The 62,513-nt window shown below is 43.8% G+C and overlaps 1 long non-coding RNA gene across 1 annotated transcript; it reads right to left on the reverse strand.

Moving 5' to 3' along the window:
- Positions 1–46,861: 46,861 nt before the first annotated feature.
- Positions 46,862–60,738, reverse strand: LOC134475905 (uncharacterized). The gene is made up of 4 exons (XR_010047231.1): positions 60,628–60,738; positions 58,373–58,504; positions 57,647–57,760; positions 46,862–46,962 (listed from the first exon to the last, which is right to left on the reverse strand). It is a non-coding gene; the product is annotated as an uncharacterized LOC134475905 (long non-coding RNA).
- Between the last annotated feature and the right edge of the window lie 1,775 nt (positions 60,739–62,513).

Here is a 62,513-nt window from a genome sequence, read left to right on the forward strand (position 1 = left end):
TTCAACATGTCTGTTCGATTTTCTCCAGCTGTCAAGTCAACAGTAGCTGTATGAATTCTTCCTTCTAAGGGTATTTCAAAGTAAGTATTTGTTCGAGATACTCTCTATGGAGGCAGAGTTAGGTCCAGTGTTTTCCATGTAAATAAATAGGTGGAGAAGAAGGAGGAAGAAGAGGGAGAAGAGGAGGAGAAAGGGGAAAAGAAGGGTGTGTGTGTGTGTGTGCGTGAGTGTGTGACACTACCTTCATGTGTGTGATAAACATTTACTAATTATCCTTAGGAGGAAAGTGTGCACCATGGACTTTGGTTACAAAATGAATAGGAATGGGTCCCATTGTCTGGTGGCTGACAATCACAGTAGTGCGGCCTGTGCTTCGACAGATGTAGCCGTGACATGGAGATTCCTAGACGAGTGCTCAACACACTCTCCCAATGCACCAAAGCTTTTAACAAATGTTGTCCACAGACCCTGTGGAACATACTGACTAAGCAGACCTTTGCCTCCAACCAGAACTGCTGAATGTCCATTTGGGTCCAGGAATATACATTTTAAGCAAATTCCCGGATAATTTACAAATGATTCCAGTACAGTAAACCCTTTCAAGTACCTAAAAATCCACCATTTATGACCAATTTCAAGTCTTGCAGTCTTCTTAGGCTTACTGATTTCCAATTTAAAGTCTGGATGTGTGCATCTGAGGAGAGAGCTTGCAACCTACTCGCATTCGTATGTGTGTCCCCATTCTTGAGACGAGGCCCAGCACCCTCCAGGCATCCTGCAATCACTAAGGGCACAGGGAGATGACAAACGCTGTCAGTGCCCAGTGTTGGAGACAAGAACAGGGAGGGCAGGACAGATATCATGTTTAAGCAACTGAGAACAAATTGAAGACCGCGGTGACAAATTAGGGACATGGGGGGGGGGCAAGGAAAGGAGGGAGGGAGGGAGGTAAGAAAAGGCTTAACTCTCTCCAGTGTCCGACAGCCTTTGTCAGGTGAGACCAGGGGCCACAAGGAAAAAGCATGACCCTGACTTCTGTCTATTATGACTCCCACTGTTTGCTATTAGGATGTACTCTAATTTTATGCACATATTTTAAACTTGAGGACAAGACTTAGAGTCCTGTCAAGGTTGATATTCTGACTGCACACTCAGCGTCTACACAACTTCGGTAAATCTCTGATGTGTCTTTCTTGGTCCGCTGTGTGGCCTGTGCAAAGGGGACAGGAATTCTTGGTTGTGTTGCTGATTGCTACAATAATTGGCTGCAGTAGGTAAACATATTTTAAAATTGCATTGAGCCTGCTTCTAAAGCCTCAACTCGAGGAAAGCAGAGGTTTTGCCTCGTGTTCCTTGCTGTGGCCCCAGCAGCTGGACCACTGCCAGCACACTGTAGCTCCTCAGACGGTGGCAAGTGAGTGACTTCCACTGACATGTGGCATGAAGTAGCAAAATGCAGTAAGCCAGTGTGGACTTCGGACCCGGGCAGCAGTGGGTGCGGATTACAAGCTCTCCTTCGGATTCCCGTGTGACTGAGTATTCCCGAGCCCCATTGCTCCCTGCTTCGGGGTGAGAGGGCCACAAGAGTGCGTGCACTTCCAGCTCCAGTGTCTGGCACTTAGTTGACCATCGTGGGTGAGCTCACCTTTTCATTAGCTGGAAGCTTACGAACTCAAGACCTAAAAACTGCAGGGAAGGCACTGATTCACATTCTGGAGTGATGAGCACTTTCGATCTAATGAAAACAGGATACTTTTCAGAAAAAATTCACACACATATTCCCCATAAAATATTCCATGAAATTTCACCATTTATCTTGAAATTATCAGCGTTGCTTTTTAATAGGTAAGTATAGTACATAATGAAGGTAAAAAATGCAAATAAGATGGCAAAGCACAAATATTGAAACAACAAATGAAATTCCCATCAGAAACTTAAACAACTATTATTAATACTTGGTAAACATATTTCCAAACACCTCTGCATGCATATAGACAGGGCATGAGAAGGGAATACTCCTGTGAGGATGGCAGCACAGAGGTCTATTTTTTCTAAAATGAAAATATTTACATTTAATTTTCCATAAATCCAACAGAAGGGAAAGAACTGATATAAAATTGAAGGCATTTCAAAACTTCTATTAAATGCCCTTTAAATTACTAAACATCACCCTAGCAATTTTCAAAGAGACACCTCTACAGTCAAGAAAGTAAATTAGAAAAACTTTTAAGATTAACTTATCAGTGCTGTTAATTCTGTTTGAATTCTAGAAGTAGTTCTTGTACCTTTATTTAAATGAGTCTATTATTCTGCACAGGTCTTGTCTCTTTTCTCATCTCACCTCCCAATTTTTTGGTTACAATACTTTCAGCTTATTGTGGTATTTATTTGTATTTTGTAATGGAGCCACAATCCTCTCGATATTTTTTCTAGGTTAGCAAATTCTAATTAGAATTTTTGATAGTACTTATTCTGTTTTTTTTTTTTTGAAAGATAGTTTTTTTTTAAGCAGAGACAGCAGATGTAATAGGTAGGGTTGTCTTTTTTGGTAATTTTTATTTTAAAGAGAATAAAACCAAGCAAAATAAAACAGAATAAAGCCAATCAAAACAAAACAGTGTGACATAGGACTTCAAAATAATACAAAATCAACAGTGGTTACCACAATGCCTCTTGTTGTCTTCAAAATAGCTGTAAATACCTTCAGACATAGTAAAAATCAAACAAAATAGAATAGAATGGAACTAATAAAAACAAAACAATGAACACAATAAAGGACTTCAAAACAAGATAATAGTAAATCCAAAATGGCTACCAGGGGTGTCTTGCTATAGATACCGATTCTATTATCTTCACATAGTCCAGAGAATACAAAAGTTTAAATATAGAAGTCTTGGAGGAAGGAGTAGAGGGTTAGCATGGTGCTGTGATTTGGACCTGGGAAGCCCCCAGAGGCCATGCTCTGGGTCTTGGTTGCCAATTGATGGGTTTTTGGGAGCACTGGATGGAGATACTCACTTCATCAATCAGCGGATTGCTCTGTGATGGATTCTTCATTTGATGGCGTTATGAACAGAAACTTAGGAGGCAGCAAAATGATGGAAACTTAGAAAGTAGGCCCTACTTGAAGAAGCCTGTGGCTTTGAAAGGCTACATCCTGTCCCCAGGGCTCGGGCTCTGGCTCTGGCTCTCTTTTCTCAATCTCTGTCTCTCTGTCTCTCTGTCTTTCTCTCTCTCTCTCTCTCTCCCTTCCTCATTCCCTCCTTTGACTTCGGCCACCATGAGGTGAGCCACTTCGCTCCACCATACCCACCCTGACGTATTGCCTCACTATAGTCCAAGACACAGTGGAGCCAGTGACCATGGATGGAAACCATGAGGTGAAAATAAATTCTTCCTCTTTTAAATTGATTTTCAAAGGCATTTTGTCATAGCAACAGAAAGCAGACCAACACAGATGGAATCTGAGCAAATTATTTGAGAAGTAAGAATGAAACATTGGCAGCCAGGCCTACTGGTCAACCACAGCTCTGACAAGTTGGATTCCAGGTCCTGGCAGATGCTACTGGCTGCTGCATCTCCTGGAGAGACAGGACCATTCTCTGGACATGGCTTTCATCCTCAGCCTGGTTCACCTGTCCCCTGGGAGACATTTTCCTCCAGGCCATCTGAGGAGTGCCCTAGGGTATGGGGTTTTGGCTCTTCTTAAGTCTGCTCCTTGGCTGAGGCTTTCTGTTCTTTTTCATCTAATGGTGCTGGTCCGAGGGCATCGGGATATTGTTTCATTTCTATACATGCCAATAACCATATTTAAAATGGGCAGTAACATAACTTGGCCTCCACTACAGAGGTGCTGAATTTGTGTTGGTGAAGTAACTACTTAGTGTTTTTATCTATGTTTGATTTAGTCTTTGAGGTTCAGTTTAGTTTGCTCTCAGCACCTTTGTGGTGTTACTGGGAGTAGAGTCTGAGGGCTCACACAGGGAGAAAAGGCAGCCAGAGAGGTAGACTGGGGTCACAGATCATGGGGCTCATCCTCTGCCTTAGAGAAGTGCTGTTTATCACCAGCAGGAAGGGAAAGTAGACGTTGTGCATCGAGGTATTTTTGTCGTGCAGCTGCATAAGCAGACAGCTCATTTTGCATGATTTATAATGACCTTCCTGGTTTGTTCTTTTTAACCTGACTCTGTAAATAGGAACTGGTCTGTGCCTGGGGAAGTCATTAGTCAAGGGTTCCCTCAGGTTAGGAAATTCTGCACAGAGGAATGGATTCGGAGGGTCTTTTAGAGATCACCTCAAGCAGTAACCTCCATCTTGGCTGCACTTGCAAACCTCCTGAGGTTTTTCCAGCAGCACCTGGGCCTGAGCTCTACCCCCATAAAATGCATGGTCCCGGCTTTATCTGTGGAGAAGCCATGTGTGTGCAAGTTTAAAAGCTTCCCCAGATGACTCAGTTGTGAACATTTGAATTGTTTCAGCCCTCTCCTGTACACAGACAGAAACTGCAGCTATGAGAGAAGGAACGTGGTCAGTGCCACGCAGTTATGTTAACTGTCCAGCTGAAACAAGTAGCCAGGGCTTCTGGCTCCCATCTCCATGTTTTTTTGGAATGTTCTTTCCCATCTCATACCACATTATAACCAGATCTTTGGAAACTTCAAACATTGAAGAAACCGTTCCCTCCTCCAAACACTTCTGTTAAGACTGAGAAGCTAACTTCAGCAATTGCTACCACAAGGTGGTTTCTCTGCTCCTGCAGAGAGGTCATTTGATAAGATTAATTTCTATCCATAGTGCTTCTGAGAGTCATTATCGAGAAATGAATAAGAACACTAAGGAAATGACCAGAAGATGTCACAATTTGAGAAAGGATATTATTTGGCTTCATTAAGTGTTATTCAAGGCAGATGTGGTTTCCCTCAATTTATTTGCACCTCAAGGCCAGGAGAGGGCAAAACTCAGCTGTTAAGCTGTGTGGTTAGAGAAGGAGCAGAGCTGGGTGAGCAATATCAAGGAGAGCTCTCCGTCACAGCTCCAGGCATCTGATGCAGCCCTGCAAGTCTCAGCTCTCATACACAGAGAAACCACTCTCGGACGAGTAGAGTTCCTAACAACTTTCCTCATTTGGAAAGTTTTTTGCTGATTGCACCAAGGCAAGTTCTGACATTTCTTTTTCTCCACACTCCTTCCCTGTGTATTTGGAAAGCAACAGGTACTATGTACAGTGAGCTGTTGTGAGCAAGCAGTGCAGAAGAGCATTCTGGCCAGAGCTGTGCTCTCTCTCTCTCTCTCTCTCTCTCTCTCTCTCTCTCTCTCTCCCTCTCTCTCTCTCTCCCTCTCTCTCTCTCTCTCTCTCTCTCTGTCTCATAATGTCATGGTCAGTGATTTTGCTCAGAAAGACCTGGGGCAAAAGCAAACTCCATGCTTACAATTACCACTCAAAGCAGTGGCTGCCTGGTCTTTGGCCTCGGGGTCTCATTAATCTGAAATTACCATAATAATCAGGCTGCAGGAGCCCCTGCCCCCTGGGAGATGACACTGTGGGCCCAGGCACGTGTGAGAGAGGAAATAAAACCCTGAGCAGTTGTTCTTTGGTCTGTTGACTTGGTTCTCCAGTGAGGGCAGTCGCTCTCTACTTGTCCCGTGACCACTAAAGTGACCAGTGTGGTCTCTAATGAGGTAGGATCTCTGCCAAAACTGTGAATGTGACCTCCCTGTCTTCTGTTATAATCCTGAAGGCAGGAAGCAGGTTACTGTCATGTCAGTTTCTCTCCAATATGGGTGACAGCAGCTTCTTTAGTGAGGAAATTATGCCCCATTTTCCAGAGAATAGCAGTACCCTCCTTCCTCGGGCCGCACTGTCTAACTTTTAAAAGCCCTAATAGTCACTGGAGAGTCTATCTCTACAGATGCACCTGTTAGTGGATGTCTGACAAGGATAGTGTACTATTATCTCCAGCTGTGTCATGCTCTACTAAAAGTAGACTTACTAAACTTACCAAAAATTTAAAAAATTTTAAATCCAGGCATGATGGTGCATGCCTGTAATTCCAGCATTCAGGAAGCAGAGGTGGAAGAATCATCGTGAGTTCAAGGCCAGCCTGAACTACATAGTGAGACCCTGACTCAAAAACAAAAACAAAACCAAGCAAAATGTTATTATTAATACATGTTGGGAATACATAGTGAATACACCCATCTTGAGGAATTGATATATATACATGGTGTGTCACGGTCATCGTTAAAATAAGTCTTTTCTGCTAGTATTTCTTGGGGTAATGAGAGTGAGTATGTGAGAGGCAGAGAGTTGAGAACCACATCTCTGTGGCATGACATTTTCAATAGCTGGATTGAATGAGATTTCCAATCCTAGCTTTTTGAGGAATCTCTATACTGATTTCCACAGAGGCTGCACCAGTCTACACTCCCAGCAGCAGTGGAGAAGATTCCTTTTTCCCACAGCCCTGCCAACATTGTTATCAGTCGATTTCTTGATGGCAGCCATTCTTTCCAGAGTGAGATGAAATCTCAATGCTGTTTTAATTTGCATTTCTCCAATGACCAGTGATGGTGAATATTTCTTCATGTATTTATTTGCCATTGTATTTCTTCCTCTGAGAACTGTGTGTTCGTCTCAGATGCCCATTTTTGGTGTGGATCTATAAGATCCAAAAGGTACAATAGATATTATAATAATGAAAGGGTAAGAAAGTGCTCAAAAAGAAAGAAAAACTGGGATAGGGGAGAGGAGAAAAGGAAGAAAGGAAAAGATTATATGTATGTAGGTATAAATATATAAATGTATATGTATGCAAGATAAATAACTGTACTACTAACCTCTATTAGTTCATCTAAAAGAACAATTTGTGCTGTCATTGTTTGAGTTTTTGATCATTTTTATGCCTAGATCTTGTGACCTGAATAACTACTTCTAAGATAACAATATGCAATATATTAATTGGTATTAATTTCCTATCTTTTTAAAATTCTGTATCATTTCTATCCTTTTTTTCTGTTTTGCTTCTCCAGCACGTAAACCATTTGCTAACTGTGTGGCCTTTAGGAGTGACCTCTCCCTAACCCAACTCACCATGTGGATAATGGGGACAATCATGCATCTGTCCCGCTGGGATGGCACGTGGAGATGGACCAAACGAAACATGTGTGTAACACACATGGGGCTCTCAGTGGAGGGCTGCGGTTATTCCCAGCATGCAGGGTGATGGCACCAAGGCCCCTCTCTGGGGAGGCTCCCGACAGGAGGAGTGAAATCCGGGGAACCGTTTTCCAGGGAACTTCACAAGCTCAGTCTTCAGTCTCGCGTGCTATGCGGAAAGGCAGCTCTGAAAATTCTCCTCTGACAGCTATATCCATGCAGCTCAGCTGATGATACAACATGCAGCCTTAAATAGTCCTAAAGAAAACTGCAGAGTGTATTAAAATTGGCCACAGAAACAAAGAGAAATCAAGCTCTATAATTAATGCTTAGCCTTTTATAGACTGTGAAGTTTAACAGGACTGTAAAGGTCAGAAGCAGGGCTGACTCGGCTAAACTGGGGGAGTGAGGTGGGAGAGAACACTCCGCTGCATGTCCACATCCACACTGAGTGACGCAGGCCGCATGCTGGGGACTTAGAGGAATTCCAATTAAGCCCTTTCATTTTGATTTCTCATTAGAGCCTTAGAAAATTTGCAGAAAATTAAATAGACTACAGACCTCCAGCCAGGAGATTTATCCAGTTTAATGTTTTGAAAGAGACTTATTATCTTGTCAAGAATAATTCAAGAATCCAAATAAGAGCAATTGAATCACGAGAACTTAGGCCTTAAGATAACAATCATTTTGTACAAGCAGCCACAGTGAGGTGGTGCTTGCGAAGTGGCCAGCAGTGCAGCCCCACAGCAGTCGGTCTGCTCTCCCTGGCTGCCCTGAGTCCTCCCCACCACTCTCCAATTTAGAGACTGTGACTCTGCAGGGTTAAAACTGAGCCCCGCCCCTCTTCCTGGCCTTCTCCTCACTCAGCAGCATCTTCTCCAGCGTGCTCAGTCAGGCTGAAGTGCAGGGACCCTGGGTAGCTTTCTGAAGAGCTCGCCCCACACTTCTGGGTGCCTGTGGCCACTGTCTCCTCGGTGAACTGGGGGCTGACTGCATCCCCTGCCATCTGCCAGGACGGGGCTTACTGCCAGAGGCAGTCATATGCTTGGGAATTTTTTGCTATTTTTTACAGCCTTTCAGTGATGGCAGTGATGATCCTGGAGGTTCTGAAGGGGTGCGGTGCTTCCCTAATAATCAGGTCATCCCAGTAAAGCCAGGAGTTTCGTGCTTTCTTGGCCTCCCTCACCCAATGAGATTATGTGGACACTGGAATGGTCACAGTGACATAAGCATTGACACCGAGGGCTGGGTCTGTCTGCTCTCCTGCTGCTCGGGGACTCAGGCGCCGCGGCTGGGTGCTGTGCATAGCCTGGATGGTGGGGAGGGGCGGTGACACATTTAAACTTGCCAAACAGTGATCTCTCCGAGCTTAGTCTCTGAAGGAGTCTTTTTTAATTTCAGGCAGTCTAGAGGCTGGGTCAAGCCAAAGCCACTGCTTCTCTCCTTGTCCTCCTGACTTGTCTCTAGGTATGGGAGGAGCGAGAGTCCTCCAGTCACCAGTGCCATGCTGGGCTGATTCGATGGCTGAACTAGTGTGTGTGTGTGTGTGTGTGTGTGTGTGTGTGCATGTGTGGCTGCCACTGTCACTGTCTCTGGCTGTTAAGATTATTTTCTTGATGATCCTTGATGATCCGGGCCCAGGGGGGCCCAGGGGACCAATGGTCCCCTCTGCCCTTATCTTCTTCAGAGCAGACATATAGGATCTTCTGGGCCTCCACAATACATGTGCGAGCTCCAGGGAGCCAGGAGTGCTCCCACAGGATCCCCGAGATAGCTCCGCACTCGGGATGCTGTGTTACTGCCCTGTGCCACAGCGGCTGTGCCCACTCTGCCTTTCTGCCCCAGCCCTGTGATGACAGCGGCTCCTGCTCACCTGTCAGGACATCTCCGCTGCGTCCTGCGCAGGTTCCAGCCCACAATGGGGAGTGTGAGACTCACGTCTGCTGTCTCCACCCCAACCCCAACCCTTACTGCCTGCTTCATCAAGGTTGTTGGGATATCTCTCCTTACTCTCTCCTTGGAAGGCACTAACCCTATTTCCCAGGGCTCTGAGCCTCATCCTTCAGCCTAAGAGCAGAAAGGGAGGCGTCCTCACTGTAGCATAGAAGAACCTGTGATCTGAGTGTCTCAGGCTTGGTTTTTGATGTGGTAATTTATGATACTAGACATAAAGGATTATCAATACCGAAAGCTATACTTGTTTAAAATCTCCGAAATAGAGCCAGTCGGAGTGCGGATGGGGAGAACAGGCCGGAATCTAAGCCCTGGCTTGTGAGCCAGCCAGGGCGCAGGCTGGGGAGAGGAGAACAGCCCATGAGCAACCAGCTGATTTGGAGGAACTATATTGTCTGACTGAGTTTGCGAGCTTAAAGTGGAACAGCTATTTAGAGGACAACAATATGCAATACAGTAACTCCTGCAAATTTCCTCCTGACTTACTACTGTTAAGATTCAGGCTATTGCTCTGTTTTACTACCTTTAAAATTTAAACCAAAATTTAAATTTCCAAAACATTCCAAATACAGTGGTACTTCGGTTCACAAACTTGATTCTTTTCATGATTCTGGTTGCAGAATTTGATCTAGTTGCAACCACGATTCTGGTTGCATATGCTATGTATGTAGTTGTAACCAGAATCACCATACGAATTCTCCATTCAGAATCATGGGAAGAACTGAGCTCTTAGACTGAAGTACCACTGTGTACCACTATGAGGATACTCACACCCTTAAAGGAAGTAAAGCAGGGACATGCAGAACATGGATAGTGCCCACTCTGGTGGGCAGGAGGCCAGGTCTGGCTTGTCTGGGGAGGTTGTGGCAGGGCCACTAAGCAAGGGCAAAGGGGATGATTGGCTGATATCAGGGATGGGTTTGGGGCGCAGAGTAGATTCTTAAAGGGAATGTTTAGGGTTTGTGGTGTGTAAAATACAGCATTGTTGATTCTGATCTAATTCTTGAGTGGAGTAGCAGGTGGGCAGGGGGTGACACCAAGGGCAATGTGTGGGCACTGCAATCCCATTTCTGTCTCCCTCTGTGCTCTGCATCGAAATGAGCTCAGGAGGAAGGTGAGCTCCCACACACTTTCCTCACTTCCCTTAATCAATCTTTTTTAAAATCTTTTTTTTATTTTAGAGAATAGAACCCAATAAAACAAAACAGAATAAAACCAATCAAAGCAAAGCAGTGGGAGTGGTACAGAACTTCAAAACAGGATAGCAGGAAATCAACAATGGCTACCACAATATATTTTGCCATCTTCACAATAGTTGTCCATACTATCAGACATATCAAAATCAAACAAAACAAAACAGAATAAAACCAATCAAAATATAACACTGAATAAAACAAAACAATAAGCTGGAATAAAACAAAACAGTGAGAACAATACTGCTCATTGCTTTCTTCAACACAGTTGGTCACCTTACCAGACATAGGAATAAAGCAAAACAGTAAAATTAAAAAGAACATTGAGTCTCAAAAAACAAAACAGAGGACATCTCCCACAGGTGCCACAGTGCACAGCACCATCCTCCAAGTAGACGCCCAGACCGCCAGCCCCAGGCCCACAGAGTCAACCAAACAACACAAGAATTGAGCTGTCCTCTTCCCTTCAGTTGCCATCTCACCTGAATTCTCCGAGTCAGTGGTGGTTGGCGGGTTATTATTCTAGTTTTTCAGCCCATGCACTTGATGGCTCACAAGAATCTATGTTTTCTCTTCTGATTGAGGCTCTTACCCATCAGCAAGGTGGGACTCACTTAATGGGAAGGTGTGGCTTCTCTTCTCCTCTTTCTTTTTTTTAATGGTGGAATCTGTCCACATGTTTGGTTGAGGTGATTTTATTTTTGTCAACCTTATTTCAGACAATGAGTTTTTAAAATTCTTTTCCCCTTAATAGTGAGTTGCTTCATAAATATTAACGAGTGGCTGTTTGGAGCCAGGTGAATTTCCAGACACCTGGGAAAGCGTGAACATAATGGGCAAGGTGCTTCCATCATGTCCTTCACTGAGGAAAACAGACATGACATAACTAATCAGATTAGGCCATGGATACTGCGGGGTGGGGATGGGGGTGCTAGAGGAGATGTGAAGGGAAGCCCCTAAGTTGAGTTATCAGGGGACTCTGCACACTCTATAGAGTCAGGTAGGCTTCCCAAGACTTTCCTAGGGTATTAGGTTGAGTTATTCCAAAGAATAAGCAGACATGAGCTAGGAGAAAGATGCAAAGGAACCAACCAGCATGAAGATTTGATGTCCACAGAGGGCTTGCGGGCAGAGGATAGGCAGTGGGAGGACCTGGCTGGGGACAGGACCGGTGTGTGTCTTAATAGAGGCAGCAATGAAGCACAGAGGAAGTTCTGGAGACGGGAAGATTGACTGCCTCCCCTCCTTGAATAAGTGATACAACCCTCTAACTCAGAGCTGACTCATCTGTACAGCTAGGATGGTGTGCCTGACTCCTCAGCTTTTGAACATTGCACAAGATAACCCTACCAAATCACTGAGTGTGGTGCCTGGAATAGAGCAGGTGCATGATAAACACTACTTGGAGCCCACAGTGGGGTATTCAGGTGGTATTTTTAAAGCAATGAGAAATCAAGGAGCAAGTTTTAAGGAGAATTTCATGCTTACTCTTGTGTTTTTTAAAAGCAATGTCCTAGCAGGTTATCAGTTCTGTCCCTGGGGTATCCAGGGGTGTTGTTGTGAGTGTTATTCAGAACACAACACATACACAGCCTTCTAGTCCTTTCAGAGTTAGAAAAGCTCCTTAGAATCTGCATTAAATACTTTTACACTTGAAGGGTAGAGTGATTTCTGTTTCCTACAGTGGCCCCAATTGTTATACAGATTACTGAAATACTTTAGACAAGAAATCTTGATGGCCTAAACTAGTTTATTGCCGGGGGAATGAGGAGAATGGAATATATTTGAGAAATATCTTTTTAAAATGAATAAGTAGAACTCAGTGATTGATTGAATGTGAGGTTGGAGAGGAATAACACCTGAGTCATAAATTATTAACTTGAGAAATTATGTGGGTAGCAGTACCATTTCTTAAGACTATCAAGATTGAAATGGGAGCAGTTTGGTAATAAATTATGCATGTAACCCTGGCAATATTCTTTTTAAGACATATTTGATATATCTATTTGGAGATGTAGATGGGCTGTTAACAATGAGTGTGGAGTTCAGAGGAAGGGTCTGGGCTGTATAGAGACAGCAATTAAAGCCTCAGAAATGAGTAAGTTTGCTTAGGGTACATGCAGAATAACAAAAATTAGGTTTAGACAGATCTCTCAAAGATACCAACATTTACTGTGTGTAAGAAAGAAGAACTGAAAAGGAAGCCAGCAAAGACCACCTAGACAGGCAAGAGGAAGAGAAGATAGAGAAATCAGAAAATAGAAAAGCACCCAAAGATGAAGGAGAAAAGCCAAGCAAGATGCGAGCTGAAAGGTGGCCATTAGGGTTAGCAGGTGGTGGTCAGAGGCAGAGCGGAAGGGAAGGGAGCCCGATGGGTGTGGGCTGGGAAGCAAGCAAGGAAGTAAGGAAGTGGAGGAGGTACCGCAGGGCCACATCTCCAGCTCATACGCCACAAACCCCAAAATAACAGGAAGGTGGCAGGCACGGCCTTAACAGGCTCCTTCTGGTCATGTCTTGGGTCCTTCCAAAATCTCCAGTCTCTCAGTGTGGGACCTTTACATTTTTCATATGAGAGAAGAATGTAAGAGTGAAAAAATTTTTACAAACTCCAACAATTTAATGCTGACATTTTGTTGCGGAAGACAAGAGAAAGAAGGGGCAAAACATCTAGGAAGACAAAGAGGTTAAAGGAAGGTTTGTTTTCTAAGATGGGTGAGGTTTGAGCATAACTCAATCCCGAAAGGAAGGAGCCAAGACAAAAAGTGTTGCTGACTGCACAAGTCCCTCGGGAAGACAGAGCAGCGCAGGACCCAGAGTACAGGAGGAGGTGTTCGCTTCCATAGGGGCAGAACTCATTCAGTTCCAGCAGGGGAAGGAGAAAAAGAAGTAGGTGGTCATCTCAGGGTGAGTTTCTTGGAAGCAGGGTGTGATGTGGAGGTTCTTGTGTAAGTGATTCATTAAGAAGTGTTCTGGAGAAAGTCACGGTAAGAGAGTGTGGGAAGGAGGGTGTGAAAGCTGGGAAAGTATGGTTCAGAAAGTCAGCTTCAGCCTGATTCTTGGGGGTTCTGGGGTGTGACTCTTTCCCACAGACTTCTTTCTTGAAACAGAGGGGCTGAATTCTAGTTCCGGGCATTAGCCAATCATTAGCTACCACCTTCCAGTGGGTGTGGGTCTGTAACTTCCCAGGAATACCTGCATGAAGTAGCTTCTATAACCCAGGGCAGCCTTTCTCAGCAGCTATCCACCTCCCCAGCAGCTGGGGAACTTCTGGCCCTACCTATACCAGAGATCTTGGGGAGAGGACAGCACAGGTGCTCTGTCACCAGTGCAGGGATACTTGCATATTTGGTTTCAAGGATACACAAAAAGTGAGAAGGCAAAAGAACTTGAGATTAACACAAAAACTGTTTAACATAATAGGAATGTGAACTGACACAGCAGGTCTCCTGAAGAGTTGGGGTTGGTGACATAGTTTCCAGTGATAGTACAGGGACTTCTCTCTGCCTTCTGAAGATTCCATAATCAGGTCTGCTGAAACAGACTGGCCATGGGCAGATGAGCAAGAGGAGGAATAAATATGTATTAGCATGTGGGCACAAGGGAGTCACACAAAGTCTGAAATACAAAGAAAGGCCAGATGGTTGGCGTTTGAATACCCTTTTCATAGGGTAGAAGGCAGTACGGGATGTAAGCAATTCAGAAAAACAGTAAACTGTTTTAAAGAGAGATACAGGGGCCCCAAAACAGACTACAGTTGGGCAAAGTTCCTTTGGGCCCTAGTGTTTGACTTCTGTTCTCTTTCTTTGGGAGTTGGTCTTCTGCGGTTAGCATAAGTAGGAGCATACAACACGGATCAGAAGCAAAGTGGTTTTGTTGTCTGCGGCTCTACAAGGGTCTCACATGGACCTGAGAGCCCTGCACAGAGCTCTGCTTTCACTTTTATACTGTGCCTTCTCTAGGGGCATCTTTCATTGGTGGGCAGCACCAGCTGAGGTTACAGAAGCTGAACAGTGGGCAGGGGTTGTGGGACATTCTGCCAGGACTTTCCAGGACCAATTATACTCTCCTCAAAAGCAGCCAGCACTGTTGGTTTCCTGTTGCCTTGTTTGGAAGTCCTGTGTTGCTTGCATTGTTCTGTTCTGATTTCTTCTGGAAGAGCTTCCCTCATCAGATGGAGAAAACTTTAGAGAAATCCCTCCCTATGCTTCAGGAGAGAAACAGCGTTGAGAGACAGGGTAGTGGGAGGTCAGGGAGCCCTTACAGCTGCTTGTTTAGCTCACACTCAGCAAAGTCCTATCCTTTGTGTCATCCTTTAAAAGGTGACACTTTCTAAGGCCCACTAGCACCCACCTGTATAAATTTTTAAGCACTAAGGAGTCCACACAGCCACAGACGGAGCAGGTTGTCAACCTCATTTGAGGTTTGAGTAGGGACAGACAGAAGGGAAGGGAGATGTAGGCTTGGTTATGACCCTAGCAGTCTAGATGGCAGGAAGTAAGATGCAGAGAAAGGAGGGGACTGATGAAGAGGTAAAAAGTGGGAAGGCCGTGCGGTTGGAGAACAGGTGTGGTGAACCATCTTAAAGGATGGACTTCCGTGGGAGACAGAGAGCTTGTCGGCCACTGGTCATGGGAAAGACAGAGCCAAATGCCAGAGTCACTGGTGGAGAGGGCTGGAAAGGACTGAGAGACGGAGGTGCAGCAGAGAGGTTCAGAGGGCCCTGCTGCTGGAGGTCACGCCTCAGAACTGACAAAGCTGGAGAAAGAGGCTTCTTCTCAGGCTGTGGGCCTTCGTGGAGTCCCCTAGTCTTCTAACAGAACTTAGTTACCATGGTGACCTCTGTCACCCAAACCCATGCAGTTCTTCCCTCAGCCTTCTTTGTTCCAACTAAACAGGCCTCTACATACCAGGCTTCTTTAGCGACCTTTAGCTGCTTGGGTTCCCATTTTTACTCCACTGTGCTTTTTACCCCTTGAGGCATGGCAAACTCAACTGTGTGTTGTAGTCCAAGGGAAGCTTTTCAGCCTTGTTTCTCAGGAGCCCGGTATCTGCAGGCTCAGATGCCAGATCCTTCCGCTCCCAAGGCTGACACTGAGCCTTGAGTTTCAGGCTGCAGCCTGTGTTCTCTGGATCAGTAGCCCCCTTTAGGAATATGTCAGTGAAAGTAAGGCTGGTTTTCTTTGGGAGGTAACTTGATACAAACACTATACTTTGGATGTTTAGGAGACCAAGTAAGGGTAGGTACTACCTCCTCATCCTGGGAGCAAGGCTCCCTGGCTCAGAGGTTCTCTGTCTGGCTTACCTGATTTCGCCCTGTCTTAGTCACCTTCCACCTCACTGGGACACAATACTTGATACTCACAACTTCAAGGAAGACATTATGTGGACTCATAGGTTTTAGAGATTTCAATCCATGGCTGACTAACTCCAAGGGAGAAATGGCATGGTGGAAGGGTCTGAACAGAAGAAAGTTGCTCAAATTGTAGTGGCCAGGAAACACAGAGAAGGGAAGAACCGGCAGAGAGATGCACCCAGGAAACCATCCAACTCCAGCCAGACCCTACTTAAAAGCAAGTCAGCGGCAGTATCCTTGCAGTCCAGCCTCTCTGAAAGCCCCCATCTCAGAGCACATGTGGCATTTGGGGAACTTTCCAGGTCTAAACTGCAGCCTCCCTGCTCTGACTTACGGCTCTCCCAAGTATGTTTCCTCCTCTGTGAAAAGCAAGAGTCAAAGGAACCCACACATTTGCAGTAAGACACTGATGCACTGAGCTCTTACTAAAGCTCTTAGTAAAGTTTCTGGTACCTAAAAACTCTTCCGTAAAAGTCATATGTACATAATCCACCTACCTTTATAAGTGGAGGAGTATCATGAAAATTCTGGGGTGTGAAATCAAGTATGGGTTCAAATGCTGACTTCTCCATTTGTTGGATGTCTGCTTTTGGAAAAGTTACTTATAGCTTAGAACTTCATTTTCTTCACCTATGGAATGGGGATCAAAGGAATTTTATTAGCATTAAATGATGTTTATGAGAAAGTGGGTATTGATTACTGTTCTCATTGTTTTTATTATCTCCATTTGGAAATACAATAATACTGACATTGCTGAAAAGAGCCAAGTAATGACATTTGGGACAAAATCTAAGGCTTTTTGAAAAAATAGCTCAAGATTTTTCAACATTGAGGGAAAAACGCTTGTTACCTATATGTTGAGTTGAGAAGCAAATAGGTGTTTATCTAATGTGCAGCCTAGAATTGTTGACTATGAAATTTCCAGAAGCCGTTAGATTCTATCCAGCTCAATCATTCTTCCCACCCAGGAAGTGGGAGGTTGGGAGGTGATGGAGCTGCCTGAGTGTGGAATGGTCCAGGCAAAGCGATGTTCACAATTTGAAATTGTTTGTTTGAGAACAAATGACTGCCAACTCAAATATGCCAGAAAAAAGGCAATTTCTATCCATTAAAGAGAAAATGACATGGATTTCACTTCGCCTGAGAAACCTCCTCGTACTAAAGGCACTGGACCTTGAACAACTGGTTGTGAGTGTCTCTCCATTCTTTTTTGGGACGGTCCCCTCACCTGGTAGGTGTGGCGTAGGTACACAGCCCTTAGCACGCAGACAAGGGCAATCTCTGATGCCACAGGGAGACTAAGTGGATCCATCCCAGTGTGAGAGTGGAAGATAGTTTCTCTGGGTCACTTCTATTCTCATCTTGAATTTTTTGTTGACCTGAGTTATATCTCAAAGGCAGAATCACCATAAAAGAAATGTCGTATTTCCAAAATAGAAATCTCACTTGTAGACCTTCAAAAGGTCTTTTGAACTCCCTTTTGAAGGCTAAGGCTGTTTCGTTTTTCTTCACCCCGAATGGGCTGTGTCACTCAAATCAGTCTGCGCACACTGCGTGTCCAAAGCATCTCCACACCTCATTGTGCTCCGCATTTGCAATGTTTTATTCATCAGCACCTGCTTCTCCGAGTGTCATTGACACTTGTTTTGCTCAAAGTAGTTCCCTGTCAGTCTTTTATCAAATAATATCCAGCCCCCCTTAATAGTTCAATGGTAAAAGCTGGACCTGGTGTTCTCTGCAGTGTGACAAGTGTCCCAGTGATTTCCTCTGAATTATAGCAATGGATTCTCTGCCTTTATAGTCAGTGAGTTTTCCTCCTTCCTTGGACAGTAATTTTTTTATTATAAGTAGCATTCAACAAACTCAGTAACAGTCCCTGGTGATTTTCTCTAACAGCAGCCATATGGAACTATAATTTTAAAGTCTCTTTGATCTCATGCAGCTTTATGCTGTCGGATTAAATGTCAAAGTTGTCTTTGCACTATCTGCATGACTTCTTCCATTCTGAATACTCTCATTTTGTACTCACTTATCTGGTAAATCAGTCATCTGGTACATTTATTGCTGCTACTAAATTTCCAATGTAAAGGAAGTTGTTCAACATAATTGATTCTGTTGCCTCTGGTTTTGATGATGTGGTAGTAAAACCAATTCTCAAGTGTCAAGCCCTATAAAGGGAATCGACAAGGGGAAAAGTTTGATTTATAAAATCATCACACATATCCATTAGGTCCTAATAGAAACATCTCAGAATGCCTAAAATGTATTCATTTATGTTTTCTTTTCAATATGCCTAAAGAGGTTTAGGAAAAAAATGTTATCGATGATAGCAAAAGCTGGAAACAATTCAAATGTCTGTCTATAGAGGAAATATTAAACAAACATAGTAGCCTAGCTTATAAATATGCAATCACTAATGCAGTAGGCATAAAGCATTAAAGGGAATAAGCTATAATTAAACATACATTTAGTCTTTGTCCTCTATTGCTAGCTCAGAACTCTTAAAACCATTATAATTCTCTGAGTGACTGAGGTACTCTTTCATTAGAGAGGAGAGTTCCTACTGGTCACGCCAGATTGGTTTAGGGCTTGGAGTGGGGGCCCAGGTGGTCTCAGGATGGGCTCTTCTACCTCCAGGAAAAAGAGGGGACTGTTTAGGTTAAGCTCTAGAAAAACTTAGACAGTTCGATGAGATTCTGAGTGATGGACTCCTGGTCTATTGAGCGTCTGAGATGGTAAACCATATGGAATGAGGGGTGCCCAGAGAGGGCCTGGAAGCACCATGCCTGCCCCTCTTTCCCGGTGCATCTCTTCTGCTCAGTTGCCCTTGAGTTCTGTCCTTTTTAATTAGTAGCTAATCATAAGTAAAGTAACCACTTGAGTTCTGTGAGCCATTTTAACAAATTACTGAGCCTGAGGACGGTGTTGTGGGAATGAAGCTGACAGATGAGTGATGGCAAAACTTTTGGGGTCTGAGCACTTCAGTGCAACCCAAAACACACTGCAATTAAACCTGGATACTGAGGTCTTAAACTTAGAAAAAACAACACATACATTAACATCTTTTGTCGTAAAAGCAAAATGTAATAACAGAGCTTTCAGTGATACGAAGAGCTTTATATGGACAGGTAAAGTTTGCGTTTGGTGTGCCTTTCATGTAATGTGATCTTGGCTGTCATATGCACGCTGATCATTCGTCAAACCTTGGCTCACACTTCGTTAGTCTGAGGGTAACACATGCAGCACTCAGGTCATCTGTTGTCTGCTTCTTGTATCAGGTTTGGTTTAATTCAAAGCTGAAACAGCTGCTCACAAGCATGAGATGATCTAAACTAAGAAAGGCAATCCCACGTGCTTTCACTGACTGAAAATTATTTGGCTGGGAATTCCACACTTTAAAAGTATTAGAATGGCCAGCCGTGCTGTCCTTCGTCATCCCTCCACACTCCATCTTCTCGAGTGTTGCATACAATCATGGAATCTATTCTTCCAGACAGAGGTTTCTTGAAATTCCTCTAACTCCATTTTCACATTTCCAAAACCTAACCAGTGTAGTAAGCAGGAAAGATTAAGTTCTTCATATTTGGCTTTATCTGGAGAAGAAAATGCAAGGTTTTCTCAAGAACTATAAAAATCAGTTACTAAAATTCTCCTTTGCAGTTGCTACAATGCTAGAAAAATCCTTGTAGATTTCCTGGTGGCTTGCAGGATTGTGTGCAAGTGTAGAATTTTCTAAATGCTTTGTAGATTTAGAAACTATTTCAGCTACCCATTTTCAATGTCTCTTTCATAAACCTTCAGTTTTCTCTCAAATGTTTTGATATCACAAATCATCCTTTCTGTTTTCCCTACACCTTGTAGTTTTTTGTTTAGTACCCTGAAGTGTAGTGTAAAATCTGTAAAATATATGAAGTTATTAAGCTAGGACATATCATTGAGCTGTGGGTATTCCTGCCGCCTTTGATTCATACAGAGTCTCATTTTATCCAAGCAGGTGACAAATCTCCCCTGTGCCCATACCCAGCAAGAAGTGCTTGAAACCACTGAAAACTGAGGGCATGAGCCATGATGCAACTCACATTGTTGTGATCTCTTTGAGGATGTCATCTACTTTTTTGCTGCTTTTCCTGGTACAAAGAGCTTCTTGATGTATTTGAAGCCACTTGCTTCTTGTCTCACTTCTTGTGTCCAGAACCCTTCTATCACAGCATTGTAGACATCCATCGTTGTGTTCTTCCAGACAACAACACGAGTTCTACCAGCTCTTCTCTCACGATGTCACCAGCAGTGTAATGCACAATCACTGCTCGACCTGCAGATTATTTCTCTCTGTTTTCGTCCAGCTCATGGATCTGCAGGCTGCGTTTTGTAAGTCAGTGATGAGCTACTAACATCTCTTGCCATATGCAGGACTTGATCTTTAACAGTACTGCTAAGTGGCATCTTGAAGATGCACTACATAATTTTATCCTCGTTTAGGAAACCAAGAAAAGGGAATTGCTTCCAGATAACATGGTCCTTTTATTGAAATCCCCATCAGAGAGAGGTTTAGCATGTTTTGCTAGGCACAGTGAATTTAAGACCTGGTACCTGTCAGATGATTTGTCCTCCAAAGATAGTTGCAAAAGCTAAGTTACTAGGAATGATATTTCCTCTTTTTCCCTTCAAGAAACTCTTTCCTTTCAGTTCCATCAAGTTTGTCAAAATTTTTGTGGTTGTTATTGAAGTGCCATCTGACACCTGATGTACAGCGCACAACTCTCTCTACATGGAACACGGAGGCCTTTCCCAGGTGCCCAGTCAGGCCAAGTGACTCTGCCCAGGCTCTCAGAATGATTTCCCATATCTGTTTACAGTTTGCTTCTTTTGCTGCAATCGTTTTTGCTGTTCAAGACTTAAAGTCTACAAAAAGAAAAACTTTAAAAAATATTTAATCATGACTGCAATCCAATTTATTTGGGATTAATAATGCAGAAACATTTTAATTCCGAAACTCCTGAATGATTTTTTTTGAAATAGAATCAGAACATATACCCCCTGCTAAAGATCCACCGGGTGGATTTCCACAGCAGCCAGCACCAAAGTCCAGATTCTCTCTTGGTCTTCGGGAGCCTGCTTGGTCTGGTCCTACTGACCCTCCAGCCTCGGCCTGCACCGCCCCTTAGTCACTCTCCGCCATGCCGCCTTTCTTTCTATCCAGTACGGTGCTGGCAATCCTGTCACCACCTTTGCTCCCCTTTGTTTCTGCCTGAATGCTTTTCTTAGATCTGCACTAGGATGAGAGCTACTTGGCACACAGAGCGTCCTGTCCCAAACCTGGACAGCTACCAACCAGCGCAGCTCCCAGAAATGATGAGGCCACCTGACAAATTGGAGTTTAAATTCGATTTACAGTATGAAGGTGTAACATTTCACTTAATTAAATGCAGTTACCCACTGACCACTGAGGACAGAGCAGCTCTTTCACCAGGATGTGTGGCTTTATTTGTATTTCATTCATTCATATTTCAACGTGGAGGCTCCATTTCATCACTTACCTAAAACTGTTCACTCTGTCAGTCTCCATCCCACTGTCCCGTTTTATTTTCCTCCTGGCATTTATCAGAATTGTTTGCGGTCTTTCTTCCACTCATTGTGGAACAGAAGCTCTCTCAAAGCAAGAAATGTCTCTGCCTTGATTTATTTTAAAGATAAATAGGTGCTCAGCAATAATTAAAACACTGGCTGACTGACCCATAGAATATAGTTAGTAATCCATATGGAAATTAGAACTGTAAATGGTTGTTTAGAATAAAACCACTTTGGAAATAAATTGCTTAGCATATTACATAAGAAACCAGAACATGTCTTATTCATAAAAGAAAGTTTTAGAAGAGATTCAGTAAAGACTGATGTACTTAATCCCAGGTGATCAGTTTATGACATTCTTGATATGGAGCAGAAGCTGACAATGTATTTTTTAACTCATGTCTGTAGACAAGTAGTTTTTTGTCAACTTGAATGGGGTCCAAGAGTGTTTGTGGGGCTGGCCCCAGTGTCACGGCAGAGGTACAGAGCTCTGGCTCAGAGGGCCTGGGGTTCCAGCTCCCCTCTTTAGGCCTGCACCTATCCAAGTTCTCTAGCACGAGCCAAGTTCATACTCAGCATGTGAGTTCTACATGACATTTGAGATGCATCAAAGAATCTCCATGATGAATGAATGGCTTTGGAGATCTAGGAAAAGATATTCAGTGCATCATAGGGTTTAAGAGGCTTTCAGTCTTATAGCTCACCAGTCATCCTGACATCAGGGAAGCTGCTCTAAGTACAGCCCCCCCAAGCCATTCACTTAGCAGATCCACTTGTAATAGGTGCTACGCTAGCTGCTGTCATGGGGAGAAACACAGCAGTGTATAAAGAACTTCACCGTTCAGGCAACACCCAGTGGCCTAATGACAAATATACTATTTGACGATCCTGATTGAGTACTTGGCACTTTACTTACTTGCCAAACAGCCTAAGGCATTCTCCTTGCCCTTGAGAAGTTGAAGAAGATGGCAGACATTTGAAGACTGAATTGACATTCCTGGACCGACTGCAATTCAATAGATGATACAGCCCAGAAAGATCATAACTTTAAAGGGTAAGCTTCTCTGAGACAGAATTCCACCTCTTCACCTCTCAGTTGTGAGACCTTGAAAAGTTACTGGACTTAGGCCTCTCTACCCTCTTCTCTCTAAAAAATAAGGAAAATATTTTCTTTATTGGATTGCTGAATTTGCAGAAAATGCCTATAAAACTCATAACAGGTTCTGGCACATAGAGGGAATGCCCTAAAAACCAGCAGCTCTTATTAGTATTGATAACAAGAATTGGTAGTAAAAGATGTATATTTTGATTACTACAAAGCTTTGGAGGATCAGTAGATAACCACAGCTAAGTGGTTGGAGATGGAGGAGCATTTTTCACTTACTGGAGTGGCAAATAGAGAAACTTTCTATAATATTCATTTTTGTAAAGATGGTGGGTAAACAGTGCTAACACATTTCGGGGTGAATATAAAATAGTACAGCTTCTTTGAAAGACAACCTGATCATGTACATAAAACTTTACACACCTTTTGCCTTCACAATTCTTTTAGGAGTTTACCAAGCTATTACTGTATTGTGTATAGTATTGTGTGTACATATGTGCACACAATGGACAGACGCAGACCTAAAGTCATATGTACACACATCGTTTCTGATGGCAAAATACACAAAACAACATAAATGTTCACCATAAGGGACCAACTAAATAAACCAATACACCACACAAGGAGTTCAATGGCAGCCAGTAAGGGGCTGATATAAGGAAAACTCTCCAAGATACACTATGAAATGAAAGTACAAAGTCATAGAGCTAGGTACATGGAAATGGACATGTATTTAAAATCTCTGGAAAGATACACAAGATTTAAATGCAATTACTCTAAACAGAAGACTGGATATCTAGAATGAAAAGGAAATTCTTTTTTTTATTGTTCATTCTTTTATGGTATTTGTAGTACCAATTATACCTTTTTTTAAAAATCAAGAAAGATTTATTGAAACAAGAGAATATATATATTCCACAAAAGAGGTCTCAGAAGGAAGAAATTAGAGAGGTGGTCACATTTTCAGGTACAGTTCAGTCAGGAAAAGTGAATCCACATCGGGAAGCTAAATAAAGAGAATTTAATACAGGAAGATTCATTCCTAGGGTGAGCGGTGCTGGAAGACCTTGGAAGCCAAATGCAGCGAGCCAGCCATGAAGAGGACCAGTTATCTCCAGACACGTTACTTCTTAGGGATGTCTTCTGTCTCTTTTCTCCTTTTGGATGAATCCACCCAAATGCCTGGGAAATGTCTTTTGCCGTGGCTGGCTCCCTGCTTATAGAGCAGGAGTAAGGACAGGTGGCACTGAAAGAGAGAGCTCCTTCCATGCAGCTTGATAGTCCTCGGCAAAGGTGGGCATCAAGCTTTAAAAGATGCAGGAAGCTTGGGGTGAGGATATCAGAGGTACAAATAAGCACAAGGCTTTGAAGGACTGAGGCGGCAACCCCAGATGGAGTACCTGGAAAGGAGGATGGCCTAGGGGATCCCCATAATGTATGGCTCTGAGCACTAAGAATTTACAGAGAATCATAATGAAGGAGTGTTTTAGGCAAGCGAGGCAGGCATCTGTGCACAGAACAAGTTGAAAGGGGCTTAAATTGGAGCTGGGATGCCTTTAGAGAGCTCACTTGAGCATTTCCTGCTTCGCACAATTAATATTAGATATAGATAGCTTGGCTAAGACCAATCTGATCTAATGTTTATTTCCAGTGTTTTATTTCCATTTTAATAGAATTTTGAGACAGAGGAAACTTAGTGTTCACAGAGTTCTGAGTTTGCAGTTGGAAACAGATATCCTCCTTTTGTTTTCTAGAGTAATTTTCCCTTTGTTATGGCACAGAAATATGGACCACATTGCTAATTCTTAGCCAAATAATGGAAAATTTGGAGGCTACGTTCATCCTGGTCTATTGGAGCATCCCAGCTCCAATTTCCCTTGAACTATTCAGATAATTGAGCCTATGTTCAGTGTTTTTCTGAATTATTCATACAATATCCTGCGTGCTTCACTTCCTTTTTCAGACACACTTCTGAGGTGTAGGCTGAGTCCTCCCTGGGATGCTTGTTGACTCATCTCTCTTTGGTTTGCCTCTAAACACACTGTGTTTAGAGGATGTCACCTTCTCCCCTGTGTGAGAACTGTTGGTAACCTCAGTTGTGTTTGTAAGCTGACAGGCCAGGCCCACAACCCGGACAGTTAGAGTCTCTAGCATATTTTCAGGGGGGCTTTGAAGATGTGGCAATGCCAGCTGAGCTCCGGTTTCATTCACGTTGTTTACCACAGATTAGAGAGAGTGAAACTCACTCAACAAAAGAGGCAGGGAGAAATGCAGCAAAAAGTCTTGTCCTTGTTCCAGTTGTCCCCTGGGCCTAGCTGTTTTGCCGTTTTTTGTTCATTTATTTTGTTTTTGTTTGTTTGTTTGTTTGTTTTGGTAGCCCTTGGGTTCTTTATCCAGAGATCAGCCCTATTAACCTGGCTTTGCAACAAATCAGAGGTCACTTCTAGTAGAAAAGGTAGGAGGAGTGGACAGAGTTCCCTGTCAGTAGTTTATGACAAGCGTATGGGTTGCATAAGAGGCACGGTGGCAGAGCATAACTTGTAAATAATCAGGCTATTTGAATTTGAGTGTCATTTCTTCCTTCAGCTGACTTTATAACCTTAGACAAGTTACTTAAATTCTCTGTGCTTTAGTTTCTTCATCTGTAAAAAGAGAAAGTATTTAGACAACAAACACTCCAGACTGCCATCTAACCAGCTAAGGAAAACAGCAAAAAAAGTTCTAGCACTCCTCATGGAAATTAGCCAGTCTTTGATCATGTACTCATTGTAAATCAATCAGAAAGATGGAAAAGTCTGATTGGATGGCTCCAAGGCATGGGACCAGTAAGGGCATTTGAGAAAGGGCAGCACTACAGTCTGAGGGTGGGGTCAGGATGATTTCCCCAAAGAGATCGAACGTGTTGAGCAACATAAGGAAAAGTAGAACCACACAGCAGCCGTCCATCCGCACTCCCCTGCGGTAGACTGTGCTGAGCCTTCTGGGGGTGGAGATCACATGTTATGTTTTTCTAGGCCAAATGTTAGGCAGTGTGAGCACACAGGAAGTCCTCAGTAACTGATTATTTTTCCTCCTGGAGATTATCAACCCCAGCTTATACTGAAAATTCCTTGACTGTAAGTGCTATGATTCCTTCTTACTATTTAGGCAGGAAAGCTGGGACAATATTGGGCCAGAAATAGAGCACAAATATTTTTTCAAACCTTGCTCTGATTTTGTTCAAAATTGTGAATGGCAGTCAACAGCCTCAGATTGAGAGGCAGACCTCAGAAGCATCTTTGGAAACTCAGATGAAGTTAATGGTCTCAAAAATACGTGAGAGACCAAGCCTGGTCTACTTAAAGTAACAGTAGACCTTTAAGTAGACCTTCCTACAGACACCAGGATAGGCTTTGATCTACCTTAAAAGGTAGGTGAGCATTAAGTTTCTGTGGCAATCTCTGCAGGGCCCCTGCTGCAGCTGATTTATGGCCCTGGACAGCCTGGAATACAGGCCCCCAGGACACGGTTGAATTCTGCTTTTCAGCTAATATGCAGTGGCAATGAAGTACTTGCCTGCCTCTAAGTCTGCTCAGCCCAAATGCTGAGACAATTCTTTAAAGGCAAGGATAATCTGACCAATATAAAACGCAGATGGAGCCTGCCTAGTTAAATGTCACAAAACAAGAGAATTAGGATAATAACAGGAACAAGGAGAAATCCTCCCTCTGTCTTTTTGCCAGGAGCTCAGAGCTGGCTCCAGCTCTGAAGGGCTGCAAGGCAGGCCCTGGGAAGGAGGTTAGTCAACCAGATGCCTCAGAGTCCACTATGAGATGTGAATTTGCAATAATGAGCCTGTAAATGATTTCCATCTTCAGCCTCCCTTGTAAAGGACAAGAATTCCATTGGGGAAACCACATTTTAAGATTCTAGATTCTAACAGGCAATGTTCTGTTAGAGAAAGAGAATATGTATACATGTGCCATACCACTATAGAGACGATTTCCTCATTATCTCATGATGCTAGTGAAAAAGGAAGCTTCTGAGTAGGGGTATCTGCTGGAGAAGGCTTGTCACAACAACAGGGTCAGAGCAAGGCAGTGCATGTAGCACTGAAACACAAGTGATGGAGAAAACGGAAGTGAAGGTCAGAATAGCAGGCGGTTTAAGATACATCTGTGCAGCACCACCCACATTTCCTTCCGGGAACTCCTCCGCCCCCTTTCTCTTTCTCTAACAGAAAGTTCCTCCCCCAGCTGTAGGTGATTGGTCAAAAGTGACCACGTGACTGTGCCGGGCGGAGGATAACGTCTTTACTGTCCTGGCTGTGGCTGATTGGCCCAGGTATGGGAGCTGCTGGTAGCCATTCTCTGGCAGGTGGAGGAAGCTGCACTGTAGGGGAAGTGATGCTCACATATAGGAAGAAACAAGGGTTCCAGACCGGGCAGGAGTTGAGAAGCACTGAGGCCTGGCCCCCTGCATGTCTTGCAGCTAACTGCTCAGCCCTTCCTTGGCTCCTCTGGAGCCTATAAATTTCCTCCACTACCAAAACAGACTTCAGTGGTTTCTTTTACTTATGTCTGAGACATAAGCACTCTGACAACACAAGCACTTTAAATGGTCCCGTGAAGACAGGAAGTAGAAAAGTGGCCAGAAGCTAGAGGAAGGGGGCTGATTAATGGGTAGAGACTTTCAGTTTTTCCAAGATGGAGAGCTCTGGTGAACGTGTTCAGCACTACAGAACCGAACACTTTAAAACAATCACGATGGTCATCTTTATGTTAGTTTACTTGTGGAATCATTCATTTAAAAAAGAAATGGTTCTGAGAAGAGCAATACAAACACATACCTCCTCCACATCGCTGAGTTGGGGTCAGCCTTTAGGGCTGTCTGGGAATTATTGGCTTGACATCAGCTCTGCCTGAACTTTTCTCTCCCAAGTCTGAGTCTTCCCGGCCACACAGACCCCATCATTGGTCATCCCCGCAAGGTGATCTCATTTGAGGAACTTAGAGTTGTAATGAGTAACCCAGAAAGTAGACTGAGTCCCTCGGAAGCAAACTTATCCTTCCCCTGCCAAAGTCAGGTATAAAGGAAGCGCGACCTCAGCACCACCCTCCTTCTCCACCAGCACAGATGACAGCAGTTGCCTCAGCAGATGCCTGAGTATAGAAGGGAGGTCTGTGATCTGGATTGGGCCCCATTAAGAGCAAGACAAAGAGGCTTCAATCACTGCTCCATCTGAAAATCCTTTTGTATCACTGATATAGGAGGGAGCAGCCTTTAATGGACACAATCTGGTCCTGATCTGTGCAAGGCTTTCCCCCTCCCACTGCAGCTTCCTGACCAAGTAGCCGAATGAGCATCAGGGAGGGGCTGCAAAGAGATTTTCCTGCTTTCGTGAGCTTTTACCAAGAGCTGGAAGCAAAGCAATCAACAAAGACAGGATTTCAAGTAAACTCAAGCTCTGAATTGTGTTGAAAGGATCTATAAAACCCAGTGCATAGCTTTGTCCTCCAGATCTCAAAATATTTTGTATGTATTATATTCTTAGCCACAAACTAAAAAATCCTTTTCTTTTCCAAATATGCTATTAAAAATATACAAAGCTTCAAAACTCATCTAAAGAGAATTGACTTGTAAAGATTAAAAAAAAAAAAAAACCTCAAGAGGTGAATAGGAAAAGATCTTTATAAATATTGGGACAAGGTCAGCTTACATTGTAAAAGACACAGAAGAATGCAGGGAGGGGAAGGGAGGACCTGACCAGCCTGTGGAGATACATTTCTTTTCCTGAGCTAAAGGCAGAAGGCATTTTAAAGTGCAAAGTGAAAATTGTGTAAAGTCTTTGCTTTAAATACATGCTTGGTATGTGTCTGTGGGAAGGCCTGACAAGCCAGCTCCTCTGCTTTTGCTTCATATTAAAATTCATAGCAGAAAATGATTTGATTTTACCAAATATGAGAAGCTATTAATAAAATCAGAATTGAAATAAATCACTGTCATGCAAATGCTGGCTGCTGGACTTTGAGGGAAGATGATATTCATGAGACTATAGCATGGGGAAAAATTAAAACAGCTCCCTTCTGAACAACCCAGCTGGGGTGGAGTGGTGGCACCATCAGCTTTCTCTCTGGGACTACCTGTCCTTCTGACTGAAGCTTGGCATCTGGACCAGCCCTCAACCTGCACCCCCTTCGAAAGTTCATAAATATGCGAGAGCTCAGCCACAACTACATCTGGAAACAAGATTCACCTTTTCAAGGTGGCCAGTAGCTGGAAGCACTTGCCTAAAGCTCAGAACTACTGTTACAAACTCTAGAGACAGACAAGGTCTGCCTTGGTCACCTTACCTGTAAGTCCCATTGTTGCTCTGGTATACGGGAGTAATAGGCGGTAAGGATTTAGTCACCAAACAACCTCCACTTGGTCACTTTTCAAGGAAAGACTAACTTAGAGCATACGTCTTTAGAAAGTCCTTGCAGTCCAACTGGCTCTCCTGATATGCACTGAAAATATAGCAGGAATCCAGTGGGCAGGAGATTGGGTGCCACAGCATTGTCCCTGACCTTTGGGTTTTAACCTAGCTATTTAGTTACTTTTCACCAGAACACACCAGCTCCCTTTCTGCCCTTGAGTTTGCAGGAAATAAAATAACTGCCTGTGATTTAAAACATGGAAATTATGGCTATCTTTAAGCATAGTGACAGAACAGCACCAGGAATACCTCACTGTGTCTTCTCACCTTGTGCCTCTTGGTGTTGCTAGGGTGGCTCAGGGGTGGTGGCGCCAGCCCACCACTACGGAGCTGAGGCAAACCTGTCATTTTGATGCAGGAGTGACATACTGATCCGTATCACTAACTCTGACAAGTCTAACCTTTTGGGGGATCGTTTTTTATCTGAAAAGCCATAAGGCTGTCATCTAAAAGGACCCTAATAATTCATTCAGTGATCAGGTTAAGCATGAACTATAGGTTTTTCACAACCACCGGTTCCAGGAAGGGGATGAGAGAGTCAGCTGCCATCTGGTTTTCAGGTAGTGAGGGGACCTGTGTTGGCAGGTACACTGCTCCCTATCTGGTATAAAGAAGAAATGGGTAGGACAGCAGGCTGTGAAATTTAACAACAGAGAGAAATTCTTAGGAGCACCCAACCCGTGTGTGTGTGTGTGTGTGTGTGTGTGTGTGTGTGTGTAGACTTTTCCCCAGTATTTCTCAGGACCAGGACCCAGGTCTACTTTTTTGACTGTGCAGACAGAACCAAGGTGTCAAACTTAGGCACTGAGAGAATTATATGCCCGGGTTGTGTGTGTGAGAGTGTGTGAATAAGTCCTGGGTCTTTGAACAGACTTCACGGACCACTGGAAGCACACGGTTTACTCTGGGTCAATGCGATCAAGCCTGTGTACACCTTTTAAAGTGTGTGTATATGTGAGTGCTTTGTGCTAGGGCAATTATTTTTAAAATGGTGATGGTAGCATGGGAAATGCCCTGTTTCCCAATAATCCTGGGCTGCTTGCAGTTCTCTAAAAGACACCTGCTCTTCCACTGTCTACAGTCATGTCCCAACTCCCTGGAATGTCCTCTCCTGTTCATGATTCAGAGCTTACCTCAAGTCTCCATTTTCAAACCTGTCCTTCACATAATCAAGCAGAGAGCCATTTCACAATGCCTTGTACTGTCCTGTTAGGCCACCAGGCACCACGGCCAGTATCTATTGCATGTTTCTCTCTCCCAGTGGTTCAGACTATTACAGTGTGACATTTAGAAGTTTTGGAAATAGATACATCAACACTCTGTAGCCCACACCTCCAACACACTTTTTCCTGGAAGGCACCATGAGATTCTGCTAATGGAGTTTACAGCAAGCTTCTGCAAGTTCTTTTCTTGCAGGAGGAGAGGCCAATTGTGGTGAGTGCCGACCAAAGAAAAGGAAACCCACCAATATTAGTCAAACGTGTATCACATTCATCATACCACGAAGACAAGAGGAGAAACAAATGATAGCCCCCAGCAAGCTCACACAGGAAGTGAAGACAAGCCACGGAAGACAGTGCCTTCCCTAGCAAGTGTCCCCGCACTGAGAGCAGATAATCGAGCTCCATCTTTGTCCTCAAGGGGCTGGCAGTCGCATAACTCACCACAACACAGTGTGGTCAGCTGCGGCATCAGAGATTTGTGGTCGCCCAGTGAAGCCTATAATGAGTACACCGGAGGTCAGGGCAGACATCCAGAGATAAGGAGCTGGGCCAACTGAGACAAAACATTCTAATGAGACAAAACAGAATCTAATTATATCGACATCTCATCTCAGCATGGTACTAACATGAGTTTAAAGGAGAGAGAAGAGTTTCATGCTTTGTAACCTTTCATTTGTTGTTAGGACCACCTTGAACCAAAATGGCTTGCATGGACGCATCTGCACATAAATACTTTCCTTCATTGCTATCTCTCCCGTTCACTTGTTCATTTAACAAACATTATTGGAGTCTTAGGTGACAGGCAGAATTCTAAGTACACAACCCAAAGTCTTTGTCTTCATGGAGATTTTATTCTGGTTAGGAAGCAAATAACGCTGCATTAGATTTTACCAGATGCTATGAAGAGCCAGGTCTGGTGGAATATGTCTGCAATCCCAGCACTCCTAGAGTCTGAGGCCGGAGGATCACAAGTTTACACCCAGCCTGGGCAACCTAGCAACTTAGCAAAAACAGTGCTTCAAAATGAAAACAAAAACAAGGGCTGGGAATATAGCTCAGTGTGAAGACCCTGGACTCAATTTCTACTACCACAAGGAAAACAAACAAACAATAACAACAACAACAAAAAACAGAAAGAAAGAAAGAAAGAAAGAAAGAAAGAAAGAAAGAAAGAAAGAAAGGAAGAAAGAAAGAAAGAAAGAGAGAAAACAATTGAGGGGAGCCTAGTAAGCTTATTACCACTTTCTGGTCAAGGAAGCACACTAAGAAAAGTGGTGTTTGAATGGAGAATAAAAGATGAGGACTGAGGCATCCGTTGGTAGAGAGGAGCTTCCGGGCTGATGGAGTCGAGCCATGTCAAGTGAGCAAGTTTGCATTCAGGCCTTGATCCACCTTCCCTTGTGAGAGGACCTGAGCAGTAGGCCAGGCCATTGTGCTGCAGTAATAAGCAATTCCAATGTTAGTGGCATGGAAGGGCATAAGTGTGCATCACAGCACACAGAAGACCAGGAGAGTGTGTGAGGGGTACTCTGCCTCAGGTCTCTTCACCACAGATCCCTGCTGACGGAGCACCTGTCATCTTGATGCTGGTTCCTGTGGGAGGGGGAAAGATCGGTCAGACCCCAAGTTTCTGCATTTCATTGGCTGAAATCTCGTTCATGCACACCAACTCCAGGGACTGGTGAAATGCAGTCCCACACTATACAGGAGACTGAAGTGTTTAGTGAATAGCACTAATGATTACCTCAGATGGGAAGGCAGAGAAATCATGGTAGGAGAAACCAAGCATCTGAAGCATGGCAGGTCTGCTCAGAGCTCTCTAATGTCTGAACTGAGGAGGAAGGCGAGCTTCTGCCAATAAATGCATGAGTCACCAGAGCTGCTCTAACAAAGCACCCTAGGAGTGGCTTACACAGTAGACGCGCATTCTCACAGGCCTGGAGGAGCCTAGGGTTACCATGCTGGCAATCCTGACTCTGAGGAAGGTGGCTTCCTGGACCACAGATGGTTGTTTCTCTCTGTGTATCACCTGTCCTCTCCTCAGTGTGCATTTGAAGAGAGCCCTCACATCTCCTGTTTATCAGAGGAAATGACCCTCCCAGGAAGGCACTGCCTCCATGCCAACCTCTAAATCAGTCACCTCCCAAAGACCCCTACCTTCAAGTACCATCATGTGGGCTCAGTGAGTAATAACTGAACAGCGACATAAATATTCATTATCATGGCACCCCCTCCTGTCTTGCAGCCTTTCAGAGCCAGCCTTATCTCTGAACACTCTAATTCTCCAACGTGGAGGATCCCGTGCCAAGATGCTATCAGCCAAACAAGCACCTTAGTGCTCATACTTTAAGAACCCCGGCCATGCGGAGGGAGATAGTTTGCAGAGCAGAACAACCATGAGGTTGTCAAGAGGCTCAGAGAAACCTAGGCTCAGTGAGAGCTGAGGAGACTCTGTGCCCGCCCGGGAGTCTGGAGAAAGTACTTGGAGCTCAAGACCACTCTGCTCCTCCTTTCTCTCAGAAGTAGAAACCACACCCAGAAATACTCAGCCTCCCTGATCTCAGCTCTCCAAAGCATGCTGCAGAGTGTTCCAGACCCAGAGCTGAGCTCCCACATGCCTAGACCAGAAGCATGCATGTGGTTCTCACAACAGCAGGCCACAGCCAGAAGAAGGTTGCACAGAAAAGAAGGTGAATGATTTGAAACCTCTCTAATGAAAGATTCCCAGTGAGGCACATGTTTAAGTAGGTGGGGAACAGGCACAGCTCACAAGGGTAACAAGGTGGTGCCCGGCAGGTAGGGGAGGGGCTGTCTGGTGCAGGGCAGAGAGCAGGCATCTGGCAGAGGCCTGCTCAGGGTACGCCTACAGTCTGGTCTCTTCCCTTGGAGCACAGAGGAGGTTTGGCCTCCTGGCAATGCAAGGGGGAGGCTGCAAGGCACCTGGATCTGTTGTTCAGTTGGCGGGAAGGGTTTTCCTCTTTCCTCACGAAGCACTGAGCAGCTCTGACCAGGACAGAGCAGCAATTCCGCCATCATGCTTAGAATCTTCTCTGGAGCTGCATTTGAAAGTTGCTCGCAGGTTTGTTGCTCACAAAGTGATGTAATGATGCACCCCTGACACCAGGAGCTCAGGTATCTTATTTTCTGAAGTCTTAAATTGTTCTTGGGTTTTTTTTTTAATTTTAAAGAGATTAAGACAAAACAGGACATAACAAAGCAGATCAGAAGAGAATAATGTAAGCAACACAGTATTTCACCAGAAGACGACCCGTAATGAACAGTAACTACCATAATGTCTCTTTCTTTGAAATAGTTGAGCATAATAACTTCATATACAATAGTATATTAAAAGTAACTACCATAATGTCTCTTTCTTTGAAATAGTTGAGCATAACTTCATATACAATAGTATCAAACTTAACAAAATATCAAACATAGTATCAAACATAACAAAGTACCAAACAAAGTATCAAATATAACAAAAACCATTCAAGAGAATGAGAATATTACAGGGCATTCAGAACCAAATAACAGAAAACAAACAATAGCTTCTATATTATCTCATTTCCCATAGAAAATTTTTCTATACTATCACACATAATACAATCCAATAAGATACAACATGCTAGAACCAATGGAAAAAAAGAGAAAAAAAGCATGGTAGGACTTCAGAGTAAGATGACATTAAATTAGGACTGGCTATTATAATGTCTTGCTTTCTTCAAAATAGCTGTTCATACCATCATGGATAATAAAATCAAACAAACCTGGATAAACCCATTCCAACCTCATAATGAATGTAATCATTATAAGGCTTCAAAGCAATGTAATGGGGAATCATGATTACTATAAACTCTTACGTAGGCTTACCATCTCTTACACTAGGGAGACTATACGGTATTTATACATGTGAGTTTGATTTATTTTGCTTATGAATATGGTCTCAAGTTGCATCCATTTATTTATGAATATCTCAATGTGACCATTCTTTATAGCTAAGTAGTACTCCATTGTATAAAAATACCACAACTTTTTTTATCCATTCCTCAGTTGGTGGACACTTAGGTTATTTCCAAGATCTGGCTATTACAAATTGTGCTGCTGTAAACATGGATGCACATATATTACTGTGGTATGATGCTTTCAGTTCTTCTGAGAATATGCCTAGAAGTGGAATAGCTGGGTCGAATGGAACTTCCAATCCCAGTTTTTTGAGAAATCTCCAGACTGACCTCCACAGTGGTTGCACCAGTCTGCACTCCCGCCCTCAGTGCAGGAGAGTTCCTTTTTCCCCACAGCCTCTCCAGCATTTGTTGTGGTAGTTTTCTTGATCCTGGCCATTCTTTCTGGAGTGAGATGGCCTCTGAGTGTTGTTTTAATTTGCGTTTCTCTAATGACTAATGATGGTGAACATTTTTTCATGTATTTATTTGCCATTTGTATTTCTTCATCTGAGAACTGTGTATTCATCTCAGATGCCCATTTTTGGATTGGGTTCTTGAATTTCAGGGGTCTGATTTTTTTTTAATTCTTTATACGTTTTTGTTGTTGTTGTTTTTTTTTAAGTGAGAAAAGGGGAGAATGAGCTAAGAAACTCTAGTTCTCTGCTTTCTGCAGTGAGGGTACCATTTCTCCTCGACACATGGTGGGCTGGCCACCGAATGTCCAGGTTTCATTTTCAATTCTCCCCATACCGGGACACACACAGCCCTTTCTTCATGGACTCTCCACTATCGTCGTTACCATAGATACACAGCCTGTGTCGGAACACTTTGGAGAGGGTAGGAAGAAGGAGGCATGAGCTGCTGCCATAGCAACATGCATCTTTCCAGCAGCTTCCCAAGCTCGCACCATCTCGTTTCCAGAGAGGAGCAATGGCTGTGGGGTTATGTGAGTTGGTACCCCAGAGAGGAAGTAGGAACTCAATAACTTGGCCTCATTAGTAGTTCAAGCAGCTCTGTCTCCCTAGAAAGAAGAATCAGAGAGTTTGTGTGAAAATTGTAACAGAATCACAGCGGCCAGAACCCTTTGGAAGCCACAATATCAACTGCCTGCCATTCTCGATAATCTTCTAGTACGGACACTGATGCTCACTCTGACGCTGTATTGCAGGACCAATGCACACAGCGTCAAGGGCAGGAGCTGGCATGGGAGCCTGGCCCCCGAGTCCCAGCTCTGGCTTGGGCACCTTAGATAAGCTGACTTGCCTACGCCTTGATTTCCTTTCCTGATAAAATGATGGTGATGATAATGTGACCCTACTTTACAGATCATGATGAATTTACGAAAAACTCCTAAATTCCATCGCAGAGTAATTCCCTAGTAAGCCCTAAAGGTCATGGTCTTCCAATGACAGCACTGCTGAATTTGTGCTAAGCACTCCACTAAGTAAGTTCCAGTTCTCACGGGCACTCCTGATGAGGTTCCTTATTGTCCTGGATGGGGTGGGAGTTGGGGGCACTCACTGAATCCCTCTTCCTTCAGCCCCTCTCTCCGTCACATGCCTTCTCAGCAAAGGTGAAGCAGTCGCCTCCCAAAGGGACAAAACTTGGCTCTGGAGCTGGTGGTGGGAAACAATTACTTCCTCAAGTACAAAGCACAGATACACACAGCCATACGCGGACTGGTGGCACCTCTGTACTGCCAGCTTTCTGCAGGCAGCAGGGATATGGCAGGCAGTTAGGGGAAAATGTCTGAAAAGGCTCTCGGGGAGGTGGCAATGAAAAGAGGACTGAGAAATCCAAAATCCAACAAGAGGTTTAAGAAGCCAAACTTCGGGCAAGTACCAGCCTACACTTCACCCTCCAGGCCAGAACTTCCGAGGAGCCGTTCTGCCCTCCTCCACTTCCCTCCCTGCCTGCTCCATCTCTAGCTCACCCTCACATTTGCAAAAGACCTGTCTTCCTGCTTCCTATTCCCTACTAGTTACTTTGCTTTTTCGGTGATGTATGCTTTGACTTTCTTATGGAAGAGAAGCCATGAGATACTCAGCTTGGATCCTGCCTCGTAGTTGGCCCTAACATGGATAACACACATGGTCAGTCCCCACTGCAGCTGGTGTAGATTACTTCTAAGACTGTGCTTGACCCACTGAAATGAGTTTATGGGTGAAAGCCACAATGTCAGAAAACTTCCAGAGGGCACAAGTGTAGGACTCCTACAACCCTGAAGCACAGGCACTAAGACCTGGATTCAGAGTCAGAGTCTCACCGTTCACAAGCCAACCTTTCCTCACTGCTTTATAGTTCTCTCTCTTCTCTAATCCTGATTTTTCCTTATTTGTGAGGCAGATGTTTGTGGACCTGGGCCTCGAGGATTGCTTAGAGCACTAAGTGAAATAATCTTTAGAAGGCACTGAACAAATGTCTGCTGCAAAAAAACAGCCACTACGTAGCAATTACCATCATTGCTACTGCTAGAACTGCACAACTCTTGTTTTCAAGAATATAGAAGCTGGTGTGTGCGTCTGTGTCAAATGTGGTCCTTTGGGGCTTCAAGGGCGAACAAAGTAGAGGTGTAAATATAACCAAAGAAAGAAGATGTATTTAGCAAGAGCATAGAGGAGGAGACGCAGCCCAGACAGAGAGGGTAGAAGGAGGAGTTGCGGGGCAGAGGGTGGAAGGCGGCATTATTCCCATGAAAGGGTGTGGGTGGCGGAAGCTGTTGGGCCTCAGGAATCCTCACATCCACAATATTTTCCCTTCCTTGCATGAAGTCCAGGCCCTGTTTGCTTTCAGAATACAGCCAGTTGCAAAACAAATTCCACAGCAGACAGCTGCAACCCAGGCAAACCTGAAATCTTGTGATGCACTAATCGAAAATTACACACTTAGTTTTCTGGCTGCCATCTCCTGTCCGAGGAAGATCTTAAATACAGGCCTGAGCACACAGTTTGCCGACTCCTGACTCACAGGCTGTGTTTATGGAGCAGCTGGAATTGCTGGAGAACCTGCAGGAATAGCCCAGTTTGACCTGCAAATGATCATGTTCAGGCCAACAGCCACTCTGCCAGCTCTTTACCTGCCCTCACCCTGCAGAGCAGACTGGTAAGGGGCTTCCAGGGGCCAAGGACTGGGGTGAGGAGGGTGGATGCTTAGTGTGCATGTGTAAGCATGAATGCATGTCTTTGGACATGCTGTGTGTGGCCATGTGCAGGGCAGGAAAGACAGAGACCTCTCAGGAGCAAAGCAGGAGGAGGTTGCTTTCCCTGCTGCATGTACCTGAGACTAGGATTGAAAAGGAAGAGACAGTCATCGTGGTCACTATGATTCTCAGTCATACACAAAATAAATGCCCAAATATTGGTTGGGCACCTATTCTAAGCCACACATGATGCAAAGTTCTCCAACTGCAAAATCAGTCGCCACATGTGACAGCCCCCATCACTGCCACTCGAGGAGGACTCTGGGGTGAACAGAAGTTAAGCAAACAACCCAAGGTCGAGCCTGATCAGCACCAAGCAAGGACTGGGAGCTGGTGACGTATAGCCTCATCCTCAGCAAGCAGACAGCTATGGCCTCTGGGCTTTTGCAGGTCTGGTAAACTGAGACCTAGGAAGAGGAAGTGACTTGCTGGAGGCCACATAGCAAGTTAGTGGCAGAGCCAGTGATGAGACTCTGCTTGATCCACCTCACAGCCTAAAATCTCCCTCCCACTGTCCCAAGGACAGCAGGGAAAGGAGTGGCAGCGTCATACATAGACCATGCTGAGTGTCTGTGGGTACTGAGAAACTACTGGGGCCATTTGCAGAGTTAGTTACTGACAACACAAGCTTGTTGGCCCCATTTTAGGGCTAAAGCAACTGTGGCTCTGAGAGACTCAGCAACTTGCTGAAAATCACACAGCCAGGAAGCACTGTGTCCCTCAGGCCACACAGGAGCTCACGTCCTGTCTTGTCATCCCACCTGCTCTCCGTGTGCTCCCGCCTCGTCCCCAGGAGCCTGACTGGCCTTTCCTGCTCTGACTCTCCAGGAGGTCATGCTGCAGAGGGTGCAGGTGGAAGACAGGGCCTGGGAGGGGCCCTGCTCCCCAGACAGACATCCCCTAAGCAGCAGTGGTTGGTCCTGTTCTGTGTCCTCACTGAGTAATTCCTGCCATCCCACAACCCTGTGGCCACGGATCTGATGGGCTCAGCTGGACGCACGGTTGGACACAGTGTCAGGACTTATCTGTAAGTCGCAGTAAAGGCCACGCTGCTCCCTTCAAAAATAGCTGAGGTGTCAGCTCAGACAGGAAAGCTTGCATTTAAGTCAGGTTACCTGGGGAGCAGGTTTTGTTTCTTTTTAAACATTACCTTGCCCTTGATGGCTGCAGATGATCTTTCTTTCCCGGACAGGCCCGGAAATGTGGCTGTGTTTATAGCCCAGGCTGTGCAGTCAGTGCTCAGGGGGACCTTATAGCCACCAGGCGTGGCAGCCCAGATCTGTCCCCTGTGCAACCATGCTGCCTGGGGTGAGGGTGACTGCCCCTCAGAGTGGAGCAGATGATGAGATTTCAGTGCAAGTACAGGGAGATGGGAAACGAAAAGAAGGGGGGCCTGGGGCAGGCATGGGGAAGCCACTGAGGATGCGTTTGCCCTCCCTCAGTCTGGGAGCCAGCAGCCCTTAGCCTCTGCAGTTGGACCCAGAGCTGAGTCCTAAACAACTGCTGAGCAGCAGTGGGATCTCAGCAAGTTACTTCCCCTCTCTAAACATCAGCTTTTCCAGGGATGGAAGCAGGAACATTAGCCACACTCCCTGGGATCAGTACAAAGACGTAACGAATGTAATGCAGCTGCGTGTGGTGCCTCACACCTCCAATCCCAGCATTCTTGGAGGCTGAGGCAGGAGGACTGTGCCACTGAGCCCAGCCCAGGCAACTTGGTGACTTGGTAGTGAGACTCTGTCACCCACCTCTAAAAAACCAGAAAAAAAAAGATATAGCTTGAGCACAGTGCCTAGTGTAACAAGAATATTTAAACATGTTAAATGTTAAATGTGAGCTGGGGGCATCAGTTAGTGATCGGTCGAGCACTTGCCTAACATTCCCGAGGCCTTGGGTGAAAAGGAAGGGCAGGATGGACACATAGATGCATAAAACTTGCACAAGTTTTATGCAAGTATATGGTTGAACTTGAAAACATTATATGGAATGAAACAAGATGACAAAAATGCATGGTGTATGATTGTGTGCGTGTGTGTGTGCACGTGTGCGCACATGCACATGTGTGGTGCTAGGATGGAGCCCAGAGGGCATGACCACTGAGTTGCATCCCCAACCTTCTTAAAAACACTTGTTTTTAGATTTTTGAGGCCTCACTAAATCACTAAGTTGCTCAGGTGAAGCCTCTCCTGACTCAGCCTCTCAGAATGCTGGGATTATAGGCTTGCACCTCCACACACCGCATGACTGCCCTATGACTTTGTTAATAGACAGTTCTAGAACTGACAAAGCTAATCTTGGTTAAGGAAATGGCAGCAGTAGCTGCCTTTGGGGTGGGAGAGATGGGACAGGAAGGTCTGCAGGGATCTTCCTGGGTTGATGGAATTTCACTGGTTCTTGACCTGGGGCTGAATGTGTTTGTTAAAAATCACTGAAAGGCATGCTCAAAGTAAATATTATATAAATATTATGTGAATATTATGCATATAATTACTCTTTCCACTTCAAAATTTCCAGCAGAAAATAAGTACTATTCTACTATGCTTACCATTCTGAACCCTACTGTACCATCTTAGGAGGAACCCTTCAGTGCTGAAGACTGAACTCAGTGAAAGGAACAGACAGTCTGGGACAGTCTGACTTCACCTGGTACAGGCTCCATCTTCCTCCAATACTCAGCCCACTTTCCGATACTCTGTCTTCTCAGGGCCCTTTCCTGCATGAGGTCAATGGGAAACCAGTAACTCCAGACCCCAGGCTCCGGCTCAGCCAGCACCATGAACAGAAGAGGCTGGGTGACTCCCTGGCACATCCTGAGTTGGCTCTCACGAGTTCTCCTGGGTGAAGGATAAAGCCAGTCTGGTGGCCCACACCTGTCACCCCTACACTCTGCGAGCTAAGGCAAGAAGGCTGTGTGTGCAAGCAACTTAGCAAGACCCTGCTCAAAATAAAATTTAAAAGGCTGTGTATGTAACTCCTAGATTCTATTTCCAGTACCACACACATAAACACACACACACACACACACACACACACACACACACACACACACACAAGAGGGCAGGATTCCCCAAAAAGACAGCAGTAAAAAGAATAGTGTGTCCATCTCAAGCAGTGTTGACTTGTCAGTGTGCTCATCTTGTTGCCAAACCTCCTGAACAGGACACTGAAGTGAACTGGGTTAGCCAGATGCAGAACCAACCCCAACAAAAGGGAAAATGGGAGACCAGATGTGGTCTTTCTGCAACAGCAAGCAGAAACCCCAAAGTGACACCCCGGATTTGGAGGCAGATTTATTTACGTCGAGAGGCACTGATGGGATCATTCCGAAAATGTCAAGCCCTGATCTCTGGTAGTCCAGGACTTACACAAGATAAGCAGGCAGGAAGTACAGAGGCAGAATGGCTTGTCCACTGGGGTTTGCTTTTGCAGTGTGCATCATAATGATCAGCTATGCACCACTGTGAACAACCACTTCTAAGGGACAGAAGCAACTGGGAATGGAATAGAAACTATTACCAGGAAACTAAGGACCTGAAAGATGCTATCTGGAGGTGGGCCTTTTCTAATACATCTCTACAAGACCATGCTTTCATTGTCCGGTCTTGAACTGAGACGACCCAAAGACACTTCCTGCTGGGGTCTCCATTGCCTTGTTCCCTTTTCCAGGGTCCCTTTTCCAACTGTGCAGGAACAAAACCCTGACTGCACAGGAACTATCACAAAGAATCAACAACTGGAATCTCATCCTACTTAAAAGCTTTTGTATAGCAAGAGAAACTGCCTAGAGAGTGAAGAAACAACCCACAACATGGGAGAAAATGTTTGCCAGCTGTTTCTCAAAGGATTATTATCAAGAACATATAAAGGGGTCAAAAAAAATCAGCCCTCCCAGATTTAAAGACCCAATCCAAAAATGGGCATCTAAGATGAACACATACTTCTCAGATGAAGAAATATAAACAGCAAATAAATATGTGAAAAAAATGTTCAGCATCACTGGTCATTGGAGAGATGCAAATTAAAACAATGTTGAGATTCCACTGCACCCCAGAAAGAATGGTTATTATCAAGAATCAACCAATAACAAATGCTGGAGGGGCTGTGGGGAATAAGGAATCTTTCTCCACTGTCGTTGGGAGTGCAGCCTGGTGCAACCACTGTGGAAATCAGTGTGGAGATTCCTCAAAAAATTAGGACTAGAGGTTCCATTAGACCCAGCTATTCCCCTCCTGGATATCTTCCCAAAAGCTTTAAAAACATTGTACCACAGCGATATATACACACCCATGTTTATAGCAGTACAATTTGTAATAGCCAGATCTTGGAAACAACCTAAGTGTCCATCAGTTGAGGAATGGATAAAAAAGATGTGGTATTTTTATACACTGGAGTACTACTCAGCCATATACTGGAGACTTTCATAGGTAAATGGATGCAACTGGAGACCATACTCATTAATGAAAACAGACACACGTGTAAACAACGTATTGTATTATTAGTGTGAGAAGCCAAAAGAAACAATATCTGTATATGTGTATGTATATGTATATAAAAACAGTTAAGATAGTTATCCTACTGATTTCCCTGAGTTCACTGAAGTGCAAGATTTGTGCTGCTGTTGTTCAGATAATTGAAGGCAGATGTCTTGTGCTCTGGGTGAATGATCTGGGGATGGAAGTGAGCAATGTATGTACCATTATTGCCCTCTGAGCGACGTGTTTTGAAATTTTGTTTTATTCTTCTTTTTTTCCTTTTCTGCATGAAATAAAATGGATTGGGGAGGAGAAAAAGGATGCCTTTAGAGTTTCCCGGTGCCGTGCCTGGGAGGAGTACAACAAGAAGCCAATTTGCCCTTGCTGTAGGGCACCCTGCGGGACCCAGGAAGAGAGAAGCCAGCTCACCCCTTCCATGAGCCAAGCAACGCACTGAGAATCAAGAAGCTGTCCTGCTCCCCACCCCATCCCACTGCCTGAGCAACCGGCTGGCTGGGAGGACTGGCTGGGTTGATAGCAACTAAGGTACAGAAACTGCTAAAGGCTTGTATTGTGTGACTGACTTCGCAGGCCTGAGGCTGGTAGTCTGAGCATCTGTTAGGAGGATGACATTTTGCAGTGTAACAAATACGGGGATCCCTTCTGTCTTGTTTTTGAAATCCAGTATTGTTCTCCCTGCTTAGTCTTGCTTAATGTTCTGTTTTGACTGGTTTTATTCTGTTTTGTTTTATTTGATTTTACGATGTCTGATGGAATGGGCAACTATTGTGAGGATAACAGAGATATGGTAACCATTGTAGATTTCCTGTTATCTTATTCTGAAGTACTGTGCTACTTTCACTGTTTGGTTTGATTTGCTTTATTCTGCTTCATTTTATTAGGCTTTATTTTCTTTAGAAGTTTAAAATTTTTTTTTAAGTTAACAAAAGGATTTCCTTGGATTTAGCAATTTTCTTTTGAGGCTACAGCCAAATGCAGACTACTTGCTGTTACATCTGGTTACAGATACAGACCTCCTCTAACTTCCATCCCAGCTCCCTTAACATTAACCTGACAGAATCACAGTCACAGATCAAAACCAAGGCACCGCTGCAGGGCCACCACCTAAACTAGAACGGGTACCCGGACTTCACCCATCCAGGACCCAGTCCAAGACCCCACGCGGCATTCAGCCAACGTGTCTCACGAGTCTCAGTGAATGTAAGAGCTAGGCAAGGCAGAGGAGGGTGTGCAGTGGGTTCAGGCCACATGGACGGTGCCTCGGTCCTGTCCCCACACCTGCCAGCCTGTCACCTCACTCTGCTTCTTCCCCACCTGCCACACACTTACCTCACCAGCCTGTCCTGCTCGTTGCTTGTTTATGGCCTGCCTCCCCGCACAGGACAAGGGCCCGGGTCCTCTTATTCTCCGCTATCCCGCGCACACGCGGCCAGTAGATACTGGGTTCGTGGAACCACAGCTGGGTTTTCTCCCTTCTGCGGCAGACGGATCTGTGCCTGCGGGCTGGAATCCCCACAGGCAGCTACCCCCCAATCTGCTCCTCACCCCAGCCCTGCAGTGCTGCCTCTGGGTCTCCCAGCCCAGCACTGAGGCCCCACTTCCCAGAGGGCTTCCCAGTGGGCTTCCCAGAGGGCTTCCAGTCCCCTTGGTCCTCTTTGAAGCTACACCCCTGGGGTCCCACTGACACCTTGTCCTCTACAGTTCCATGGCTCTGGCTCTGGCTCTGGCTCTGGAGATAGAATTTTCCAGAGCAGGGTGGGTGACCTCTCTTCCTGGCACAGCTCTGTAACAGGAGTCCAGCCATAGAGGTCTAGAATTAGTGACCACTGCTGGCCACCTATGGCTATGAAGTCCCCAAACTTGGGCAGTCGTGCTGGAAGGTTGTGTGTGCCACCATAGACTTCCACTTTTCTGAAAAAAAATGTGAAAATCTCAGTTATGGACTGAACATATTAGGTCAAATAAATATATTATGAAAATTAATTTCACTAGTTCATTTTAATTTTTTAGCAAACTTCAAATTATATATGTGCCCCCCATTTATTTACAAGAACCACTTTCCAAAGCAAATTAAAAGAACACTGAGATTCATCTTATCCCAGAAAGAATGGCCACCATTAAGCAATCAAACGAGGAAAAAGGAACCCCTCTCCACTGCTGGTTGAGGTGTAAACTAGTACAACCACTGTGGAAATCAGTGTGGTGAGTCCCCAAAACACTGCAACTAGAAATTCCATTTGACCCCTTTTTCTCCTTGTAGGTGTCTTTCCACAGGCATTAGAAACACCCCACTACAGCGACACACGCATACTCACATATATAGCAGCGTGAGCCACAGTGGCTAACATGGGAAGTGGCCCATGTGTCCATCAACAGAGGAACCAATAAGGAAAAGGGTATTGATGCACAGGAATACTACTCTGCCACAAAAAAGATAAGCATGAGCCACTTGGAGGAAAATGGATGCACGGAAACCTGATGTGCAATGAAATAAGCCAGGCATGCAAAATTAAATACCACATGCTCTGTCTTATGCAAGAAACACCAAGTATATAAGGAGCAAAATAAAAGGCAGATAAGAGAGAATAAGGAGACGGATCTTTCTCCCAGGGGAAGGTTATCAACAGATGGAAGGAGGAAGAGGGAAGGGATGAAAAAAGGAATTAAAATGTGCTATGTACATGTGCCTGCTACACACAAGGAATGGAAAATTTTAGAAGTTCTTGAAAGAACCTGTTTAATTTGCCATGGAACGGACGGGACTTGCCGCTGAGCCCAACATCTCCTTACCCCTCAGGGAGAACTCTGACTCCAGGAACGTTTCCTGCCAGAGTTCCTTTTCCTGGAGAAGACAGGGGTCCTCAGGTGACAAGGAAGGGAGCCTCAGAGCCCGCGGCTTCGTGAGGCACCCACCTGCTGAGTGAAGGTGCCCTGGGAGGTTGGCACCCACTGAGGCTCAGGAAATGACACCTTGAGGTCTTGGTAAACTGAAAGGACCGGACTGAAGAAGTGGGGGTGCCTTCTAATAAGCTTTAAAAGCTCGTTCCAGAGGTTTTAGAAGAATGCAGTTATCGAACAGAGGAAATGCAGGACCCTGATGACCTGTTCTGCTCAGCCAAGGAGGTGGCTGGGCGCCAGTTTCCTTGACAGAAAGGCCCAGGACCTGCCAGCTCTGAGCATTTTCCCCCAGCAGAGAGGAAGCGTAGTTTTTCCTGGTGCGGGAGGTGGTGGAAGAGGCAGCGTCTGCCCCTCTCCAGAGACAGAGCTTGCCGGAGAACTTTAGGGGAGTCGTTCATAAGCCCTGTGTGAGGAAGGTTATCACCCACTCTGCTTGATGGTGAGAAAATGAACATGCCTAGCCAGAGCTCGGGGAGCACGGGGCAGCCAGCACAGGCTGTGGCTCTCCTGACATCCAACCCAGTGTGCTGGCAGCTGTGCCATCTGGTATCCACCCCCAAAATGAGAGCGGATGGGCCCCGGGATGAGAGGAAGAAGAGGAGAGCGAGGGAAAGCTTGGGGGAGAGGGGTGGCGGGGCAGAGCACGGGAGCTGGGACTAGTTTGTTCATGGCTCTGGAGATAGAATTTTCCAGAGCAGGGTGGCTGACCTCTCTTCCTGGCACAGCTCTGTAACAGGAGTCCAGCCATAGAGGTCTAGAATTAGTGACCACACATGCCACTTTGTCCAGCTGGCTTTCTGCATCCCAAGGACAGTATTTCCCATTCCAGATGCTTCTCCTCCCCCTGTGAGATGGGTGGTGGGGACACAGACTCTGCAGGTCACCCACCCCCCACACCGGCACTCACCCACTAGCGTCCAACCCAAGGTGAGCAGAGGGTCCACATCGGTTAGCAACCGTGATGCCATGAACGCCCTGCTGTGTGCCCTCTCGGGTGCACATGGCTGGGAAGTTCCCTCACATCCAGCCCAGAGCAAGGCAAAGGGTCACTGGCACCCAGGGTATGTACGTCTCATGCTAAGGGCAGGAGTCACAGGCTTTACTGGTCCCTCAAGCACATCTAAGGGCTCGCTTATAGCCCTAGCTAAGAGTGTCAGGGCCACAGTCACATGGCCCAGGTCAAAAGTATGGAAGTTTTCTCCTCCATGGAGACTGAGGTGGTGGATGGGAAGAAATGTCTTGAGGACAGTCTGACCTGCTGCTGTCCCCCTGCACAGGCCTTGTGACTCTGGCCTCAGTGACTATTTGGCCAAGAAGCAGAAACACACATCATGCTGAAAGGATACTACTGGGTCTAAGTTTGATTGATAAATAATTCAGCAATGATTTACTGCATTCGCAGTTACTGTTTCCTCCATCTGAGTAACCCACAGGCCAAGCGTAACTCTGATGCTGAACACTCACATTTGATTGGATGCGATGAGACCAGAACTAAGGTCACCTCCCATTACTGGGCGGTAGGACCTGAGGGCATTGTGTAGAGACTGCCCCACAGCATGGGCACTGGGTTTTCCCCAACTAAAGTTTCCTCCCTGCACAAATTGTTAATGACAGGTTTTCTTCTTTTATCTCTGTGCACTTTTCTGTGAGCTTCACAGGTTTTAGAGCTTGAAACCCTTACGAACAGGGTTGTGTGAAGGTTTCCTGCCCACAGGGCAAATGAATTGTGTGTATTTTAAAGAAAATAAGTGAGTTTGTGAAGCAAGTGGCCATAAATACTCAGACATCGGTTGTGTACCATGCACTGTGGTGGGAAGAGAACAAAGAGGCTTGAGAGGGAGCCCAACCCTCCTGTTGCTCATACTCTAACCGGACAATTGTGATCCTCGTGTCTATAGCCACAGACTGTTTTGCTGAAAGCATCACCTTAAAATCCGCATTCGAAGCTGTGAAATAGCACACTTTTGAATATATTTCTCCAACCTGACCTTTGTAGCTTGCTCTCAGAAGTGAATTCAAAATGTCAGGGTTCAAAATGACAGCTTTTAAATCTCTAAGCAACAGTTCTCAGACTTCTCTGGCATTGCCTTGTTTTGTAAAGGGTATTTTTCTTTTATCAGTTTTTGAGCAGACTAATTTTCTTTGATGGAAGGAAAGTGGAAGCACGTGATGGTTCATTGTCATCTTGCTTTCATGTAGCATCACACATTTCCACTGCGTCTGACACTCTCACATTAACAAATCTTTGGGCATATCATTTTGGAGTTAAGACAATAATTTGCCTACAAATTTGACAAAAGAAATTTGGTAATGCTGGCGATCCATCATACAGATGTAATTTATGACTGCTGTGATCATTTTCATAAGATGATTCAGTTGTACCCCATGTAGCTTGTCACTGGGTTCTTCCCCTCAGCCAGCTGCAAAAGAGAAAACAGTGTCGTTAGGTTAGTAAACAGCTAAGTTTCCTTTGCACAGCTTTGATTATACTAGTGAATTGTGGGAACATCAGTCTCTAACCCTGTAATCATTTATTTATTCAACAAATTCCTGTTAAGTCCCTGCACTTTGCAAGACACTGCTAGACATCAGATGGGAGGGGGTGTGAGAGAGGAGGGTCCTCACCAGCTCAGAGCCTGAAGTCGCCAGGAGGCTGAAACAAATGGCAGAGGTGGGCACTGGAAGGCTCAGCATGCACCACCTGCCTGGGTCACCCATCTCTCACCCATGCACGGGGATAGGCCTTGGTATAGACAAATCATCTGCACTGTTAACGAGCCAGAAACCTGGGCATTTGGTACAATCTGATGTGAAAACCTGTGTTGGTCCCCCGGGCTGCAAGTTGGGATCCTTCACTCGACAGCAGTCTGCCTTCGGGAAGCCTGCTGTCCAGCAGAGGGACAACGGTGGGCATAGTGACACGGAGCACAGAAAGACTGGCGGTGTGACATTCACAGCCCCAACGCAGAGGAGCAAAGAGGGAGGCCCCCAGACCTCAGCACAAGTCTCCCTCGACACATGGCCAGGCCCGAGACCCCTCTTTTGTTTAAATAGCCCACCCAGGAATCATATGAAAATGTATCTTGTTCCCCTGATAAATACAATATTCTGCTGTCAGAAATATTTTTCACTTTCAAAAAAATTTTATTTTGATTTTGTGTTTTTTGGATTTTGAGTTGATTATTTCTATCTCTCCCATCTTGGATCTCCATCATTACAGGCTGTTGAAAACCCTTCGAGGCCTGATGGGCACAGTTGTGGAGTCGGAGATGGTGCCACCTACCTTGACAGATGAGGACATTTTCCCCAGAAGTGGGGGAGCTGAAGTGTGTCCAGAAAGAATAGACAGTGCAAAAAGGTCCCAGAACAGTCTGGAAATGACAAAGCATTTAGCCCTTATGGTAAGTAAGTGAGAAACAGGTCTGGACAGATAGGTAGGAAATACATTTGGGGGCTTAATGTGAATTTTAGAGTTTATTCTTCTGACTTTGAGCACTAGGGTTTCTGAGGGAAGCTTAGCCTGTCTAGAAACCTGGGTGGAACTGGTCTGGGAAAACTTCAGGGATGTGAATCAAATATTTGGTTTCGAAGACTAAGTCTCGAAGCAGAGATTGGTATAAGCCCACATGTGATCCACACAGACTCTGCCCCCACTGGCTGTTTCCCAGTCCTGTTGCTTCTTAAGCTCCTCACTCCTCTCTGGACCTCTGAGCGCCCAGCTCCAGCTGATAAAGTCCTGGGTCTCAGCTCACTCTGCCTGGCCTTCTTGGTCCACCTTTCATTCACTGTTAAACTTGCTTTCCCCAAATACCTTTCTACCTGTGTCACACACACACAGCTTCTCTTCCTACCACAGACAACAATTATCTTATAGAATCCTAAAGCAGAACCACATGAGGTGTGCCACCCTTTATTTCTCTTAGGTTTACACCAAGGAAATGGCTAAATGGGGGGCAGTGACTTGACAACATACCAAAATCAGAACTGGAGTTAGGAAAGAAATCCATGTGGTCTGGTTCAAGTAATTCTGCTTCTCTACACCAGGTCCCTTCCTGTGGGTGTCACCTGAAGATTAAGTGGACAGCTATGCAAAGGTTCCAGCATTCAGACACTAAAAAGGAGACATGACTGTCCTCTGATTTAGGATACACGGGACTTCTGGGGAGGTGGTGGCGTAAGGAGTAGCAGAGAAAGCCTCCGAGATTTGGAATACAGCCCTGGAATACAGCAACATGAGGAAAAGAAGAAGGATGGCAGTGGGTCCCAGAACCAGGAAGGATCTGACGTGAGAACTGAAGCCCACAGAAAGAGCAAAGAGCCACGCAGCACTTTCTCCCTGAGCCCAGATGCACTATACGGGAGGGGAGGCTTGGAACTGCAGGCACTCTGTGACTGCTAGTGACTCCAGAGGCCTCCATGCAGAAGCATATGGTGAAGTGGACTGGCGGACACAGTGGACTGCAGTGGGCAGAGAGCTCCCCTTTAGAAATCCTACAGGAGAGAGCAATGGGCTAGGGACCATCTTGAAAAGAGGCCAACTGAGTTTGGGACTCAGAGTGACAGCTGGCACTACCTAGTGACTCCCAGCTGAATTCAGGCCCACAATGGGCCGGGCTCTGGTTCTGGCCTCACAGCCCAGGCCAGCCCGAACTCCACTGGAATAGGAGTGCAGGCTTGTTGGGGTCCTCCTCAGCCCCACTGCGGGGCTGCTTCTGGGGCCCTGGATTGGCTGATAGGGGTCTGCACCCTGTCTGCTCCCACTGTCTGCTAGCGGCAGCAGAGACACACCTTGAAATGGACCTTTTTTCTTTTCTTTTCTTATTCTTTACTTCATTATCTTTCTCTCTCATTTCTTTTGCTTTTCTTCATTGTTCTTGCTTTTCTATGAGTGTGAATATGGTTTCTAGATTTTTGCTGTTGTTGTTCTGTTCTTTTTATTTCTTCCTTCTCTCTTCCCCTCTTGTCTTCTATACTGATTTCCCAGTTTGCCTCAGTTTGTCGTTTCCTAAGCTGGTTGATATTGATGCTATCATGATTACTGATGGTGTCATCTTAACCAAGTGATGTAATTGTTCTAACCAGTTGTTCTTCCTGGTTTACCAACTGAGATTGCCTAAGGGTCATGAACAATGCTATAGGCTAGTGCCAAAGAACCAGGCCAAGCAGGTAGCAACTTCTCAGACCCAACAAATTGAAGAGGTAGGATTTTGCAGCAGATCCATTATCCAACATGTAAATCTGAGGTGTAGTCATTTCTTACAGGTTTTAAATACTAGCAGTGAAGCTACTCATCCAAGCATCAACCCAGGAACTAAACTTAAAAAAAAAAACATGAAATGAGAAGACATTTAAACAAGATGCAGTTCCAGCAGTCCAGCTCAAGAAAATCAAAGCTAGGGGAAAATGAGGTGGGATAGTTTGAAAAGACAGAGCTTAGAAAAATGATGGATATTATGATGCCCAACATAGGAAAGAAATAGAATTCATAAAACAGATTTAAACAGATATCTAAGACATTAAAAATCCCATTGAAGTACATGCAGCAGAACGAGCCAGTGTGAGAACAGAAGCTCAGATATACAAAAAAGATTTCTTAAAAATAGCCAGGGACCATGAGAAATCAACTCAGCCATGCTAGATGATGGAAAGAAGAATATCAGAAGATTGACTGCAATCAAAGAAAAAAGCAGGAGATAGCACAAGTGATATAAAAAATCTATTAACAGAAGTCATGGCAGCAAAGTTCCCTGTCAGGAAAAAAAGAATTTGACATACAGATCAGTGAGACATATAAAACTCCAATTAGCCATAATCAGCAAAAATCTACTGCAAGGCATATAATCGTCAAGATTCCAGAAATTCAGCACAAGAACAGAATATTAAAAACTGTGACAGAAAAAGAAAAAATCCCCTATATAGGAAAGCCCATTAGAACCATGTCAAACTCCTCAAATCAAACCCTTAATTCAAGGAGCCCTAAAAGAAAACAACCTGCAATCCAGATTGATGCACCCTGCAGACCATCTTTCAAAACTGATGGAGAGGGGCTGGGGATTTAGCTCAGCGACATAAGTGCCTGCCTTGCAAGCAGGCAGTCGTGAGTTCGATCCTCGGTACCGACAAAAAGGAAAAAAGACAAAAAAAAAATTGAAAAAAACAAAATTGATGGAAAAATAATATACCTCCACAACAAAGAATACTTAAGAAAATTCATGAGCACTCCAAAATGTCCTGAAGGGCATTCTAAAATGAGACAGCTAGAATCAAATCCCCATGAACCCCAAAAGAATGAATCCACCAGACAGAGCAAACAATTAAAAAGAGGGGGTAAAAGGAGCCAACAACAGGAAAATAACATGCAAGAATAAATCAATACATGTAAATTATAACATCAATGTCAATGCTCTTGAGTCACCAATTAAGAGAAACAGACTGGCAGAACAAATCAAGAAGCAAGACTCAACAACATGCTGCATAAAGGAAACCCATTTAACTCAAAAAAGAAACTCATAAACTTAAAGTCAAAGGGTAGAAAACAACACTGCATGGGTACCCAGAGTCTGCTTCTCCCCAAAGAAAGCAGAGGAAGCTATTCTATTTTCAGACAATGTGAATTCCAGCTAAGACTGATTTAGAGACAAAGAAGGTCACTATATCCTTGTAAAGGGAACAATACAAGAGGAAGAAATAAAGATCATAAATATATACGCACCAAATACCAGTACATCAAACTATATAAGATAAATGTTAATATGCATAAAAAATCAAATAAGCACTAATACAATTATAATGGGGGCCTCAAAACCTCACTGTCATAAATGGATCGACTAGACAAAGATCAGCAGTGAAATATTAGGACTGAACAAACTTTTGAACAAACAGACTTGTCTGTCTACAGAGTGTACCCCACATCATCAGAATACACATTCTTCTCAGCTGCAGGTACGGTATTCCCCAAAAGAGACCGCATACAGCTCACAGAACATACTTAAGTAAATTCAAAGGAACTGAAGTTACTCTCTGCATATTATCAGACAATAATGCAATGAAATTGAAAATCAAATGGCAAAAGAAACCACAAGAACTTCATAAAAATATAGAAATTAGGTAACATCTTAACAACCAGTGTGTCACAGATGAAACTAAAGAAGAAACTAGACAGTTTCTAAAATTAAATGATAATGTCAGTACAATGTATCAGTACTTATGGGACACAATGAAAGCATCCCTATGAGGGAAGTTTATAGTGGAGAATATGCATATCAAGAAAAGAAAGCGAGCTTGAATAAACAATTTAATGTTAAACCTCAAGCTTCTAGAGAAAAAAATAGAAAGTCGAGCTCAAAGCTCGACAGAGGGAGGAGAATATTAAGATTAGAGCAGAAGCCAATGCAATGGAGAGTAAGAAAACAATGCAAAGAATCAATGAATCTAAAAATTGCTTCTTTGAAAGATTATATAAAATTGATAAGTCCTTAGCTGATCTTATCAAAAAGGAAAGAAAAGACTCAAATCCACACAATTAGGAGTGAAAAGGGTAAAATCACAACAGATCTATAGAAATCCAGAAGATAATCTATAACTACTTGAAGAACTTGTACTCTATACTGAGATAAAAGACATAGAAGAAATGAACAAATTTCCTGATACACATGAATTACCAAAGCTGAATGAAGAAGATATAAAATTTCTAAATAAACCAATAGTACCTGTCAATGAAATTGAAGATGTAACTAAAAACCTACCAACAAAGGAAAGCCCAGCCGCTTGGGCTGAGGATTAGCTCAGCAGCATAAGCGCCTGCCTGGCAAGTGCAAGGTCATGAGTTCAATCCCCGGTACCACAAACAAAACAAAACAAAACAAAACAAAACAAAAAAAAAAAACAGAAAAGAGAAGAGAAGAAAAGCCCAGCCCTTGATGAATTCACTGCTGAACTCTACAATTTAGAGAAGAACAATTACTGTTACTTCTCAAACTCTTTAATGAAATTGAAAAGGAAGCAATAGTCTCAAGCTTATTCCTGGGTTCAAGCATTGCTCTGATACCAAAACCAGAGAAGGACTCAACTAAGAAAGAGAATTACAGGTCAATCTCCCTAATGAACATTGATGCAAAAGTCCGCAATAAGATACTGGCAAACAGAATGCAGCAAATCATCAAGAAGGTTATACACCCTGACCAAGTGTGTTTCATTCCAGGGAAGCAGGGTGGTTCAACATATACAAATCAACAAATATAATACATCATATTAACAGAGCCAAAGACAAAAACTGTATGATCACTTCAATAGACATAGAAAAAGCATTTGACAAAGTCCAGCACCTATTCATGATTTTTTTTTTCTTAGTACTGAGGATTGAACTTACAACCTTACACTTGCCAGGCAGGCACTTATGCTGCTGAGCTAAATCCCCAGCCCCCTATTCATGACTTTAAAAAAAAAATCTATGACACTTCTGGGAGAACACACTGGTGGATAGATAGCAGCAGCTTCAGAGGCTCTCTGAGAAACCACACTTAAAATCCAGGAATGGTGCTGGGTGAGAAGTCCTAAGCAAGGGGAGATATACTTTACCAACCCAGGAACGAACTAAACTAAGAGAAACCAACTGGAAGCGCAATCCTGGTGATATAACAGGAACAGATAAGGTCTCAGTATGGAAGCAGGAGCCCGCGCCACTGGAAGCCGCGATTTGAATTCCCTGCAGCGGCTGCTGCGACCCAATCAGCAGGGCAAGGAGAGAGATATAAAAGCTCTGAGAGTGGGAAGCGGTGAATGGAGTTGAGAGTGAGACTGGCCAGGAGCCCTGCATCGACCTGCGGTGAGTGAGCAGACCAGGGACCCTTCCATAGAGTAGGAGGCTTTAGCAAAGGACACACTGGGACCAGGCAGACTAGCCTGAACAGGACGCTGCAGTGACTTCAGTCACATATTCCCCTCTCAAGTGGGATTGGTGGGGAGTGCCTGGCTTGGGTAAAGCCACTGAGTAAGACCCAGTAAGCTAGCCCAAACCAGGTCCCAGTGCCTGGAGGTGCACCCTAGCTGTGAAGCCTTTGGTAGGTTGACCTGGAGGGGCGGGCCCAGCATAGGCTGCCCAGATCTGTGTCTCCCTAGTACACTGCAGTGGGTGGGAACACCTAGCCAGCTCAATTCAAACAAACTGTAACCCATAAAGAAAGAAACTGGGCCTCCTCATATACGCTTGTATAAAAGGAACAAAAAATATGGGAAGAGGGAGCAACAAGAAAGGGTCCTCAGCCTCCAATCCTGAGAAACATGCAATATCAGACACAGCACCAATAGACATAAAGCAATATCTCCGGAGCCTCATAGACGAGTTCAAAAGTGAAGTATTTAATGAAGTAAGGCAAGATATAAGTAGAATAGTTAGAGAAATGCTAAGCACCACCCAAGAAAAAACAGATGGTGGAATGGAAGAACAGAAAAAAAAGGGGAGAATTGTTTGATGGAGAAAATAGAGAAAACATAGAATACGTGAAGCAAGTTCAAAGAGATTACCAGGAAACTAAAAACTCTATCAAAAACTGGCATAACAGCTTAAAAGAAACTAAGGATAGATTATCTGAACTGGAGGGCAGATTTGTAATATGGGAGCATGAAATGAAAAACTTCTTAAAAATAACAAAAAAAACAAACAGCAATAATACAAGGCTAGAAGATGATAAGAGGATCTATAACTTAAGAATTAAGAACATAAAATAAAAAGTAGGGACACAAACAAATGGACTACAAAAGCTGTTCACAGAAGTAATCTAAGAGAATTTCCCTAATTTAGCAAATGGTAAAGATACTCAGATGTATGAGGCATACAGGACCCCAGCCACCTACAACCCAAACAGAGCTACACCTAGGCACATAATAATCAAAATTCCAGAAATCCAATATAAGAACGGAATATTAAAAGCCATCAGAGACAAGAAACAGATCACTTACAAGGGAACACCCATCAGAATTACAGCAGACTTCTCGGCATAAACCATCAAATCACGAAGAGTGTGGGGGGAAATAATTCAAGCTTTGAAAGATAATAACCTCCAGCCAAGATTGATATATCCTGCACAACTGTCCCTAGAAATTGATGGAAAAACAAGGTGCTTCCAGGATAAAGAGGAACTAGGGAAATTTGCAACCACCAATTCAACTCTACAGAGAATACTGCAGGATATTCTAAAAAAGGAAAATACCAAGATTCCAGAAATAGTGGCAGAGAGGCCTCAATGAATGGAGCAGAAAGCAAAATGAAGAAGACAAACTGACAACAAACGACAGAAAAAGAGCTCAACAGAAATGAGGCAGAGAAGATTGAATGGTAGGAACAGCTATTTTGGAGAAAACAAGACATCATAATAGCTAGCGCTGATTTATTATCATCTTGTTTTGAAGTCCCATCAAACTTGTATTCTTCTGTCTCCATCAGTCTTAAAAGGTTGTATCTTATTTGATTTTATTATATAGGATAATATAAGCAAAAACTTTTATAGACAAGGAGATTATACAGAAACCATTGTTCATTTTCTGCTAATTGGTTCTAAATACCCTGTAATAATGTCATTCTCTTGAATGGTTTTATGGTGTCTTGATATGTTTGGTGCTACAGTATACAAAGTTATACTCAAAGATTTCAAGGAAAGAGACACTATGGTAACTATTTTTATGTCGGGATGTCTTGTGGTGAAACACTATTTTGCTTAAATGGTTATGTTTTGACCTGCGCTGTTCTGTTGTTATGCCCTCTTTTATCTCAATTCCCCCTTTTTAAAAATTACTTACTTTTTTATTTTTATCTTCTTAATTAAGGGAAAAAGAAATAAAAAATAGCAGGATACATTATAGTAACCTATGTTGATTTCTTATTAACTTGATTTGAAATCCTGTATTGCCCTCACCATCTTGTTTTGACTGATTTTCCCTTTTTCTGCTTTGCTTGATAGTACCAAGTTCGAAAGAATAGGCAACAACTGTGAAGACAATAAGATTCATTATGACGCCCATTCTGGTTGACTATTATCTTCTTTTAAAGTCCTGTAATGTCTCCAATGTTTTGGTTTTATTCTTTACTGTTTTGTTCAATTTTATTATAACTGATGATATAGGCAATTCTTCTTAAAATAGCAAGAGGCAGTATGGTAACCATTGTTGATCACTTTGTATTTTGTTTTTACATTACCTATTATGTCCATCCTTTTGATTTGACTGACTCTGTTCTGATATGCTGCATTTGGTTTTACTCTTTTCAAAAAAAGTAATAAGAACTGTGGAAGTAATAAAACCCAAAATGTGTAATTGTCATTGTACAAAAGAAAAGAAAAGAAAGTGCTCTAAAGGTTATAACTGCATATATGTTTAAGTGTATGATAGATAACCATATTATTGAGTTTTTTTGGATCATTGAACTAAAATGTTTGCACTCTCACTGTTTGAAAGTCCACTTTATATGCTTTAATTTTGTAACTTGAACAACTATTTCTAAGATGAGAATATGTAATCTATTAACCAGTGATTTTTTACTGTTTATTTTTTAAATTTTGTATTACTTGTACCCTTTTTCTGTTTTTTTCTTTTTCTCCTTAAATAAAAAAAAATCTATGACAAACCAACAGCTAACATCATACTAAGTGGACAAAAACTGAAAATTTTTGCTCTAAAATCAGAAACAAGATCAGGATGTCCACTGTCACCACTCTTATTCAATATAGTGCTGGAAAAATTAGCCAGGCAATCAGACAAGAGAAAGAAATAAAAGGAATAATGATAGGAAAGGAAGAGGTTAAATTATCATTATTTGTGAACATGTTATTTTACACAGAAGGCTCCAAAAACTACACCAAAAGACTTCTAGATTTAATAACCAATTCACTAGTATAGCTGGATACAAAGTCAACACTCAAAAATCAGTAACTTTCCCTACAAAAATAACAAATTCACTGAAAGAGAAATCAGGGAAACAACTTTCATAATAAGTTCCAAAAAGAACAAATGAAATACGTAGAACTCAATCTAACAAAGGTAAAAAGCCCTCTACACTGAAAACTACAATACTCTGAAAAAGGAAATTGAAAGGGGTATCATAAACTGGAAAGATATCCCTTGTTCTTGAATAGAAAGAACCTATAGCATAGTGAAAACAGCCATACTTCCAAAATTGCTATACAGATTTAATGTAATCTTGATCAAAATTCCAACAGCATATCTCAAAGAATTAGAGCAAACAATCTAAAATTCATCTGGAACCAGAAGAAACCTAGAGGCAATTCTAGGCAACAAAGGCAAGGGCAGGGCATCACAATCCCTGACTTGAAATTATACTACAAAACTGCTGTGATAAAAATCACACAGTACTGGTGAAAAGCAGACCCAAAGATCAGTGGAACAGACTAGAAGATGCAGAAACAACTTCAGACATACTTAAGCACCTTGTTTTTGATAAAGGGACCAAATACCTTCACTGGAAGAAAGATAACCTCTTTAATAAACGATACTGGAAAAACTGGCTTTCCACATGCCAAAGATTAAATCTTTCAATGTGCACTAAAGTAAAATTCAAATGGACCAAAGATCTGAATATTAAAACAGAAACACTAAATCTGCTAGAAGATAAAATACATAGAACTCTTGAAGACACTGGTGTGGGCAAAGTCTTTATGAACAAGACCCAAGTCACATAGAAACTATCACAAAGAACCAACAACTGAGGTCTCATTTTATTAAAAAGGTTTTACACAGCAAGAGAAATCACCAACAGAGTGAAGAGACAACGCAGTGTGGGGAGAAAAGTTTTATAAGCTGCTCCTCAGGCAAAGGTCTACTGTCTAGAATACATAAAGGACTCCACAAGAATCAGAACCCCCGAATTTAAAGACCCAATTCAAAAATGGACATCTGAAATGAATACACACTTCTCAGATGAAGAAATAGGAATGGCAAACAAACATATGAAAAACCAACATCATTGGTTATTCAAGAAATACAAATTAAAACAACACTGAGATTCCATCTCACCCCAGAAAGAATGATTATTAACAAGAAATCAACCAGTAATAAATGTTAGTGGGGCTGTGGGGAAAAAGGACCCTTCCTCACTTTTGGTGGGAGTGTAGACTGATGCAACAACCGTGGAAATCAGTGCAGAGATTCCTCAAAAAACTAGGACTACAGGTTCCAGTCAGCCCAGCAACTTCTCTTCTTGGTGTCTTCCTGAAAGAATTTAAAGCATTTTACTATGGCGATATATGCACACCCAAGTTGACAGCATGATAGTTTGTAATAGCTAAATCTTGGAAATTTCCCCAATCCCCATCAACTGATAAATGACTAAAGAAGATGTGGGTTTTTTTGTACAATGGTGTACTACTTTGCCATAAAGAAGGATAAGCCTGAGAGATTTCTAGGTAAATGGATACTCCTGGAATTATTCCTGAGTATGAAACTTCAAAGTCTGCAGCCAGATCAAGTTGTTATGGACCCATATGAATTGACCCACAGAATATACAAGTGGTAACTGAAATAAATGGTAAATGTTTAAATTTTAAAAAGCCATTGCAGTCAAGACACTTTGTCTTTAACCCCACAAAATACACCCACTTGCTTCAAGCAGGTTTATCCCATAGCTCCTGACAATTTCTGAAGTACTACTGGAAATTCTGGTTCATGTTTTTACAGGGAATGCTGCCATCTGACGGAAAGGTAGGCTTGTAAAAGCATGAATGTGTGCCTCCCTCCACCTGGTTCACCAGACCTGATGCTCTGTGACTTCTTGTCTTCCCTGATAATAACTACAAAGAGAAAATGCTTTTAATGAATTCAGACCTTTGAGACAGCCAGGACAGCACAGTTGAAGACACCAGAGAGGACTTCAGAGGAAGCAAGGTAAGTGTGTTCAGAACAAGGATTCTCCATGAATTCTCCAAGTCAAAGTTCCAATTTACTTTTGAGTCCATCCTAGAAAAAACAGTGATGTCAGATGTAGCCAGGAGTTTCTGGTCTACCTGTTTCTTTTGCCATTTTAAAAGAGCAGTCTTTCCAGGCATCATGAATTTGCCAGAAATCCTCATTTCTCTTTAAAGGGGATTTAAGGCAAAACCCGTCCATGATAGCTTGTCAGTGTGAGCATAACTCACAGTAAAATGTGGTATTGTGGAGGTGGCGGGGAGGGGGGTGCAAAATCAGCCCTAAATGGACCTTTCTCTCCCACTTTGACGCAGTCTCCTGGTGGCTGTCACATGGCTTCCTGAAAGTTTCCACCACCACACCCTAACTCCAAATCCTCTGCTAGTTTCTTTATTACATTCTCTCTATCAAAGCTGCAATCTTCTTGTGCTTATTTAATCTCTTCCTTTTTTAGTTCATTGCCTAAAATGCAGGATTCATGGCTCCTCCTGTTCCCGTTCTTGAAGAAAGCCCCCTTTCTATGGGGAGGGACACGGAGAGCTTTGGGAGACCCCCGCAGCTCGCAGGGAGATGTCCTGGACTCAGACCTGGCGTGTCCCCAAGGGGGAGCTGGGGCAGAGCCACTTGGAGAGCATGGCAGCCCACTTCTCCGCTGCCCCTCCGTTTCTTTGGGACACCAAGGAACCTAGCGCTTGCAAGAGGCTTCTTCTCTCATTTGAATCTGTGCTTGCAGCCCCTAATTAAGTAATAACTTTCCCAGCACTCTGCAGCGCCCAGCCTGAGCCGCACCTCCATTACCTCCTCTAACTGAAGTCAAAATTACAGACCTGTCATTTCCTGCATTTCCTTATAAATGCAAGCATAAAATTATACCTGCGCTCACCCATTAGAAACTTCTCTTGTAGTGGGTGTTTAATGTCTCATAATGACTCCACGTGTCTTCAGCTTTCCATCCCTATCAGAATATTAATGAATTCCACTTGTTCTAGAGCTCCCGTCTAGTTTGTCTTCTAGTTTCTTGATGTAACATTAATTTGATTTTATAACATTCTTTTTTCATTCTCTTAGGGCAGGAAAGAGAAACATCTTCCTTACAAAGAACTATTATTCTGTTTAGGATTCAAATTGTCTTTGGGCAGAGTGGCTCTTAGGTCTCTGACTCTCAGTCTCTCTGTCGGTCTCTGACTCAGTCTGTCTGTCTGTCTGTCTGTCTCTCTCTCTGAAGTGCTTTAACCTATTTTGCCACTTGCCCACACTTTGATGACAGGCTTATGTCCTGTGTGCCTTATACCATGGACTCTTTAATCCTTTCAATGTCTATATCAAGCAGGCCTGCTACGTTTCCACTGTGCACACTGAGGCCACGTGGTGCACAGGTTTCTTCACAACGATGTGCGATGTTGGAACCCACACAGTCAGTCCAGATATGTCAGGGTTTCCTGAGTTAGGAGACAAAAGCTCAGCTCTAAAAGAGGGAGGCGAAAGGAGGAGTTTCTTTTCTCATAAAACTAATCCTCGAAACAACAGTGGGAAGGACGCCATTCTCTGAGACAGCTGAGGTGAGGCGTCTGCCCTCACTCAGGTGGCTCTTTCACAAGGGCAGTATCAGGGCAGCCAGTTAATCCTAGCTGACCCCCTCCTAGTTGGACAATAAGAGAAGTTTTTGTTCCCAAAAAATCAATTAAAAAAAGAAATGAGAAAAGATGCTGATTGGATAACTTGGGTCACATGCCCAGTTCCCAGGCCAATCAATGTGGCCAGAATGGTGGCGCTAAGATTAGCTTTTCCAGAATTAAATGCCCATCTCTGGATAAATTATCTTTGAGAAAGACTAGAAAGTAGCCTCTTCATACACATTTGGAGTAAGAAAATCACAAAAAAACAGTATCCTCAAAATGGGAAACAACACAGCTTTGCCCCTGGAATGAGTGGTACCCACTGAACAGAACTCAAAGCATTGTAAAACTCAGAACTACGAAGGGTGAGATCATTGTTGGTCCTGAAACAGATGCACAGATTACTGATCTGCAAATCGGTCACCTGCTGGAGCTGAGGACCAGTTCCCCCCTCGATGTGAAGCAGACGGTTCACCGCCAACATCCCCTCTGGCTTGCTTTGCTCGTGTGTCACCTGTCTGGCTCCAGTGGCACTGGATTTTCAGGCACATGGCTTACCTAGTGGTCACCAAATGGCACTTTCCATTATTGGATGACCCAGTAGAGCATCCTTTTCCCCACATCCTATTTGGTCAACAGCCAAAGAAGTCCAATGCTCTAAAAAAGAAAGAACCAACATACAGGATCCAGTAGTTAAAAACAGAGCTTTCTTGGCAGCATAGCTTATGTCATTTGACAGGATTTTTCAAGGTGCAGAAAAACAAGTTTGACAGCATGTGTTTTAAGCGGAGAGGCATATCCAAAGTCAATCACTGCCAGCCTCACGTGGAAGGGGAGCTGGGAGCGGGGGCGTGTGACTTCAGTTCTCTCTTCTTTCTACCCAGATCCTCAGTCTGCCCTCTTCAGATAGCTGTGTGCATTTCCCTGCAGTTTGCACTCATCTGTAGCGGTTCCCTTTGTGATCAGCCTAGTAGCTCTGGAAATCTATGTGCCCCAGGGTTTCACCAACACAGAGCTTTGCAAACCGTGGTCCTATAAATTCTTTGTTGCACAAACCAAGAAATGTTTTCAGGCAAGATGCCTGGTGAAAGCTTTCAAGAAATCTGAGAAAACAGGGTTTGGGGAACTTCTATTTTGTTTCTCCTAACGGGCTGGGATGGGGTGAGCTGAGAGTGTAAAAATAGGATAGAAGTGTTATGCTTCTCTTTCAGCCTTTGTTTTTCTCCACATTGGAAGCTGCAAAATTATTTTTAAACCTACAGTGGGGAGGAGAGGACAGTGACCCTGAGCTGGGTCACAGGAGTTGAGAGAAGGAAAGAGAGAGAGCACTTAGGAAAAGATAGCCCACTGGTCAGGTGGCAGAGCTCTGCAGCCCTGAGAAGATGAGGCTCTTGCTTCTTTCACAGGGTTCCATTGCTGTGTTGAGGATGGCAGCCCTCCCCCCCGCCCCATTGTGGCCGCTGTGACCCTCTGTCTCCTCCCGCTGGCCCATCCTGAGTAACAACCCTTCTTTAGGCAGCAATATGGTCTACCATTATTCTCCCCGTAACGTGTGTAATTGTCCTGCTACATTTCTAAATGATCTCACTGTTTATTTGTATATTTCCTCCTCATTTCTTTGAAAAAGAAGCAAAGTTTGTTGTCCCCTAGTTGCACCCCTACAGAAATCTCACCCTCAAATTAATATTAAGCTAAGACTATTTTGTCCAAACTCTTATTTTGATGATTTTTAAGACAAGATACATTGCTTTTATCAGCCTAGCTGTTGACCAAGAGAATGTGTTTTAATTTTGATTTTCCCCCCAAATTTATATAATCTGTGCTCCAAGTCATCCTAAATCTAACAAATGATTATCTTATCAGACTTAACCATCTATGCATCTAACACCCACCCACACACCCATCCATCCCATTTCACTCATTCCACATTTTCTTGAACGACTGCTACTGTTTGCCATAAGCATGATTCTTGCTCTTCTCAGCTGCAAACAATATTTGTTCAGATAAAAACATCAAACCAAAAATAGTATCTCTGGCATTTCCATTCATCCCAGTTACCATACGGAATCAGCTACATTATTAAACATAGCTGCTATGCAGAAATCAGTTTTTCAAACACCCAAAGAAGCAATTTTGAGATAGGAGGGCATGGCAAAGCGGGCTGAGGAACACACAGGACTTGTCAATTACAAGACCCCAGACAGCACCCAGGACTCAGCATGTGGAGCTTCTTGTGGCTTCTATGATGTGGATAGTCCATAAGGACACACACAAGGCGGGAGCCTGCTAACCAGGTCCTTCGCCATGACTCACTCTGTCTTCTAGACCAGGATGTACTTTTATTTTTAGCCTTTTTCTATTTTCCTCATTGTTTGGTCCAAGTGACCAGGTTGTCCCTTATCCCTTCACCCCTTATTTTGCAAATAAAACATTTGGCACTGTTT

Source organism: Cavia porcellus, unplaced genomic scaffold (genome assembly GCF_034190915.1).
Source record: "Cavia porcellus strain 051 isolate PalLab524CR breed Dunkin Hartley unplaced genomic scaffold, mCavPor4.1 scaffold_5, whole genome shotgun sequence".
In the NCBI taxonomy this organism is placed as follows: Eukaryota; Metazoa; Chordata; class Mammalia; order Rodentia; family Caviidae; genus Cavia; species Cavia porcellus.